Source organism: Quercus robur, chromosome 3 (assembly GCF_932294415.1).
Source record: "Quercus robur chromosome 3, dhQueRobu3.1, whole genome shotgun sequence".
NCBI lineage: Eukaryota > Viridiplantae > Streptophyta > Magnoliopsida > Fagales > Fagaceae > Quercus > Quercus robur.
Genome location: NC_065536.1, coordinates 32,577,471 through 32,649,559, shown reverse-complemented (window position 1 = coordinate 32,649,559; position 72,089 = coordinate 32,577,471). Strand labels below are relative to the sequence as shown.

The 72,089-nt window shown below is 33.6% G+C and overlaps 2 protein-coding genes and 1 long non-coding RNA gene across 6 annotated transcripts; 1 reads left to right on the top strand and 2 right to left on the bottom strand.

The window, feature by feature from the left end:
- Positions 1-40,629: 40,629 nt before the first annotated feature.
- Positions 40,630-55,039, top strand: LOC126717820 (glutamate decarboxylase 4-like). 3 transcript variants are annotated; one of them, XM_050419734.1, is made up of 7 exons: positions 40,630-40,800; positions 40,945-41,149; positions 42,357-42,557; positions 42,729-42,943; positions 43,043-43,296; positions 43,399-43,451; positions 54,383-54,886. In XM_050419734.1, exons 1-7 carry the CDS (start codon positions 40,715-40,717, stop codon positions 54,869-54,871), a joined length of 1,503 nt encoding a protein of 500 aa, XP_050275691.1. In that variant the 5' UTR covers positions 40,630-40,714; the 3' UTR covers positions 54,872-54,886. The 3 variants fall into 3 exon arrangements, with proteins under 3 accessions (XP_050275691.1, XP_050275690.1, XP_050275692.1); XM_050419733.1 differs by lacking the exon at positions 54,383-54,886 and adding an exon at positions 43,677-44,401; XM_050419735.1 differs by lacking the exons at positions 40,630-40,800; positions 40,945-41,149; positions 42,357-42,557; ... (1 more) ...; positions 43,043-43,296; positions 43,399-43,451 and adding exons at positions 51,564-51,744; positions 51,888-52,092; positions 53,229-53,429; ... (1 more) ...; positions 53,881-54,134; positions 54,238-54,290 and having other exon boundaries at positions 54,383-55,039.
- LOC126717822 (uncharacterized) lies at positions 44,532-46,719 on the bottom strand. 2 transcript variants are annotated; one of them, XR_007652753.1, is made up of 3 exons: positions 46,500-46,719; positions 45,756-46,419; positions 44,532-44,821 (listed from the first exon to the last, which is right to left on the bottom strand). It is a non-coding gene; the product is annotated as an uncharacterized LOC126717822 (long non-coding RNA). The 2 variants fall into 2 exon arrangements; XR_007652752.1 differs by having other exon boundaries at positions 45,756-46,401.
- Positions 55,040-56,045: 1,006 nt separating the features above from the next.
- On the bottom strand, positions 56,046-61,012 carry LOC126717819 (probable disease resistance protein At5g66900). Its single transcript, XM_050419732.1, has 5 exons — positions 60,342-61,012; positions 58,537-58,943; positions 57,853-58,208; positions 57,286-57,497; positions 56,046-57,163 (listed from the first exon to the last, which is right to left on the bottom strand). Exons 1-5 carry the CDS (start codon positions 60,922-60,924, stop codon positions 56,322-56,324), a joined length of 2,400 nt encoding a protein of 799 aa, XP_050275689.1. The 5' UTR covers positions 60,925-61,012; the 3' UTR covers positions 56,046-56,321.
- Between the last annotated feature and the right edge of the window lie 11,077 nt (positions 61,013-72,089).

Genomic DNA, 72,089 nt, shown 5'->3' with positions numbered 1-72,089 from the left:
CCCATTTAGTGAAGTAGTCGATACCAACCACTAGAAACTTTAGCTGCCTAACTGCTGTTAGGAAGGGGCCCATGATATCTAGTCCTCATTGAGCGAAGGGCCAAGGGGCCGTCATGGGGGTCAGCTCTTTGGACAGTTGCCTGATGAGATTACTGAACCTTTGACATTTGTCGCAGGTCTTGACATAAGCTTGTGCGTCCTTTAGCATTGTAGGCCAATAGTATCTTGCTCAGATCAACTTGTGTATTAATGACTGTGCCCCAAATGGTTTTCGCAGATACCCTCGTGGACTTCTCTCATTACATAATTTGCTTCCTCGTTGCTTAAACACCTCAGGTACGGTCAAGAGAATCCTCTTTTGTATAAGACATCTTTTATCAGCACAAACCGTGAAGCTTGGACTTTCAACTTCCTAGCGGCGTCATTCCCGTCTGGTAGTACGCCAGTCTTCAGGTATGATATCAATGGCGTAGTCCAATTGCTTTCAGAATCTACTTTCTGCACATTTGTTCCGTCATCAATCAGTGAGGAGATTTGAACAAATGACAATACCTGTTTGGGGACAAGCATAAATTCTAGTGAGGCCGCTTTTGCTAGGCGGTTGGCACATTCATTTTTCCCCCTTGGGATTTGAACAAATCTGACTTTGAGGCTATCAATTCGATTCTTCACCTCTTCTAGATACATCTTCATCCTTTCATTCTTGCACTCGTAACCGCCATTAATCTGACTTGTTACTACTTGTGAGTCATAGTGTACGACCATGTTTTCAGCACCTGCAGCCTTTGCGAGGTCTAGCCCTGCCACTAAGGCTTCATATTCGGTCTCGTTGTTGGTTGTGGGGAAATCCAGTCGGATCATACACTCGATCTTATCCCCCCTCGGGGTTTAGATAACCACACTGGCCCCTCCTACTCGCTTATTGGATGACCCGTCCGTATAAATATTTCACTGCCGCATCTCCTCTGCCCCCTGGCCATCCCTGAAGGTGAATTCGGCGATGAAGTCAGTAACTACTTGCCCTTTTATAGCTGTTTGCGGACAATACTGTATATCAAACTTGCTAAGCTCCACTGCCCACAAAGTCATCCATCCTGCGGCCTCGAGGCTACTCATGGCTCTTCTCAGGGGCTTGTTCGTTAAGACAACGATGGTATGTGCTTGGAAGTACACGAGGGCTAACTTCTCCATCTGAGGGTACCTCTCTTTTGCTCTTCAGAGTGCTCGACTTGTAAAGTAGATTGGTCTCTAAGATCCGTCTTCCTCTCTCACCAAAGCTACGCTAACAATGGCTTGTGAAACAACTAAGTATAGGTAGAGTTCTTCTCCTGGCTTGGATAGACTAAGCAATGGGGGAGATGAAAGATACACCTTTAAGTTTTCAAACGCCACTTGGCATTCATTCGTCCACTTAAACGATTTTCTCAGAGTGCGGAAGAAAGGTAGACTTTTGTCCGTTGCTTTCGAGACGAACCTGTTCAGGGCTGCGATTTTGCCATTCAAACTTTGCACCTCCTTGACCATCCTCGACGGCTCTAACTCTATTATGGCCCGTATCTTCTCCGGGTTAACCTTTATACCTCTTTGGGATACCATGAAGCCCAAGAATTTCCCCGCCATCACTCCGAACGCGCACTTGCTTGGAGTCAGCTTCATGTTATATGATCGGAGGGTGTCAAAGGTCTCCTAGAGGTTGCTTAGGTGATCATCTTCGTGCAGGTTCTTCACTAGCGTGTCATCAACATAAACTTGTACGTTCCTCCCAATCTGGTGCGCGAACATCTTGTTCATTAATCTCTGGTATGTCGCTCCAGCATTTTGTAGTCCGAATGACATCACCTTGTAGTAGAACAGTCCCTTTCTGGTAACAAAAGAGGTCTTCTCTTGATTGGCTTCTTCCATTTTGATCTAGTTATAGCCTGAGAAAGCGTCAATGAAGCTCAAAAGCTGGTGTCTTGTGGTTGAGTCGACCAAAGTATCTGTCCGAGGGAGTGGATAGTTGTCTTTGGGGTAGGCCTTATTGAGGTCCGTGAAGTCTACGCACATCCGCCATTTTCTATTGGCCTTCTTAACCATGACGACGTTTGCCAACCAATCGGGGTAGTACACTTCTCGGATGAAATCTGCCTCAAGTAACTTTCGAACTTCCTCGGCTATTACTTTGTCCCACTCCTGAGCGAATACTCATTTCTTCTACCGAATTGGGGAAAGTGAGGGCGATACATTCAACCTGTGAACTATGATCGAGTGTCGATTCCTAGCATGTTCTCGTGACTATAGGCGAACACGTCTTGATTGTCTCTTAGGAATGCCGTAAGCGCTTGGCGTACCGGCCAACTAGAGAGTGTACCCATTCTAGTCGTCTGTTCTGGCCTTGAGTCGTCAAGGATCACTTCCTCTAATTCTTCAACCGGCTCCACTACTGCCCGTTGTTCTCCTATGCATATTGTCTGCTAATAATCTTTCATCTCTAACATAACAATATAGCATTCTCACGCTGCCACCTGATTTCCGCGCAGTTCTCCTACTCCATAATTTGTAAGGAATTTGATCATTAAATGGTAGGTTGAAGTTACAGCCTTCCATGAGTTGAGGGTGGCTCGTCCGAGAATGGCATTATAAGCGGACGAGCAGTCAACCACTAGGAATGTTACTTCCTTAGTGATTTGCTAGGAGTAATCACCCATCATTACTGACAATGTGATGACACCGATAGGGAACACTCTCATCCCTCCGAAACCAACTAGAGGGGCATTAACCGGGACCAACTGTTCTCTATCAATCCTCATCTGCTGAAAAGCCGGGTAATACAGGATGTCTACCGAACTGTCATTGTCGACCAGAACCCGGTGCATGTTGTAGTCTCTTACCCTCAGGCTGACAACAAGTGCATCGTCATGCGGGTGGTGCAGCCTTCGAGCATCTTCTTCTAAAAATCCGATGACGGGATTGTTGATTCGTGCTATCTTGGGTACAGTGCCCGTAAGGGCCTCTGTCTGCTGCTTTAGATCGTAGCAGTCAGCTGTGTTGTACCCGTGGTCTCTATGGAAGCAGCAGTACTTGTCCTTCGGCCTCTTCCTGGGATCTTCCTTCAACTTGCCAGGGAACGTCAGGGCTCTTTCATCTTTGATTTGCATTAAGACTCGATCTATTGGGGCAGTTAATGGAGTGAAGCTTGTGAACCTCCCAGTGGGGGGTTTGGAGCGTCTATCATCTCGTCATTCTCCGGTCCTAGCTACCTTTCGCCCCCTATCCTACTGTATGTCCTCTTGTCTTTCCCTTTTTTTGGGCTTATCCTCGTGGGCCAGCAATGCATCTTCCGCGTTCATATATTTGGTGGTCCTGTAAAGCACATCCGACATGGTCTTTGGATCGTTCTTGTATAGAGAAAATTGGAACTTACCCATTCGTAATCCATTAGTGATGCTGCTACGAGTATCTTGTCATCCGCTTTGTCAATTGAGAGGGCCTCCTTGTTGAAACGGGTTATGTAGGACCTCAGCGTCTCGTCCTCTTGCTGCTTAATGTTCATCAGACATGTAGTAGACTTCTTGTATCTGTGCCCTCCAATGAAGTACGAAGTGAACTGGGCACTCAGCTCCTTGAAAATACTGATAGAGCTAGGCATTAACCGACTGAACCAAATTCTCGCAGCATCCTTCAATGTTGTAGGGAAGGCCCTACACATGATTTCGTCTGCAACTCCTTGAAGGTACATCAAAGTCTTGAAGGTGCATCAAAGTCTTGAAGGTTTCCAGGTGATCTAGAGGGTCCTTGACTCCGTCGTAACTGTCGATTTGTGGCATGCAGAATTTATGCGGCAGAGGGAAGCAATTGACGGAGGTAGTGAACGGTGAGTCGGTTCGATTGACTAGGTTGTCAAGATCGCTGGATACTCGTCCCTTGAGGGCGTTAATCATAACTTCTATCTGCTCCTTCATTGCCTGCATCTTCGCGATGATAGGTGGAGCTGTATCCATGAGGGTTAGGAGGCTCATATTTTGTCACTCCAGTCTGCTTGAGGCGTTACTACCCTCTGGTCTCTCCTGGTTCCTGCGATCAACACTTGCACCTTCTTGATCTTCCTCTTGGTTTCCCATCCCCACGTTCTTCTGTCGCAGCTGTTCCTCTAGGGTCTGGTTTTGTCTGGTGAGGCGCTTCACTGCCGCTGTAAGGATTAGGACTTGTCTCTCCAGGGTAGTAGGTTGTGGCTCGTCTTCCTGAACGTTGTTGGTGGTTGCCATTGAGCATGTAAGTATCATGCAACTCTTTGTTTGAGTAGCGTTTGTATGGCGTACAAGTTACAGCCGATGTTCCCACAGACGATGCCAACTGATGATGTCGTAAATATCACCAGTGAGCTATACGATCCTCCCACGCTTGTAATGGAATTTGCACAGAAAAGAGAGAAGATCTAACAAAGAGCACCGGTGTGGTACCGGCCAAATACCCTCCGAAGGTCAAGTTAGAACTATTCTCACAACTCTAGAGTGCTAGAGAAGGGTAAATTATGCGTACCTCGATTTATGAGGGTATTGAGGCTTTTATAGTAGTAGAAGGTTGACATCTCTTCCTTGGTGTAGAAATCTTTTCCTTATAGGAATCCTCTTGAATAGTCCCAAACGTGATGGACAAGACATTTTCTTGTAGAGAAGATCTTCATTAACGCGCGTATCTTCCGGAATCTTCTTCGTGCTAGGATTCCATTTACCTTGGGATTCTATGGTGATTAAGTGTGTGTCACAAGTATTTCCCATCTAGGGTTTCTGCTGTATCTATCCATAACAGATCTTTGCACAAGTTGGGCTTGCCCTCTATCGAACCATGGACATGGATCCGTCAGGCCCATTTAATGGAGGTCCGTCAGGCTATATTTTTACCCTCTTCAAGTAAAAAGAGTGAGAGAAGTGAGTTAGACCGAATAAAATATTGTTTTTGATTTTAGAATTGTGCTACAGTGCAATTCTAAAGGTAGAATTGCACTGTAGCAGTATTGCAAATTTTTTTGCAATACTTGCTTTTTAGTAGTCCGGATGTGGGCGGTTTTTTGGACCTTTATGCTAAATTTTGCCTACATATGGCATATGGCATTCCCAATATGAATGCTCTAAGAGCACCAAAACATGAAGAGAGACCTTGGGAACATAAAGCAATTCCATGATAGTTATTGATCCATGTAATAATGCATATAATGAAGACAAGTGACGTCGAAACAATTGTAAAAAGTTACAAGTAACATTTAATACTTCAACATGTGTCAGCACTACAAAAAACGCAACTAGGAGCTGCGTTTGAAAAAAATGCAGCTTCAAAGTGATGTTTGAGCTGCGTTTTACACAAACGCAGCTCCACCACTGGATGTTTAAGCTGCGTTTTAATAAAACGCAACTCCACCAACACTGTAGCCGTGTTTTATGGGGTTAAAATTGCGTTTGTGTATGGTAGGGCTTAAGCTGCGTTTTTTAAAAAACGCGACTATAGACCCATCTGGTATTTTTTTTTTCCAATATATCCCAAAGCTACGTTTATTAAAAGCGGCTTAAACGGTTGAATTGAGCTGCGTTTTTTGAAACGCGGCTTAAACATGAATTGAAGCTGTGTTTATTAAACGCAGCTGCAACTTTTACAGAGCTGCATTTTATTAAATGCGGCTTCAATTCGTACAGAGCTGCGTTTTATAAAACACAGCTCTAGGTTTGTTATAAAAAATTTTATAAAAAAAAAAAAACCCTCAATAGGACACAACAACAAAAAAAAAACCCTAAATTGAAAAAACTCTCAGCTCACTCTCACCCTCCCTCGCTCTCTATCACTCTCAACACCACGCCGCCTCTCATCGACACCACTGCCACTCCGAGAACCGATTGCCACCGCCGCCGTCTCGAACCTCTCTGTCAGCCATCATAAGTCAGAACCTCCTTTTCTCTCTCTCTCTCTCTCTCACACTCTCTTTTCCTCTTGCGATCTCTCTCTCGGTTGTGTCGCGTGTGTGCGTTTGGTCGTGGGTTTGGTTATTGCTATTGTTGTGGGTATGTGGCCATGTATGTATGCAGATGTGAATGAGTGAAATGTGTGCTTTGTTTGTATGTTTTTGATTTGGGATTTTGGGTAACTGTTTCGTATTGCGGAGGCTGTGAAAATGGGTTTGCAAGAAGTAAGGCTTGCCATAGTTACAGTTTTTTTTTTTTTTTTAGTGTTCTATCTCTTTTCATCTCATAAATTTCGGTTTTGTGGACTTATTTGTGCTATTTGATTTCTGTACTTTTGGATTATGGTTTATGTTTTGGGTTTTGATTTCTCTATACGTTCTTTGGTTTGATTTCTCATGGTATGAGTTGGTTTTGATTTCTGTGTGTTAATGATTTGTAACTATGAAGCTCTTTGCTTTTCCTCTTCCTCGGCAGATAGAACAACTTTAAAAAGCTTCTGGTAAATCATGTAAAAATATTATTAGATCAATTTTCGTTATAAACTATACACGCACACAAAAGTTACAAGTAAAACTCTTTCAAAATTTCAGAATATAATATAGTAGCTACCCATTATTGACCAGTATTATCTATTATATACAAGCCTTGAAAAATGTCATAGTTAGTTTGTTTTAGGTTAAACCCACTTCTGCACATGCTATGGTCTCATGGAAGTGCAGTACTGTCTTTCTTGATTTGGTTCTTGACCAATCAATAGCATTGACCTACCAACCGAGCTGATACAAATCCGGAATCCCTGAAATATTAAGTGCGTTTTTTAGGTTAAGCTTTAATTGCCTTTTAAGTACATTGTTAAAGAAACCCTCCATTATAACAACCAGCATGATTAGATATGTGGGCCTTAAGTATAAAGGTTAGACTACTGAATTTAGAATATGTCCCATACATTTTTCCCAAAACATTTAAGACGATTATGAGCCAAACTTACTAAGATCAGCGAACATATAATTCATGAATTCACGCATTATAGCAATTACAATTATGAGGCTACTGTATAAAATAAGAAAGGTTTAAAAAAAATAAATAAATAATTAATGGGTCCATTTCTGTTAGTGAAAATGATAAGGAGCAGAGCGAGAGAGAAAGCAACGATAAAGGAGGGGTAAGCACGACTATAACTGAAAAAACAGCTTTGAGAGGCAATTGCAGGCTTTCATCTGTGTGTTGAACCCGTGTGTCAGAATTATTTTAAGAAAAAGTCGCATGGAAGGAACAACTATCAGTAACGGTCGAATGTCTCAAACATAAATAAGACGACTCATTCTATTGTGAGATGCCACTCTCCACTTATAAACTTTTTTACACAAATCATTCTCTTGTAATTGTAATCACATCCAACATACAAAATTCAATTCATATCAAACAAAAAATTTAGCCATGCTCACTCATCACTTCAAAACCACTCTTTTGGTGTGTGGAAGAATACATGGTGACTTTTTAGGGGGGAAAAACACCATTTTATTGATTTCATATCCAAAGACTTGTAGGCTCTTCATAACTTTTCAATGTGCATAAAGGGGATGATGAAGAGTTCAACATTTCCATCCGTAATTCAATTCACGTGGCAGAACATGATAGTGAAGTAGGAAGTAGTAATGAGCAAAACACGAGATATTTACAGTGATAATATCGCTAAATCCATTTATAGGTTGTAAGTATTATTACTTGTCAATTTTGTTTTTTTTTTTTTTGTTTTTTTTTATTTTATTTTAATGTCATTTAGTATAATTTAAATTTGGATTATTAGTATGTCTTTGATTTTTTTTTAATATAATCATTTTGGGCTTCATGATTATGCTAATTAAAAGAATAATTACTAATGCTAATTAAAAGAATAATTACTATTGACAAGATTACATTGATAATAATAAATAATAAGTATTATTATAACATTACATGTGTGTTTGGTATTTTTTTTTTCCTTCAATTTTTAACTTTTATATACAGTTATTTAAAATCTCAATTATCACACTACTACACTCAAAATAAAATAACAGTATATTTTTACAGATTTTACCAAAAAATTCCAGCCTTTTCAAAAAAAAAAAAATTATAAAAAAATTCCAGCCTTTTCAAACAGACGACTTTTTTATTCTGAATATTATACAGACAACCACGTTTTTGTTATTCATAGACGGCCCAGTAACCAATCTCCCATCCAACCAAATACAGTAGCAACCGGATATGGATTTCGGCCTTCCGTGATTTCCGCCTTTTACCGATTTGCGGCTTTCTAAATTCTAATGCCGCGCTCCATGCCGATAACAAGAAAGAGAGTGAAGTTCTAATGCCACACCACAAACTCCACACAATATTTTTATTGCCTCACTTTGTAACACAGTTTAGATTGACTTTCATTTGCCAAATATCTCATATCTTCTGTACAAATGACCACTTGAAAGATTTATATTTTATAATATATATATATATATATATATTTTTAATGAACATTTTATGTATAGATAATATTGTTCTTCAATACAAGATATTATTTGGAACTATCACAATGGACTAACGTATTACACATGGTACAGATCTAACTGTAATATCCTATATTATAAAATAAAAATTGGGCCTACAGTTTTCTTCTCTTTGCAAAAAATGGTTAAATTCCCATTAATTGTGATAGTTCACTTTTAGGTAAAATAGAAACTCTATTAACTAAGTTCTAAGAAATTTAAAATTTTATTTCAAAAAATTTCTAGAACATTAGATTTTATTTTAATTATTTTAATAATTTTATATATATTGTAAAAGAATAAATTTTATAAATTACATACAATCATTATTTCAGTTACTTTCTAAATGATGGAGGATATGAGAATGCAATTTGTAGATCTACTATCAAGATAACATAGATTAGATTGGTGGTGGATAGTGGATTTAATTGTTGTTGAATATTGTGTGAAGTTATCACCATAGAATAACTCACGCCGGGACGTGTTATGTAGAACCAATGATATGAAAGAAAAATAATTTTTCTAAACCATCATATTGAACAAAAAATTATTTATTTTCACTCATTTTCAAGTTATACTTTTTTTTTTAAAGTCATGTCATAGACTTTTAAGTAAAATAAATACTTTTAATTTTTATTTAACATCGCACGGATTAACAACTAATTTATATCTACCCTTGAACGCCGACCTAAAGCCTGAAACCCATGGCCTAATTGTCCTATAACAATTCGTTAATGTATTTCCGTAAAACACTAGAGAACCCAAGTTGACAAGTAAGAAATTAGGCCTCAAGCCCATATGCAGTTCTTTATGTCCACGTTAGATTGGCTCTTAGCTCTTACTCATCTTTAATTTTCTTTGTTTTCTTTTTTCCTTTCTCTGCACTTCACGTCTTCAGGTCTATTTTTCTTGTTCTTTCATTCTTTATTCTTTTCTTTTTCCTTTTACTTCATGCCTTCCGGGTATCTTCAAGTTGGCTTAGCAATTGACATAGCCCCACTTTGCATGTAAAGCCATTATTAGCTATAACACAATTATTAGCTATAACACAAAGATAATATATAATCAATCACAAAATAGCATAAAAGTGAAGCTAAATATGTAGATATGAGAATACTTTATTGTATATACTTCATACATATCAGTATTATTAACAATAATAGTAATGATTAAAAAATATGTTAGAGCCTTTGGAAAATTGTTGAATACCTCCTTATACACTACGTTTTTAGTATATCCTTGTTCTTTATTAAAATCTTTAGACAAAACAACCTACAGTTGGCCACTTTTAAGAGATAGAACTATTCAAGGAATAGGAACCTTTGTTCTAATTTTAGAACCTATCATAATTTTTGGCATGCAACACATGATTTTATACATAAACTTTTATAATACATAATTTATTTGAGAAACAAAAAATAGATGAATAGTGTTTTCATTTGAATCGTAAGAGAAACATTTCGTGTAAATGAAAGAAATTTGTAAAGTTCTACATATAGATTACAAACCTTTCTTCAGATGCTTGAAATCCTTTTTGATAAACTTGAAAAAAAAATAATCAAGAAGAAAATTAAACTAAGTTAAAAAAAAAAAGAAAAAAAAAGAAAAAGATAGAACCATATAGATTGCAAAATTGTATGTAAACTTTAGGTTTGTTTGGTAGGAAATTTCAAACAACAGTTTTCAATGTTTAAACATTGAAAATTGTAACACTGAAAACTATGGGCCCTAAAAATTTTTTAATTTTTGGTAAGAGTGTTTAGTTAAAGGTGTTTGAGTCACAATTTTCAATTTATGTTGTTTAAATACTATATTTTGAAAAAACCTCATAGCAGTTTTCGGTTTTTAAATGACGATGCTGAATGACATTGTTGTAAATATATTAAAATTTGTGAGACTCACTAATGATTGATGTGAATAGCACACAAACAATACTTGAACACTGCTACCAAACAGACTTTTAATAATCTATGATTGGAATTTCCTACGACAAACATTTCTTAGATATGAGTCTATGACAACTTATTACCAAACTTTAAAACAAATAAATAAATAAAAAAATTTTAAAAAGCTATCATTTCAACTTTGATTTTACTATTTTAGTCAAATAAGTTCCATAAATATTGCAAGGAAAAAAAAAAACCTATTTTATAGTGATGGCTAAAGAGTAAAATTAATCAATGCATAAAAAAATTGGAAGAATGATGATTTTTTAAAGATTCATAAAATTTGGTAATTAAATTTCTAAAATTTGGCAATTTAAAACCAAAAAATAAAAGATTAGTGAAATTACCAACCCTGACCTTCAGAACTTACCAGTGCCATAGGTCATCTTTTATCTCTTGCAGCATTTCTGTCACTTGCTTAAGGCAAGTTGGAGAAATCATTTTTTTGTTAATCATCTCTATTTGAATTAATGAGAATTTATAAGACATGTTATAAGAATTAAACAAAAAACTGTTAGTAAAAAGTTGATCAGAAGAATTCAATAAAGAAATTGATAAGACTATGTGAGGATAGGAAGTTTGAGCAAGTATGTTGGGTTATGGGCTGTGCTCGAGGACGAACAAAAGCCTGAGGATGGTTAAAGGGATTGTTGAGCCTAAGTCAAGGGGCCAAGGATAAAGGAAGAGAATAACGGGTCAGTTATGATCCCTGAGGAGTTGAGCCACCTCGGGAGGGCTTTAGGGAGGTAACCATTCTGGAAAGTTAAGCTTCAGGGAAGTTAGCAGAGCTCAATCAACAATAATAGAAGAAATATCTGGGAAGAAGGCTGTCACCACCATATTAAATGCATTGAACCAAATAAACTGACCGCATTTATGGAGAAATGACACCTAAATAGTGTCATCTTAGCTCACAACTACTCACAAAGTTTTAGGAGGTCTTGATAGGACAAGCATCCAAGAGATTTTCTACGAAATCAATAGGTGGAAGGCTGGGATGAAGGGGTGAAGGACTATATAAGGAAATGGCCACAATAAAAAATGAGACATGTAATCTAAGAAGGAAGAAAAAGAGAAGAACACATTGTATTCAGATAAGCTTGAGTTAATATAAGAACATCTCATCCTCGGACTTGACCGAGGAGCGTTATTTCCATCAATTTGTGTTTTTAATCTCATTGACATCTATTCCATCAGCTATGGTCCATATTTAATTTGTTGAGGCGTTTTCTTGTTAAACCCATTCTCTAACAAATATATTGTTTTGGGTTTGTTAGGTTATCATCCACTGTTCTTGGTGGGCTGAGGTTCAAACTCTAGTCCTTATAGACTAAATGATCTCATGGGCAAGTAAAAGCAAAACATGTTTATAAGAACAGTTCAATAATAAGAACAAAAGATGTATTTGATTAAACAAAATCCATGAATTGAGTTGAATGTTCTTTTATAATTTAATACAGGTGTGCAGCACAATAATCAGAAAGGATAAATATAAATTAGGTGTACAACACCAATTGGAAATGATGAACATTCAATAGTGAAAGTTCAATTAGTGTGTAAAACACTAATGAATGTTTAGACCCCCAATTTTAACAATACCAACACAAGCTTACACACAAACAATATATGTGCGGAATGATGAATATAAGTTATAACCAAGTAGGTAAAACACTCTAAACCATAATTAATCACAAAACACTGTAGCAATTAAAAGTTAAAGAGTAAGGGAAGAAAGATGCAAATACAAAGATAACACTGGCATGCGTTATCGAAGAAGAAACCTAAGAACTCGGCCAAAAACCTCTCCATCGCTCTCCAAGCGGTCAAATGATCCATTAAAGAATATAGTTGGGATACATGAATAGCAGAAGACCCTCCAAACCTAATCTACCCAATGCACCTAAGCCCTCCAAGCTTCTTGCTCGAATAGAGTTACACCTAACCTTGTCTTCTTTAGCTTCCCGAATCATGCAATAAGCCCATTGCATCAACCAAGTAAATTGGTCAACTCTGAACTGCTTCCCAAGCACCAAAATACCTTATCACTGATATAGGTATGGTGAGATAAGGATTTGGCAAAATGTACCTCTCAAGGATATGTTAATGGAGAGGGTGAAAGTAGAGGAATTTGGAGAATCAAATGATGAAGATTGTGGATGAGTTAATTTTGTTTTTCTCTAGGGTTTCTCTTTCAAAATTCTCTCTGGAAACTCTCTACATTTCGTGGGTGTAAGGGTATTTATAGTAGTGTATGTGAGGAATGTGAAAAGTTAGGTTTCATCCAAATAAGGCATTCTGGCGACTCAGACTTGCGACTGAAATGAATCGCGAGTTTGAGTCGCTAGCTAACTGCCTGGCCAGACTGTATATTTTTATCTTGTAGTGCTCCAGCTATCGTGACCCTTCAGTTCCCTGCATGCTTCACATGTGTGCCACTTTGGCGACTTGCTAGTCGCAAGATCCAGTCACGAGACTCCTTTAATTTGCACACATCTTGAGTTTACTTCACACTCTCTCACACAAAACTCTTACATGATTACCACATAAATACAGGATATCTAATTGCTAAACCATAAACAAATTTGGTACGGAGTAAAGCCAACACATGATTGAATAAATTCAACCTTACAAATAGCTAAGGAGTTTGATGTGAAACTCTTACCCTTGTGCCCCAATTTGTTTTGACGAAGATTGAACACATTTAGGATATAATTATATATTGGACAACAAAATAATTAAATCGGATCAAACCATAAACATATAAATAAGATCAAACTTAAGGAAATTAGCTTAAACAACCAAAGGCAACAAATACATAAAACCTATTCAATTTGATTATAATAAAAAATTAGAGAAACTGCATGGTTGTAGGTAGGAGAAAGGAAGACTACACCAAAACACTGTACAATAGGTTGGAGAAGAAAAAAAAATACACCAACTAACTATGCATGCATATATATATATATATATACACTCCACCTAAAACGAATCAAAGTTAAAATCAAATACCCTAAACTTCTTAAAGTCTACGTTAATATTCTTAAGAAGTTTATACGGAATATAATTTTTTTTATTCGTTAATTTAGTTTTTACTATTATATCTAACTTTCCAAAAAAATACTATTTTATTTAATTAATATAGCATATTTTTAGTTTTCTCATTTTGTCCTATCTTCTCTGTCATGCTTACCCATTGTAAAACAAAATTTTCTCATATTTTTCTCTTTCCGTTACTTCCTTTTGCTATATTTTTCATCCATCATTAAAGAATCAAGAACATATTACTCCACATAAAAAAAAGAAAAAGAAAGAAAGAAAAGGAATATATATATTTTGGTCTAGCTAGACGCAATCACTACTTTTAAGCCTAACTTTTACTATGTAGAATAATATATGATGTTTTAGTCAGCCAAAAATCAACTTCATTCTCAAAAGTCAAAAACAAAATAAAACCAATTTGAAGACCTTAAGCCCCTTCTGTGCTAATTGGGCTGGGTTTATTCTTTTTTTTTTTTTTTGATGAACAGGCTGGTTTCAATCTAATTTCAGTTTAACATCTAGAAATCAAATTTAGGTTTGTTATTGACTTGACTACTTATTAAAGCCCACTTGTTTGAACGAGCACTTTGAAATCAGTGCAGTATGGGCCTTATCTCATGGGTTAAGACTTCTTTTTTGAGAATCGGTTTAAGCCTTGGAAGTGTACTTTGTATGCGCCTGGTCTTCTAAATACTTAGGTTACGTTTGGTACACTGAATGAAGATTACAATAATAAAATATGTTGTAATGTAATAACTAAACATATTCATTAGTTTGGTTGTAAGTTATAACATTAGAATGAAACTTAACATTTATTTTAGAAAATTTCTTACTCATACAATTATATTTCCTTAAAAATTGTTATTTTTAAATTTAAGAGAGATATGTGTTATTTTTATGATTTTTTATTTTTATAATTGTTAGATGTATATGAAAAGTTTGTTTATTTGGAAATATATTAAGTTTTGAAATTATTGCTCTTACTAAGGAATAGCTAATACAACCTTTTAAAGATGAATAGTTATTCCTCATTTTGAAGAATAGCTATTCATAAAGAATTATTATTCCTTGTAATAAAAACATAACCAAACTAAAAAATAACTAAATTATAGGAATAACTATTACATTACAGCGCCTATTACAGTCTACCAAACATGCCCTTAAATTTGATCGGGGTAGGGTGAAAAAATTCAAATCTTGTCCACTTGTCCTTTAAAAAAAATTCCTATGAAGGAAAAAAAAAATTATAGTTGTTTTCTTTTTAGGGATAAAACAAGTAAATCATGGTATTAGTGACATTAATTTTATGATTATATTTGAAAAATATTAGACCTAAACCTGTTAACCCGACTTGAACCTGAATTAAAATACCTAACCCAAATCCTAAAATTTTTTAATTGGAGTAAAAATGGGTTGACTTGTACCCGACCCTTTCCTTAGGCCAAGTTAGGTTAATCTATTTGACTCGTTACCCATTCCGTTTTTTAAACCTTTTTTTTTTATCCATTCATATAAGCTAGCAAATCACTCTAAATACTAAACTATATGAAGGCAATATCACGTCAACCATTTAAAGGTAATGAATACGTTATTTCAAATAGCAGCCACCAAAAAGTTTTTTTTTTTCCTCTCTCTCTCTTTCTCTTGTTTGACCCCAAGATTTAAAGAAATTAAGATTAAAATATAAATTTTGAAAGTATCAAGTAGCTTAAGATTGAAACATCTCTATATTCTTTGGTGTTATAAAAGGTTCAGAGCATTGGTTTAAACCCCTCAAATTTCTACAATAGAACTTATAAGATCATTATCATTGTTAGTCTCATTTACTGCAAGTGAACTGACATTTCTTTCATTATTATTAAGTCGGACAAGATCTATATCTAAGATGACAAGAGTTTAAGGAATGCATCTCTATTGCTTGAGAATGTCACTAGATCTATGGGCACTTATTGTTCCATTTTTAAAAAAAATTAAAGATCTAATTTTTTTTTAAAAATTTAATGTAATAAATTTTAAAAAAACCAAAATTACATTGTATTTGGGCATTTTATGGCAAATCACCTAAAATTTATGGTGATGAATATCATTGGTGAACTTTGAATTGTGTAAACTTAAGAATTTATGTATTATTTATTTTTTATGTATCATTGGTGGCTCCATTCCTTTCCACTGCTGAGTTGTTCCAATTGTCTTGGCTATCTATGCAAGTTTGTGCGCTGCTTTGTTGTAGTCCCTTTTCAGGTGTCTCACTTTCCAGCACCTAAAATGCTGAAGCAACTCCAAGGATCCTTGAATGACTGACCTAATATCTCCATTGCAATTGTTTGCATTAATAGCGTCAACCACCCCATTTGAGTCAGACTCAACATCCGATGAAGCTCCATCTCCTTGGCCAACCGAATTCCTTCATCCACTGCAAAGGCTTCCGTGACTGTTGCATCATAGTCCCCATTCAACACCTTGCATGCCGCAGTTATAACCATGCCCCCACTGTCTCAGATAACCATGCCCACACTAGACATACCCCACACCCCTGCCGTAGCACTATCTACATTTATTTTTTAGATTTTCGGCGGAGGTGCTGCCCACCCAACATTTGGGGCTTGTTGTTTAACATGGTTATACACTATAACATTTTTATAATCCTCTTGAGTGTGCAAAGCAAAGTTCCATATTTGAGAAGAGGGAATGCCATTAGAATCATGAACCACTTGATTCCTATTAAATCAAATGGACCACGCAGTGGCAAAGAGAATTTCAAGGTCAGGCGGAGTACCTGCATCCAATATTTTTAGTGCTAAGTCCACGAGGCAAATGTTCTCTGCCAACAGGTTTATTGGGCAATCTTGCCAATTCCACCATACTTCGCAAAGCTTGTTGTAATAAATTAATGCATAACTGGTGATTTCAATTGTTTTCTCACAAAGTGGACATTTGGCCTCAACATTTAGACCTCTCTTTGCCAGATTAAGTCTAGTAGCAGCCCATAGTGGTAGCTTTTGTAGAGGTGAATTAAAAAATTCAAACCTGCACAATGGGCACACCGCACACATTACATCATTACGCAATATAGTACAATAGAGGTATATTATAATTAGGATTGAAATATATAATTGATCCCTAAACTTTATCAACTGAGCATTTTAAATCTATAAAATTTCAAGAGGATGCTATTGGTCCCTAAAAAAAAAAAAGAGAATTATTGGTTCACCCATCAACTTTCATTAGTTTTCTTGTCTATGTATATCATATTAAGTGTGCATTTGAATATCGTTTATTTTGCCGAAAACTGAAAACAATAAAAAAATAATTTTCGGTTATTGTTCACACTCACAAAACACTGTTCATTTACCTTAATGTATTGATCAAAAAAAGAAAAAAGAAAAAGAAGCCAGACGTAGGCGTGTGAATCCAAAACACAAACCAAATGGACACTAATAGAGCAATGGCCTACCAATTTTCAAATGATGTGTTATCCTTTTTTTTTATTCTTTTAAAATTACATATTGGTCTAAACAGACCCAGAACAACCTATTTCTATTTGTGTCTCTTTTTCCTCAAATCAAAACTAAATTGAAATATACTCCATATTTCTGAATCTTAAAATTTTTCCTGAATCTAGAGTTACAGTTTGTTAGTTATTGTATATTTGCTTGTGTTTGGGCAGAAAAATTTAGCCACCAAAAAGAGGAATTGCATCAAAATCCAGCTTAATGCGTGCAATTTGGATCACATAACTTAAACAGCATAATCTGTTAAAGTCCGGAAAAAAGTTAGAATATAGGCCGGCCCCAGCTTCTTTGCAGCTATAATTTGGGTTCAGACAGAGACCAAATTATGTACAGATTATTCCAGATTCCAACACCATATAATCGGCAAGACCTTAATTTTGTTTGTATCATCTTAAACTTGTAACAATGCTACAGGGTTACTACAAGTTTACTACATGAAACTTATAAAGGAATGTGTTATCAATTACAGAAACACGTTTAAACGTTCAACTATTAAGGGCCGTTTGGTAAGAGATTTCTAGTAACGATGTTTATATTTTTTTAAAAATATATGTGGGTGAAAAAATATGTAATATTGTTTAAATACTAAAAACTGTTGTTTAAACAACAATAACAAATACCCTAAATAGTTAAAATATATCTCAATCACATACTTATCCCATCAATTTGTATCGTAAGAGTTTCAAAAAAAAAAAAAAAAAATTGTATCGTAAGTTTTATACAGTAAAACTTACAGTACTTTTTTAACTTTTTCAATTTTCCAATTATGATGATTCAGATGGAGTCATGGAATAGGCAGTATACCACCAAAAAAAACCAGTGTGTGAAAAGTGAAAACTCAAAAGCGAAAGGAATTGTTATTTGGTATGCACGTGGGATGTGATTAAGTTTTATACAGTAAAACTTACAGTACTTTTTTAACTTTTTCAATTTTCCAATTATGATGATTCAGATGGAGTCATGGAATAGGCAGTATACCACCAAAAAAAACCAGGGTGTGAAATGTGAAAACTCAAAAGCGAAAGGAATTGTTATTTGGTATGCACGTGGGATGTGATGATGTAGTAAAATTCTAGATATATGCACGTATCCTTTGAAAGTTTGAATGAGTATAATTTGTTGTTGTTGGACGGTGGACCAAGAAAGAATCCAATAAGACAGGCTCCACGTTGTTTACCTATAACCTGTTTTGGTCCAAGTTTTCTTTTTTAAAATTCCCTTGTATATCTCAGCAGTTCAAACTTGAAAGTCCAGTCAGAGATCAGAAAATAGATTCGCCGCGTCCCTCAAGTCACTGGTTTTGTTTTTCAACCACCTCTAGAAAATAAAATGTTCTTAAACTTTGAAACTGTCGGGTATTTTTTGACATAGTACTGTATATGTATCATCATTACCATGGGCTCAGCCTCTAAAGTCTTATTTGCTTTCACTGTTTCAAACCTAGCTTGGATTTCTTTTCCTTTTTTCTAGATTTTTTCTTCTTTTAACAACACCCTTGAATATCAAGTGCTCTTCCTCTTTCGGTTCACAAAATTTTTCAACATAAGTAGGTTTGGAATAATTCGGATTTCCTCTTCGCATGTTTTATTATTTAAATCAAATCCTAGTTTACTTCTTTGTTTATCTGATGAGCTTTTATTTTGATTCAAGTGAAAAATCATGATAATATTCTAGTGTCTTTTTTCTTAAAAAAAAAAAAAAATAGTAACTAGTGGTTTGCCATGTGATGTAGAAATTAAATACAAATTATATATAAGTTAAAAAAAGAATTACAAATTTCATTAAAATTGAAGAATAAAATAGATAATAAAAATTATCCTAAATTACATACTAGAATCACAATGTTTAAAAATATTATTAAAATAAAAAATATGAAAAAAAATTAAGTAATCTATATATATAACCGAAACCTCTGAAACTCCCACAATTTTCTACGTCATCACTATTTTCTTTTTCTTTTTATTTTAGATTCTTTTTATTTTAGGTTTTATATCTTATATATTTATTATTTCTATTCAACATGTACTTATCTTATCAAGTATTACAATAATTTAGTTTAAGTAAAACTCTATTAGATATATGTTTTAAGAGATTAAAAATTCTACTTCAACTAAAATTCTATTACAAAAATTTCAACAAATATAAACCCATACTCTTTTTATTTAAGTATTATTTTTTCACGTATTGTATTATATTATATTATATTATATATATATATATATATATATATATTTAGAAACTTTCACGTATTATGTTAGTAAAAAATATTCGGAAGAATAGCATAGAATACAAAGATAAAATAATAAAGGCTAAAAACTCAATTATTTAATAATTTGGCCACTGAGATGCGAGCGCGTAAGCATAAGGTCAAAACTGAAAAGTTTTACAGTAGTTGTAGAACTTCAGTGGTAGATATTTTCTATTTCTTTTTATTTTAGGTTTTATATGTTATGTGTTTATTAATTCTCTTCAACGTGTAATTATATTATCAAGTGTTACAATAATTTAGTTTAAGTAAAACTCTATTAGATATATGTTTCAAGAGCTTGAAAATTTTATTTCAACTAAAATTCTATAAAAAAAATTTCAACAAATATAAACCCCTACCAAGGTTGAAACCCTTCATATTCACTCAATTTTTCACAAAAAAGACACACACAGCAAATTGAAGATTTTGCAATGATGTAACATTGTATCCATGGAGTTGCTCAAAGTAAATGCAGAGGTAAGGACATGTTGCCATCTTTTAGCTTATACTCTCTATAATTACTACTTTATAATATTGTTATTGTTGTGACTTGTGAGCAGGGATGGCAATGGGGCAGGGTGAGGTCGAAGGATGGGGTCTTTGTCCCTGTCCTGCATGGTTTTGTCTTGCACTATCCCTGCCTCACCCCACATGACGGGAAAAACTTTCTCATCCCATCCTCACCCCTTTGGCCCCGCAAAGCCTCGCCTCAGCCCGTAAAACTCTACTTTTGTTAATTTACCATACAACTAGTACAATTTTTTTAATGAAACCTATTTCATTAATAAAAATATACTTGAAATTACAACTAAATTTATCCCATAAAATCAAATCAATTTTTAGAAAAAAATTGAATAATATTTCCAAGTGTTTAATAAGACAATTACAAAAAAAAAAAAAAAAAAAAAAATCTAATAGTATAACACACAACAAAATAAAGGTAGAAAACCACATTAGGTAGAATAAAATAAGCTAACATTGATATGTTTGTTTAAATAGTAGGATTTTAGAGTAGGAAAATTTACAATTAAAACTCTTAGCAACGTCGAGCGGGGCAGGGTGGGGAAAACCCATGCGGGGTGAAACAGGGAAGGGCGGGTTAAGTGGGGCGAAGCGGGGAAGGGCAGGTTAAGTGGGGCGGGGCAAAATTGCTATCTCTACTTGTGAGTGAGTTTATTAGTATAAAAATCTACATGTGAAAATTTTAATTGTAAAAATTTGTTTTACAATTAAAACATTAGATTTAACCATAATTTTGATTTAATAATTAACAATTTCATCAATCAAATTTTCTCTAACATTGGTGTAATTTGTACTACTAAGTATGTTATATATAGAACCCTCATATGATCTTGGAAAAACCACTCTATAAAAAAAATTGTCATCAATAACAAGAAGAAGAGCTTATTCCTGACCATCAAAATCACAAATTTCCTGTCAGTAATAATCAATTTTATATTAATGTTGTGACATAGTCCATAGTATTAAAAAAAAAAAAAAAAAGAAGTATAGTCCATATAGGAATGGTTTAGATATTTCCTACTTGATTTTTGAATCTCAAATTGATTAGTAGAATAATATGGAGTGAGGAGGTGCATTATTCATATTAAAAGTGGCAATTCAAACTAATAAGAAACTAAATAAGGGCGTGTAATAACTTCTACATATGGTGGTGGTATAGCATTAGTGCATATGAGAGTTAGAAGACAAAGTTTTGTCTTTTTTTATTTATTTATTTAAAATATGCATCCTACTTTATTGATATCTGTACAATATCTATGGGAAACTATTCAAATTCCACTAAAATTTATTTGTTTTGTTCATATCCTATCAAATTCTTTTTTTTTTTTTTTTTTTTTTTTTAATTTAAAATATGCATCCTACTTGGTTGATACTTATACAATACCTATGAGAAACTATTTTAAATTATAAAATAATTTTCTATTAAATTTTAATTAATAGTTTTTTCATATAGGACTCTTTATTTGTTTTTTTTTTTAAATATATGTGATATTTAAATTTAATTATTCCATACATTGCATGGATTAGCGACTAGTTTATATAATAAATAGAAACTTCCTTAAATTTCTTACAATTTTTGATAGTAGAACTTTAATTAAAGCTGTATCTTGAAATGTTTTGAAATTTTGTATTTATGTTTCACTTAAAATAAACTATCTTAATAATTAGTGAATCACATGGCAAGTGCAAGTTATCATTTGTGTAACATTTATATTGAGTCAGATGGCGTAAGCAGTACTACTTATAAGACCCAATGAAGAATTTTAATATGGAAATTAAAATATAAAGTATACATTCTCTACATTTGGGTTAATTTTTTTAAGCCACATGATGTAAACACATCCCATTACGGATTTTTTAGTCCTTAATGTTTGAATCTGCTTTTAAAGTTATACTTCCATAACTGGGCCAAAATTGGGTTTTACCCATTTCAGTGAAATGAGACTTAAAAAAAAAAAAAATGTGGAACTTGAGTTCCACAATTTTTATTTTATTTTATAGTTTCAGTTCGATATAACTCGATTGTCTAAAAATTGAGTTTTACATTGAAACTCAATTTTTAGAAAATTGAGTTTTAAAGCAGGGGCATTTTTCTAAATAGTTTTAGACAAAAGGCATTTTGCTGGAAAGTTTTGACGAAAGGAGTAAATGCCCACTTTGTCCTCCATAACTGACTTGGTTGCTAATGCCATCTAAGTTCAAGATGATGTAGTATTACCATGTGTTATAAACATTGCATAAAATATTGATTTGCATTTTTTTTTTTCTCTTTTTCTCCTATTTTTGTTCAATTTCTTGCTCAACACATAGCCATAGTAGCCAATCCAAACATACCCCATTTTTGAGGGACTAAAAATATAATTTACTCAAAAGTGAATTTGTGTCCAAAGTCCAGACATAAAAATTTAAGATAAATTACAATATTTCCCTTTGTGGTTTAGCCACAATGTTCTTCTTTTTCCTGGTGATTTTCATTTTTGCAGCTTTTTTCTTGTAAAATGTATAAGTAATTCAGTTTTTTTTTTTTTTTTTTTAAATTTATTTTTTAACTAGAAGATCTAAGTTTGGTAGTGAGTTGTTTCTCAACGAAAAAAAAAAACCTATTAACCCAGTACATGAAAAACACAATCTAAAGAGAAAAAAAAAAAAAATCCTTTTTGAATTATGATTAACCTCAACTAAATTCTTTAGAAATTAATTAAAGAAAATTAATATAAAAAATTGCATCACATCCGGTGTTGAGACTGCTCCACAGTACTTCCACGCCCAAGGCCATAATCGACCCCACCCACATAAAACCTAAACCCTTTTTTTTTTTTTTTTTTTTTTTTTTTTTTTTTTTTTTTTTGAGAAGAACATAAAACCAAATAGGGATGTAAATGAACCAAGCTGATCATAAACAACTTGGGCTTGACTCGATAAAAAAACATGTTCATATTTGTTTGTTTATAAATAAGCCAAGTTTGAGTCTTAGTTTTAGGCTCGTTTAACAAACAAGTCGAGCCCAAGCAAAAAAATTTGTTCACGAATAAACTCGTGAGCTATTAGGCTTGATATACAACAATTCAAGCATAGACTTATTTATAAGTTTATATGTGTTAGCTAAATATACTCATTACACATAGGGATGGCAATTTTCCCCGCCCCGCTTAACCCGCCCCTCCTCGCTTCGCCCCGCGCGGGTTTTTCCCGCCCCGCAAAGGTAGTGGGGCGGGGATGGGGCAAGATTTTAGCCCCACACCACGGGGCGGGACGGGGATGGGTTTAGACTTTTTAGACCCGCCCCTCCCCGTCCCCGCCCCGCCCCGCCCCGCCCCGCATTACTATGAGTTATAATTGTAAATTTTTCATACCCTAAAACCTTACTATTTAAACAAACATATTAATATTAGCATATTTTATTCTACCCAATGTGATTCTCTATCTTTATTTTGTTATGTGTTATACTATGAGATTTTTATTTTATTTTTATGATTGTCTTGTTAAACACTTGGATATATTATTCAATTTTTTTCTAAAAATTGATTTGATTTGATGGGATAAAATTGTAATTTCAAGTATATTTTTATTAATGAAATAAGTTTTATTAAAAAAATTGTACTAGTTGTAGGGCAGATTAACAAAAAGTAGAGTTTTATGGGGTGGGGCGGGGCTTTGCGGGGTCCCAAGAGGCGGGGATGGGGTGAGAAAGTATTCCCCGTCATGTGGGGTGGGGCGAGGTGGGGATGGGGCAAGACAAAACCATGCAGGGCGGGGACGAAGACCCCATCCTTCGACCCCGCCCCTCCCCATTGTCATTGGTCTTCGTCCCCGCCCCTCCCCATTGTCATCCCTAATTACACATATCTTAATAATGACATTGCCAACATGAGACCACTACCTGTATTACCTTAATTTTTTCCTTCCTTTAAACTGATCAAGAACAACTTTAGATTATAGTTACATTTAAAAATAAATAAATAATTAAGTATGCCACATATGATCCTTCCCTATCAATCATCTAAAGTAAAGTTATGAAATATGTTAGTATTTTCTCAATCATAATAGTTACAAACATGTATTTTTCTAGTCTTTCACCACCTAACGTGAATGTAAAAATTGTATTTTGAAAAATTGCTGAAACTATAGACAAGGAATGATGAATGAATGAATTTAATTATGTAAATTATTAATTTGAATAATGGTTAATCATAAGTAGGACTAGATGCATGATAAAATGAGTATACTATTTTTTTTTCCTTAATTTTAGAGATTTAAGCATTTAATAATGTAATTTTTTTAGATCTCAAGCTCAAAAACTTGACTTGAGCTCGAGTTTAAGCTTGATATTAAGTTTAAGTTTAGCTTCACTAATTAATCAAGAGAAGCCAAGCCAAGCCAAGTTTAAGTTTTTTGGCTTTCCCACGAGCTCAAGCTTAAATACTATTTTTAGGCTTGTCACAAGCTCAAACCCAGCTCGAGTTTTTGATTTTTCCTGACGAGTCAAGCTTGAACATGCACTACTCGATATAGCTTGGCTCATTTACAGCCCTAAAACCAAAACTAAATATCATAGACAAACCCATAGACAACTAATCAAACTAAACCAAAGCATATTTGACTTTTTTAAGCTCAACGTTGTAACCCCAAGTACTAGCTAGGTAGGGCCAGTTGTGGAAACTATGGCTCCACAAGTTGAGTGGACTAGCTAATTTATCACCAAAAGTAAATTGTAATTTCCCCTAAAATTATTTATTGAAACAAACTAGAGATTAATTAACTAACCATGTTTTGTGTTTATTTATTTATTTTTTATATTTCAATGACCAAATTCGTATGAAATCTTTTAAATTTACCAAAATACTCCTTAAACTTAAAAAAGACCAAATATGCTAAAAAAACCCACTAAAAATGAACAAAATACCTCTCAAAACCTAAAAAATGACCAAAATATCTCCAAAACTTAAAAATTTACCAAAATACCCCCTAAACCTAAAAATTGACCGAAATATAAAAAATGACCAAAATACCTCCGAAACGTAAAAATTAACCAAAATACTCGTGATGAGCAAATTGTCATGTTTTTCTCCCTTAATGTTTAGTCTTTTATACTTATTTGGTGCCTAAATGTACTCATTATTCTTATATTTTGATTTAGGGTGCAAACGGAGGCATTAAGTGCAAAACGTAGCTAATTGGGCAATTTTGGATAGTTTCGACATCACTTTGTAATCTGGGCATAACTCTCTCATCAGAGCTCCGATTGAGATGATTCAAGAAGCTATGGAACGCCAAGAAAAAGCTCTACAACGTTAATGTTTAAAGTTTTGAGAGATACTAGATGTGTAAAGGTCGAAATCGGGCTTGAAGTTGTTGCACCTGCATTGCTGACGTTTTGGAATGTTCCTTTGCCTGAAATTCTAATACCTGATGTCGTTTATTTTCGAAAACTTCTAGATTTGGTGCATGAAAATTCCAGCTAAAAAACACCACTTTCCTAGATATATTAGGAATTTGTTTTTATTTTTAATATTTTACTTAATTAGTCAGATTTAGATATTATTATTTAAAATATTTTTAGGAGATTTCGTAGGCTTGGGAAAGGGGGAATTAACGTGTAAAAGAGGGGAGGAGAAATCAGATTGGACACACACGCCTCTCTCTACCCTCTTCTCTAACTTCTCCTTTGAGTTTTCATCATGGCCTTGCTTGGCTAAACTATTATACTTGGTTGAAGGAAACTCAAGCCTCAGAATCAATAAAATTGTGAGATGTAATTTGTTTTTATTGTTCAATTTATACTTTGAATAAAGGATTTTTTTTCTGTGCCTATTTTCATGATTTTCTCATTTAATTACTAGGAGGCCTACTAATTTATTATTCGTTGCAATCTATTGCTACGTTAGATATCAAATCCATAATTATTTGATCTCTCTAATTTGTGAAGCAACCAAGATTTAATGATTTGCTGCATTAGAAATTATTAAATCTTAGGAAGAATGCTCGACTAAATTAAATGCAACCGCTTGTGCTTGTGTTGTTTAGCTTCATCGATCTCTTTAATTCTTAAGGCCATTACCAAATTAAACCCTTAGTGCTTGTCTTGGGTTGTTTAGTATTTAGGGTTAATTAGATTGTTTGTTTTCTAATTAACTGTGACTAAAGAGAAATATGAAAATGGTTCCAATGGTGAATATTCAAAGTGTGAATTGATATATACTTGCATCGATGATCAGTTATAATATTTCGATAGTGGATGTTGACTTAAACCAAGGTTTGTTATCTTGATTGATTTTGATACTTTGATTTAAAATGTTCCTTAGTTGTTTTTCTTAAAATTCTTTGTCTTATACTCACCCCCCCCCCCCCCCCTCCAATCTTTGTTCACGTAGCACAAAACTAGGCTAGATACTCTTTGTGGAAATAATCGTTACTCACACCACTACATGTATTTTTAGGAGTATAGGTTTTATTTTTGGTTGCCTGCGATAGCACACCAACCCGCTAAGCCTAAAAATTGATCGAAATATCCCTGAAACCTAAAAATGACCAAAATACCCTCGAAAACTAAAAAATGACCTAAATACCCTTGAAACCTAAAAAAAACTGATCGAAATATGCTTGAAATATAAAATTACCAAAATACCCCCTAAACTAAAAGAAAATGACCAAAATACCCCCGAAACCTAAAAATAAACTAAAATGCCACCTAAACCTAAAAAGTCACTAAAATACCCCTAAAACCTAAAAAATGACCAAAATAACCCCAAAGCCTAAAATTGACCAAAATATCCCCAAAACCTAAAAAATGACCAAAATACCCCCTAAACCCAAAAAATGACCAAAATACCTCTGAAACCTAAAAAATGAACAAAATGCCCTAAAACCTAGAAATTGTTGAAAATACAGCTAAACCTTTAAAATGACCTAAATAAACTCAAAACCTCTAAAATGACCAGAATAACTCGAAACCTCTAAAATTACCAAAAGTGCCACCAAAACCTAAAAAATGATCAAAATACCCCCGAAACCTAAAAAATGACCATAATAACCCTGGAGCCTAAAAATGACCAAAATACCCCAAAAAATTTAGTCAAAACCATAACCGTATTGCTCCTTATTTTTGCGATCACATGTACAATGTAGTGTATAAGATATGGTTTGAAGTCGGCATATTTTTCAAATTTTGGATTTTTCCCACCCAACTAAAAACTAATTTTTCATTTTTTTTGCTAGTTTTTCTTTATTTTGGGTTGAGTTTCCTAATTAAAACTTGCTATGGTTATTAAATTTTTTTTTTGAAAACTAGGGTTATTAAACTATTAATATATATATATATATATATATGAAAATTCTGATAGTAGACTATTAGTTGGAATATAATTTAAATTTCTAAAACTTTGATGATAAAGTTTTATCTAAATTAAATTATTGTTAAATCTTATCCCTTAGTCAAGTGTCTTGTAGTCTAATCTATACTATCTATATGAGGATTCTCTTATTTGGACTGGACTTTTATATGGTTCAAAAATACCCTTAAATCTTACGTTTAACGGGGAAAAATCTTGAGGATGATCTGGAAAAATTATATTTTCAACTCCACTTAAAATACCTAAAAAATAGGACACTTTCTTGCTAATCTATATCTTCAAAAAAAACTTATCCAAAATGTTTTTTTTTTTTTTTAAAGGAAAAAGAAAAATATGACATTAGACAAAAAAAAAAAAAAGCCTCATGGCACGTTCAAAACGCATGTGATGAGACTAGTATCTTAATAAAATATTAATTTAATAAGATACAACTTGAGGAAAAAACAAAAAACAAAATGTAAGTTGTGTGAGATTTAAGTTTAAAAAATTTTGTTGATAGACTTTTAGTTTAATTTAAATTAAACAGTTATTAAATGTTATCTCTTAATTTGAGAAAATATATCATAACAAATAAGAGAAGTGCTACTGCTATGTTTTCACAATATATCATAACAATGTTTTCATAACAAACCATAGATGGTAAGTTGTTATTGGTTCTATTTTAAACCTATCATTGAAATTACCCTTTTGCCCAACAATAACAACCCATAATAACTTGTCATGTGTGATTTGTTATAAAAGTGTTGTGAAATTGTTATGGACATAACATTTCTTTAACAAATAATATAAAATTAATTTACAAATTAGTTTTTTTTTAAAATGTTGATAATGGACTTTGTTGAAGGCCAATTTTTTGTCATTAATCAGGCCCATGCTCTAGTTTTAAGACTTGGGCTCTACAAGGCCATAATAGAGTTATGGGTGAGTTGGGTTTGGTTCCACCGCCGAAGATAAATCCGATTCACAGAATCAACCTGTGTGCAAACACAAATCCAAAAATCCAAGAGGGAAAAATACATATATGTATATAAAGGAACTAAAAGAATTAGAGAGAAAAGCGAATAGTTTAATGGATTTATTATTTATTTGTGAATCCCAAAATATTGGTTCCTAGAACCATAAGACCTTTGAATCCCAAGTTCCACAAACTTCAATAGACCCTTTAGGATCCATATGACTTGTGAGACATGGAAGCCTAGATCAATGCGGTTTTCAAAAATACAAGTTCTATAAGTATAGATTTTACTTTCTGCAATGCTTCTTTTTCTTAGAGAGTCTAGGGAAAAACTCCACAAAGCCTATAAATCCCAAACTTCACATACTTAAGTAGGTCCTTGAGACTCTACAAGACTTGTGAGATCTGGAACCTTAGATCAGTGTGCAGCTCCCAAGTATTTCTACAAGTTGAAATTTCTATTCACACAATATTTCTTCCCTAGGTCCTTGACCTGGGCTTGTGTTTCTTGCTTATTTTTCTTGATACAATGTAGATATTAGATGCTTGTAGTGGGCCTTTTTTACAATGTTGGGCTGGGCTGCCTCCTGCGGTATTAAGCCCAAGTGTTCTGAGTAAGGGAGTTGGGACCGGTCCAACTGCAACTCACTTTAGTCCGGCTTGTGCACAAACTATGCCCCGTTTGCCAGACTTTGATCACAAGCCCATGGCAGGCAGAGCTGCTGCAGGTAAGTTATGGCGGGCATATATAATAAAGATAATACAAGAAATAGCAGACAAAATGAATAAAAGGGAGCGACAAGAGGCACCCCGTAGGCCGAAAGTAGAGAAATAAATGAGGAATAATAATAATGGGATTATTGAATTAAAGAGAGAAAAATCAGTCTGTCATACCAAGTAATGCTGCGGAGCTGAAACCAAGAAGGTAAACCACTTCCTCAATGCGACTAATCTCCCAGGGTAAAGAAATTAATTGCTTTGAAGGAATGGGCCTGAATGGTTTATGTTTAATGAGGATCTTCTGTCTTTTTTGATAGAGAGCAGGGCTTTAGAGGGAGAGAGGAGATCAACCTATTGGTGCATGCCTGCTATTTTATACTCCTTATTCTTTATCTTTCCTAGTTTTTCCTTTCTTCCTTTTTTTTTCTCAGTGTTTACTCATTTTGTTGCGATTCTCTCCTAGAGGTTGCTATTACAATGTTTGTGATTGTGATCTTGACTGTCCTACCCTACTGTGCACGGCAAGGCCCCTTTTTATAGTGCCTGCTGTGACCGGATTTTACTATTTTAGCCTTTAACAACCTTCGTCTGGTCTGGGTGTCCTTACCGACCACTTACTAGTTTGCCAGTCGCTTAACCACCACCACTTACCTATGCTAGCCGTGATACTAGATAAGGAAGGTTATTTTGTTTGTTTACTTGCCATGCTACAGTGTGAGTGCTCTCTTTCTCTTCCTATCCCTCATGGCATGCACCTAGTGGTCCCAGCTCATCCTTACTTCCTTTGGGCGGTATGTCATCCCAGCAGGACGTTTTCCCTAAAAGAGTCTAAGCAGAAACCCCAGAATAGGTTTTCCTTTCTCTCCACCGCCAGACCATGCCCTCTTACGTTTGACCCATGACCTCACCACCTCCTATATTGGCTAGGTACAGACTGATGATGTTTGGACCTTGCATGTGCTTCACTTCCATGTATATCCAAAATCTACTTGCTGCTCACGCGTCCACCGTGGATTGGAGACTTGTCTGCACATCTTGCCGCCCATCCTTGGCTTCTTATGGCGTGAACCATTTTCTAGCTTCTCGTTCTTTAAAGCTTGCTCCTTTCGGGGCTGGGCTTTTGCTTGGCCTTGGGCTTTTCCTCCTTCAGCCCATTCTCTTACTCTTTTCTATAGTCTTGTGTGTCCTGCCGTACTGCTCTGCCATTCCTGCTGTGGCGTTATTTGACCCAAGCTTGCTAGGCCTTGTTGGGCTTGTTGCTTATTCTTCCCTCAATGACTCAGTATAGTCATTTGGGCTTTTTTGGTTACGTTGGGCATCCTTGCCCCATTTAATTTCCTTGGGCCCTTTTGGCCCTTTTCCTAACTTTGCATTCCCATGAGTTTTTACTAACTCGTTTGGGCTTCCCTGACCCAATTACCTTATCGTTCATCCTTGGGGCTCATGGACTTTCCATCAACCCCTTACTTTCATTACTTTGAGCTTACTGTGGCCCATTCCTCCCTCCTTTCTCTTCTCCTTTAATGTTCCTTTATAGTGGGTATGATTCAGTTCCTCAAAACGGTGTAGTCTTTAGTTCGCTGGATCAACCATTGCTTCCTGCCATGAATTTGAAGGAGCTTGGTGGACCTTTTTTCCTCTTTCCACTCTTGTTTTATTTTTCTGGTAACCCACATCTGAAAGTATTTTAATTATTTTCTCTTCATAGGAAGTTATAGATCAGATGCAATTTGAGTTCAACGAGGAAATAACCCATTCTTCAAGGTTGAGAAAGAGACATTTCAAAGGTTTCTTAGGCTGATAGCAAATTCTCTTGTTGGCTCTTTTTCTTGAAAGTAGTATAAATTTTTTTTTGTTATTTTATTTTATTTTTTGAGATGGGTGAACTCCGAAAGTCTTCCAAGCATCTTTCTCCTTTTGTTTTCCCCACTTTAACTGAGGTCCCTTAAATCTTTTCCTATAGATTAGTTAATTTCAATTCCAAAGTTTCCATACCATTTGGAGTATAGTGCATCTCCTTCATTCTTCTTTTACCAAGGAACTCAATTTTGGTGATTGGTTCTTTGGTGGGCTTCTTTGGGCTTGCCCAATTTCTTGCTGATTTTAGTGGACTCATGAATAGTAGCAAAAATAAGCTAAATAGTAAAACAAGCTAGTTCTAAACACACACTTAAGTTTAGAATTTTATCATTTAAATGATAAAATTTTACCTAAATTAAACCGTTATTAAATATTATCCTTTAATTTGAGGAAATATATCATAAAAAATGATATAAAATTAATTTACTAATTAGTGAGAGTAGCTACTTGGCTCAATTACGACTTCTAAGTCTAACTTTTATTAATTTTAGTAATAGAATTGGACTTTTTAGTATTAGAATTTTAATTAGACTTTTTTTTTTTTTTTTTGGTAAAGGTCTTTAGATAAAAGGTTGTGGATATCGTATACTATATAGTGAAAGTTGGGCTTAAAAATCGTAACTGCGCTAATTAAGTAGCTGCACCAAATTACAGAAAATTCATTAAACTTAATTTTAAAAAATTAATTTAGTTGGTTAGTGTCACTAATCATTGTAAATCACCTTAATTGGTATCAAACTTTTTGTTTTCTCCAAACGTATATATCCCCCAAAAAAAAAAACGTTGTTGGTGAAGATAAAAATTTGACACGTAGAAGAAAAGTTTGATACATATGATATAAAATTAGGTTTTTTTTTTTTTTTTTTCTTATAAAAATTTTAAACTTCCCATAATTTTTTTTTTAAGCGATAGAATTAGAGTCCCAAATTAATTAATGAGTTTAAATAGCATGCAAAATGGTATGTAGCATATGGTGATATCTCGAGTGTAATATTTAATTTTTTGTTGTTATCTAATTTTTTTTTGCAATTTGGTTTCTTCAAGACTCTATATTAATGTAGACTTCAAGAAGTTTAGGGTATTTGATTTTTACTTGGTTTCCTTTTAGGTGGAGTGCATATATATACACGGTTTAAAATTTTTATAAGCAAAAAAAAAAAAAAACCTAATTTTATATCATATGTATCAAACTTTTCTTCTACGTGTCAAATTTTTATCTTCACCAACAATGTTTTTTTTTTTTTGGGATATATACGTTTGGAGAAGACAAAAAGTTTGATACCGATTAAGGTGATTTACAATGATTAGTGACACTAACCAACTAAATTAATTTTTTAAAATGAAATTTAATGAATTTTCTGTAATTTGGTGCAACCACTTAATTAGTGCAGTTACGGTTTTTAAGCCCAACTTTCACTATATAGTATATGATATCTACAACCTTTTATCTAAAGACCAGAAAAAAAAGTCTAATTAAAATTCTAATACTAAAATTTCCAATTCTATTACTAAAATTAATAAAAGTTAGACTTAGAAGCCGTGATTGCGCCAAGTGGCTACTCTCACTAATTAGTTAATTAATTTTATATCATTTATTATGATATATTTCCTCAAATTAAAGGATAATATTTAATAATGGTATAATTTAGGTAAAATTTTATCATTTAAATGATAAAATTCTAAACTTAAGTGTGTGTTTAGAACTAACTTGTTTTACTATTTAGCTTATTTTTGCTACTATTCATGAGTTCACCAAAATCACCAAAATTAGCAAGAAATTGGGCAAGCACAAAGAAGCCCACCAAGGAACCAATCACCAAAATCGAGTTCCTTGGTAAAATAAGAATGAAGGAGATGCACTATACTCCAAATGGTATGGAAACTTTGGAATTGAAATTAACTAATCTAAAGGAAAAGATTTGAAATTACTTGGTTTCCTTTTAGGTGGAGTGCATATATATACACATTTAAAAAAAAAAAAAAAAAAAATTCTTCAACCTAATGTATAGTTTTTTGGTTTAGTCTTCCACTCTTCTATCTACCGCACCTACAAAGGTATGTATTTGTATACTATGATTTTTTTTTTTTTTTTATTATTATAGTAAAATTGAATAGGTTTTTGTTTAATTATTATAACATATTTTACTTCTCAATTTTCATCATAGCTTAAAGTTATTTTCAATTATCAATGCAAACTTATAATTGCCAAGGTTTTAACTTTTAGTTTTTTTTATTAAAAAAAATCTTGAAGTTTTTGTGTGTATATATAAACCTTCTTTTTTCTTTTGTAGGGTGAAACTCGTCCAAGTTTTGGTGTCTCCTCCCCCATCTTTCAAAGAAAAAAAAAAAAAATTTTCTCATGTGACTTTCTCAACTTTCATTTTTTAAAGTTTAGTAATTCGGATTGTTTTTGACTATTGAATTATGGTTACCACCTAAATATGCTTTCAACTATTATTTTTTTTTTGGATTGTTTATAATTATTATTGAATTCAAGGTTTTTGCATTCATATATGCAATGGTGATTACTTGAGTTTTAAAGCTTAATACATATTATGCAAACTCCCGTAATACCTTTTTTTTCTCAAAAAAAAAAAAAAAAGAAAAGAAAAGAAAAGAAAAAGAGTCATATAGTTATCTTTCATCTTCCATTACTAGACTTATATATGATTTTTTTATTATTATATAAAAACCCCAGTCTTACGCAATATGCATTCATTAAGTAAAGAAAACAAAAAGAGTTATATAGTTATCTATAATCTTCCATTACTAGACTTATATTTGATTTTTTTTATTATATAAAATCCTTTTTTTTTTTAATGAGAATTATATAAAATCCTTAGTCTTACACAATATGCATTCATTATATAGCCTAGTGTAAAAGATTACTTTATTTTTATTATTTAATATTAATTTAATTAATAAAAAATTTCTTTAGTTTACACATTATCCTTAATTAAGCCGTGCATTACAAGAGCATAATTCTAGTGAAAAATAAAAGAGTAAAATGATTGTGCACGTGGCATAAGGAGAGAATAAAAAAAATATAAAAGAAATAGAATATTGGAATATTTATTACTTAGTATATGAAATGTTTTAAGAAGAAATAAAAATTTAATAAAGGTATAATACAATCAGACCTCTCCAACTTTGAGTTGATGGAAAAATGAACCACGTACGTTTAATCTAGGTCGTTTTAGGATTAGTTGGCTGAATTTGCTTATTCTTTCCTTATTCTTTCCTTATGCTTCTCACTTTCGGCTCCTCTTCTCCTTTATCTTTCTTACCCATCACTCTCTTTTTCTTTAAAAGTGAGAATGCGACTGTATTGTTCATATTGGGAACTATCCAAAAGGTAACTATGTTGACGGTATGAAAAGGTACTTAAAAGAAGAAGGGGGCCAAAAAGCATTATAAGGTGGCACCGAACTTTCGAATGCATGCAACTTCCCTCTCATGTGAAGGTGACTTCTACACTTATGACCCTGTTTATTTTATTTTATTTTTTGTGGGTGTGATAACCTTCATATTTATTAAAATTGGAGAAAAAAAACACAATCAATCTCACAAGCGGTTCTAAGAATCTTGAAATATTGAGATTATTGAAACAAAAAGACTTAACAGACTTAAGAAATAGTATGAACTTATTTATCCCATGTAAACGGAATATTATATATAATTTTTACACAATAATTAATTATATTGGAAAAGTTTTTACAAGTTGCATGTCGTGAGAGAGGAAAAAGGATAACATCATTAACATGCGCATCAGCATATGTAACTCCTCTTTCACATATATATGGATCCAACATACAAGGAGTTTACGTCTTACCCCTATGTGATGGGTACAAAATATACTTTCTCGTGAGAGAGATCTTATGATACTATTTCATAAGATATGTACTTTTTTTTTTCCTATTAGAAGGGTAACCACTATTTGATATCTTTTGTTAAAGTAGAAACAACCTAATTAAAGGTCTTCAATTGAATGAAAATAAAATACAAACTAACTCCTTAATGTATAGAGATATAACTGTGTATGTTTTCTTTTACCCACATTTGTTTATTAGTTATGTGATTTGTATATATAAATGATTTAATTGCTTAAATAATTAGTGTACACATAAATAATTATTAAAATGATCACACAATGGGTTGGAGATGATTTTTTAATTTTTTTTTATCAAATTGATTTAAAGAAAAACTTAATACATCTATATCAGCTTGGCAAATCACAATTTTATATGAACTTTTGTGGTTGGATGCCTCATTGCCTTTTAATTTTTTATATTGATGGCTGTAGTAATACATGACAAGATACAAGAGAGTCAAAAGCGGGGTAATTTTTGAACTATTGAACTAATTAGTAATTAGGGCCATAAAACAATGTTTCTATTTATCAATATTAAATATAAAACAGTGGAGTTAATTTTTTAAATAATTTTATAAGAAGTGTTACGTTCAGAATATTTTAATAATAAATTCTAGATATAAAGTTGTTACTAGTTTAATTTGAATTTACCACTGAAATTCTTCTATTGTCAACACATAACAACTAGTAACAATGTGTCATTTAAGATTTGTCATGAAAATGTTACGGTCATAACATTTCACTAATTTTATTGTTATTTTAAAGTATTATGGAATTATCATTTTTATTTTATATATACATACATATATATATATATATATATATATTTTATGCCCACATGAAGAGTGTACACACACACATATATATATATATATATATATATTTTATGCCCACGTGAAGAGTGAGTCTTGCATGTGATGCTTCATTCGTTACATTTGCCATGGAAACTTTATCGAAATTTAGTAAAAGGGAAGCTAGATAATGACGAATCACAAAGTTGAGGAAAGGAACCTAATGAAAGTGTACCACTAATGGTATGGAAGAGAGAGGAAGGCATTTCATAAAAATAATGGCGTTGCTGAAGGTGATCTTTGACTTACCGCATCTTGGAATTTTGCTTAAAATATTATTTTCTTCATCTAGAACGACATAAAACAATCTGAACGATCTCAATTTTTCACACCGAAAGGAATAAAACAATCTGAACCTTTCATACCGAAAGGAATAAAACAACAAAATAAATGAACAAAAATCTAGAACGAGGTAAAATGGTGCACGTAAACGTGTAACACGAAATTCTGTCTTTGTAAAAGCTAAGTTATAGTTCAAGAATCAAGATTCTTTTTTGTGTTCATGCATGTTTTATATTTACTCGAATCAATTCCTAAGGGAGATTTTAGATTACCACGCACTATAGCGTACGTATACATACACTTTGGGAATTCGAAATAGCTAGGTTTGTCGAAGTTTTTGAAATCGAAATATTCGTAAGTTTGAAAAACACTTCCGTACGTGGCTCTCTAATAAGCGCAAGCCATGACACACACAGACAGCCAAGGAACGTAAAAAACGAAAAAAGCATTTGCTTACACTCAATAATAAACTATCTAGAAAAAAACACACACACACACACGTACACACAAAATAATAAACTGAGATTCACGTGTTCCAAGAATACAATTTAAAACCAACATAGCCTAACATTCCCGGAGGTAAGAGTTATCAATAAATCTTGATACGACTATTTTCACAAAATATTAAAAAACTATGAGTAAAGATGTCAATGGTATGTTGGGAATATGTATGTTATACAATAAAAAAAACAACAAAATAAATGAATTACAAATAGTTTAGAGGTTTGATCACTTCGTTGTCCTTAGACATATTGCTCTCACACAATTGATACAAAAGGGCTGATGCAAATTTGTTCCTAGGATACTAATAAGCCAAAAATATTTCAAGTAATATTCTTGAGAAAATCCTTGTGAATTTCTATGAAATTGATGATTAAGTACTCAAAAAAATGAATATGAATCACTATTTATAGCTAAGAGGGTTATAATCTTTCAAAAGGTATTATTGGCGACTCACTTTGATTGATTTTAACGTTCACAAAACATTCTAACTGTTTGAGACACTCATAACCGTTATTAAAAATTTTTGCAAAAATATAGGTTTTTAAAGACTTTAATTCGTCATCTGGGAATCTAGAGAACAAAGAGGTCAGAAAATAACCCACTATCGTTTTGACTAGTTGACAACCTATCAATCAAGAGTTGTGACTCTTTCAACTAGAATTGTAAATGAACTGAGTTGAGCCGAATTGGGTATTAAAAGTTCAAATTTGTTCATTTCTTTGGTGTAAAAAGAAACTATCAAGTTCTAACTTCCTACTAAGACACGATTTTCCCTTTTTTTTTTTTTTTTTTTTGAAAATCTAAAATTTAGGACCAAATTAAAAAAATATAAAAAAAAAAAAGAAAGGGAAAATTGTGTCTTTGTAGGAAGTTAGAGTCTGATAGTTTTTTATTTCTTTTTTTGAAAATCTAAAATTTAGAAGTAAAACTGTGGTGAGGTGTAAAACATGGATTCAGGGACGAAGTCTGGACTTGGAGTTAGTAGGGTGGCTCTGCTGCTCACTATGTGTGGTAGTTTTGGCCATTGACTCTATTGTTTAACTGCTATAGATTTTTGTTTAAAACTTTTTGAAGGGCCAGGTTGTTTATTTTTGATAAAATAGGTTGATTGGGCTTAACTTTTTTAAGCTTATTATTGGTAATTTTTGTTGCTAGGTTAATTTTTTTAAAGCTTGTATATTTTGTTTTATATTTAATCTATTAATTTTTTATGACCTTTAAAAGGTGAAAAATGCTAAACCTACAAAATTTTTACAAATTACTAATGTGGTAAGTGGTTATTGGTAAGTAAAAAGTGATGCAAATGCGTGAACCAATAAAAATTTGTTACCTCAATAGTTTGTAAAGACGTTGTAAAAAAGTTTGTAGTTATAATATTACTTTTAAAAGAATTGATGGCATTGTTAAGGGGGGTAATGTGTAATTTTATTAAATAAAATTGCTAAAATTAGTACCCACCTATTAATATACTAATATTTTTATAAAAAAAAGTTGGGGTGGGGGGCATTACTCCCCCAAGTCCATTTGTAGCTCTGTCCATGTGTGGATCACAAAAACATTGTTTTTTGAAGTTTAGCTAAAATTTAGGAGTTTATAAATGGTTAATTTTACATATCTAATCTTATCATTCAAGTTATTTAAATATGTGAATTTGATGGCATTTTGGGTATCTAATTAAAATGAGGATCCCAAATAGGGAAATCCCCTTAAATAGTAGTATAGACATTGTTAAATTATTTACAAGCTTGTTTATGAATATATTATTATGTTTAAGCATAGTTCGTTTAATAATCAAACCTAAATTTAAGGATTGAACTTCGCTTGTTTTCTAAACAAATGAACATGAACAAGGTTTTTTCTTGAGCCAAGCTCAAACTATTCATTACAGCTCTACTTTCACCTAGGTATCGATCAGGAGTCGATCTCCTTAAAATTATCTTCCTTTCAGAAGATATATATTACAAGATATATTCTAAATTTCTATATATACAACATGGTAAATGGAAAGTGATGTTTGTACAGGTAAAAACTTGCAAATTTAATTACAATGAAAAATATTTCAAAAATGTTTTATATGTAGTAGCATTATTCTAAATTTATTTTGTCCTCTCTCTCTCTCGTATATATATTCCCATTAAGCATATAGAGTATTTTATTTATTTATTTATAGTGAAACTCATATAGAGTCATAGTTGTGTAATGGAAATTAAGTAGCAGTCAAACTGAAACTTATCTATATATATATAAAACCGAAACCTCTGAAACTCCCACAATTTTCCACGTCATCACTATTTTATTTTTCTTTTTTATTTTAGGTTTTTTACTTTAATGTATTTCCTTCTTCATTTTGGACTCTATAAAATAATAAATTTGAATTATTCCTCCACGGCACAAACCCTAAACCTAATACAGCATCTTTTTATTGGACTTATAATCCTACGGTAAAGCAACCCACAATGGAGTTGCCAGCACTAGAGTTGGACCACATAGCTTCAAGTGAAATAAACTCAGTTTGCAAAAGAAGGAGAAGGTGGTTTTCATGCTAGCCATCGTTGCTTGGCAATTTACAATGTTGAAGCTTCTTAGAGAGCAACCTTATTGCAAGGTTGAAGGTAAATAAAATTTTCTACCCTTTTGTTTTTTTTTGGGAATGAATTATCAAAGGCGTCTGGGAAGAATTTTTTTTTATTTTTTTATTTTATTTTTTTATTTTTATATAATCGGTTTTCCCTGCTCTCTTGCATACTGGAGTTTATTGCATTGATTAGCAATGTTTATGATTTTTTTTAAGAGAATGCCTCAATGAAGGACTGGTAGGTATATATATAATACTAATATATAGAGAGAGAGATTAAAGATTGGGGAGCTGTAGTTTTATTTTTCCTGGAAAGAAAATCTTTTGAATATTTTTTGTAAGTTTATTTGTTTTTCATGATTTCAAATCCTATGAGAATCACTTTTGCTATGGAATACCAGACATATTTCACCATTAATCTGTTACGAATATATTTGTATTTTAGCGTTCATATACAATGATGCTAGGTGTAATCAAGAAATTATAATAATTTATAATAAAAAAAAACTAACACATAAAATAATTGTATACTTTGATTTATAACTTTGTTTTATTTTTTATTTTTTATTGTTGGTATGTAAAGAAAAGGTCGGCTAAGAGGTATGAAATACATCTTTATAGATTTGAATTTATTTTTAAATTATGAAATATGTTATTAGTAGCCCATCTTCTGCTAGAATTTAATGCCTCACCCCTTTTTTTTTTTTTTTTTTCATATATTTGATCAATTTGCATTTTTACTCGATTAATACTCTTTTTTTCCTTTCAATTGGTGCCTCTTCTTCTTTTTTACATTCATATATTTCAACATCTATTCTTTCCAAATTTCTCACGTTTGTGTGCGTGATGGGGGTTTGTTTTGTTTATTGGCTTAAAAGTGTCCAAATGATTTTTTTTTTTTAAATAGTTTTACTATTTAAGCCAGATGACTAAAGCAATCTTTACTCAATATTTGATACATTTATTTGTCTTCACTCCCTAACAATGTCATTTTATTCATCTGAAAGTTGAGACCATACAACATTATTGGTGTTAGAGTTTCACTTTTGGTCTTAGTATTTTTTTTTTCCTCTTAAGTTGTAACTTTTATAAGTGAAAATTTATAACTTTTGTTTGACTCTTCCGTGCATTGCACGGATTAGCGACTAGTTTAGTTAAAAAACAAATGTTTTAGTGCTTTGAGAGGCTCCATCTGTTGTTAGCTTCATAAATTAATTATATTTATTTTATCTGATTAAAAATGGAAAATAATTTTCATCAAAAGAAAAATATTTATTAAACTAATGAGGTGTTAATTAGCAATAACGCAAGATTAAGGAAGGTTAACTGAGTGGTAAAGGAATAAATTCCGAGCATCCAAACAAATCCTTGAAGCTTGCTTGATACCCTTCCCTAGCTAAATCATTATTAGTGATTCCTATTGTCTTAGAAATTCTTAAACCACCCTAACATTATTGAGGGCGGTGGCCCTTCTTCCCATAATTTCATTCCAAATTCATTCCATTCCTGTGGGTGCCCAAAGACAGCCCTTAAAAACTAGGCATGGCTAAACAAACAAAACCAGAACTTCTCAAGAGGATGGCCCACAAAAGGTGTTTGGGACCCACTTGATGAATTTCTCGTTCCCTGATTAAAGGTTGACCTGTTACACATTTACGCGGTCAATTTGAGTAATTCTTTTTTTTTTGGGCTTAAAAGTCAATTTGAGTAATTCAATGTCTTAATTTGTTTGCACTTTTTTGAAAAGAAAAAGAAAAAGAAATAAGAAAAGAAAAGAAAAGAATAATTAATTCAACTTCCTGACTTTGTTTTCTCTTCTAAGTAATTATTAATAAAAAGGGCATGTTTTGTAAATATAATAAATAGTGAGAATATACTTTTCACCTTTTAAGGGTATTGTCCAAGCAACCCGAAACCTCTCCCCGGCCCCTATATAAACATTGTCCCATGGTGCTCTCAAAACACAAAACCACCAAGTACTAAGTTTCTTCTCTCTTTTGCTTTTGTCTTGTATTCTGTTGATCTTCAACCATGGTGCTCTCAAAACCAGCTTCTGATTCTGATCTCTCGATGCATGCAACTTCTGCCTCTCGCTATGTCCGGGATTCACTCCCTAGGTACATATATACAACCCCATCATCAATCAATTATTTCTTCTTCTTCTTCTTCTTCTTCTATATTGTTATTGTTATTTGCTTATTTATTTTAGTTATGATGGCAATATGAACTCAGAAGATTCGTTTTAATGGAACTTTATGTAGGTATGAGATGCCAGAGAATTCAATACCAAAGGAGGCAGCTTACCAAGTCATACACGATGAGTTGCTGCTTGATTTCAAGCCAAAGTTGAACTTGGCTTCCTTCGTCACCACGTTGATGGAGCCTGAGTGTGACAAGCTGATCATGGAGTCCATCAGCAAGAATTATGTTGACATGGATGAGTATCCTGTTACCACTGAGCTTCATGTATAATTCTCTCTCTCTCTCTCTCTCTCTCTCTCTCTCTCTCTCTCTCTCTCTGTATTACACAAACACACACGTGTGCTGTGTGCACATGCACTGTTGAAAGTTGGGTTGACGGAGTTTCGAGTAGGACGGCGTGAAATATTATCAACTAGGAAACGTTGAACCTGAAGTCAAAAGTCAATTTTCATCATGTTTTTTTAATTGTGAAATTATAAGTTTTGCCAAGCCAAATTGTTCTTTTGTTATTGTGATAGGCTTATTTTCTATATGGTTTAATTGTAGTGGTAGGCAATTGTTGTCCAAAAGGGACATGAGAGCAGGGAGACTCGTGAAAATAAAGTGATGTAACGGAAAAATTATTTCATAATTACTTAAAATTTTAAGTTTTGATTGGTTTACATAATATTAGTTAGCACTATTTTTATTATGTATATTGTACCACGTACGTGTTTATTCAATAATTATTTAAAAATTTATGAATTATTATTATTATTATTATTATTATTAGCTCTTTAAACTTCTTGAAATTCAAATAATGAAACAGTGGATTCGGGTTTTGGCATTGGGTTGAAGCTTTTTTTCATAGTCCCTTTAATGCAGTTGATCGGATTTTAGGTTTTGGGGATTGGGTTGAATCATTCTCATAGTCTTTGGTAAAAGAATATTGAGTAGAAGAAAGAGCAAAAGAAACGTCAAAGATCGATTTTTCAACTAAATGTCAAAAGTTTTTGTCAAATTGTCAACAACAAGTTGTTGTGGTATGTTAGCTTTATTCTACTTCTACCTTTAGGCTTTACTTTTACTTTACGCCATTATATTAATTTAGTTTTGGCCCACCCTTCATCCGTAGTCTATAATTTATATAAAATTGAACATGTTTTACTTTTCGTTGAACTCTTAAAATTTGGCTTCATTATAAATATCTATATATATATATATATATATTGATAAATTTTTTGATCTATTATATATTTTATTCTATATTTAAACTCTTCCTTAAAACTTTCTTATGTAATAAATAGTTATATAAAAAAAAAAATCATAATAGTTATATAACCTTTCCCTTCCTATGGAGTGGTAGGAAATATTGTACATGATTAATAAATAGACCTAAGTGTCCACTAAAGATTGATTGCATCTTAAGCATTGGTTGACGATATTTCATATATATTTTAATGGAGATTTTATATATGATTTGTTTGTACAGAATCGGTGTGTGAACATGATAGCACGTCTATTTCATACTCCATTAGGAGAGTCTGAGGATGCAATTGGAGTGGGAACTGTAGGATCATCCGAAGCTATAATGCTAGCAGGCCTTGCATTCAAGAGGAAATGGCAAAATAAGAGGAAGGCTGAAGGAAAACCCTATGACAAGCCCAACATTGTCACTGGTGCCAATGTTCAGGTATATATAATGCTATATGTATCATGCCCAACATTTAGTAAACATGATAGTATAATTAATTTGACAAGAATTTAAGTGTAACAATAATCTAATGGTACTGGAAACTAGTAAAGTTTAGAGTTATTGATTATATCTATAATAAATTCTTTATATTGGTTGGTTTTGGCATAGGTATGCTGGGAGAAATTTGCTCGGTACTTTGAGGTGGAGTTGAAGGAAGTGAAGGTGAGGGAAGGATACTATGTAATGGACCCTGCCAAAGCTGTCGAAATGGTGGATGAAAACACCATATGTGTTGCAGCTATCTTGGGCTCTACTTACAATGGAGAATTTGAAGATGTCAAGCTCTTAAATGATCTCTTGCTAGAAAAGAACAAGCAAACTGGGTATATACCACTTAACTCCTTAATTAGTTCAACATTCATCATTGGTTGAAATCTAATAAGCTAATTGATTTTATGATTTATTTGCTTAATTTTTGGTAGATGGGATACTCCAATTCATGTTGATGCGGCCAGTGGTGGATTTATTGCACCATTCATTTATCCAGAACTCGAATGGGATTTCCGACTTCCACTAGTGAAGAGCATCAATGTTAGTGGCCATAAGTATGGGCTTGTTTATGCTGGAATTGGGTGGAATATTTGGAGAAGCAAAGATGACCTCCCTGAAGAACTCATCTTCCACATCAAGTACCTTGGAGCTGAGCAATCCACCTTTACCCTCAATTTCTCTAAAGGTGACCGGTCTGATTACTTCTTTTTATTTTTAATATAGATGTCATCCTAGTTTTATTCATCAACAAAATAAAAATTATTTCTTACTTGCTTTATATATGCAGGTTCAAGTCAAATTATTGCTCAATATTATCAACTAATCCGCTTGGGCCAGGAGGTGAGACTAAGAAATTACAAAAGCTTAATTGATATTACTTCAACAACATCATAAATAAATTTCTCAATTATTTTTTGGTTTTGTGTTTAAAAATTTACATCTTAATTTAAAAGCAGTACTAGGCCTATTATCATTCAATTACAATAACATAATATTGAGTATGAACTTCAAATTAACTTTATAACATATATACCTAATGCAAAAAAACTTGTACATGTTTAATAGGGGTACAAGAATATCATGGAAAATTGTCACGAAAATGCCATGGTGCTGAAGGAAGGCTTAGAGAAGACTGGTTGCTTTGAGATTTTGTCCAAGGATGATGGAGTTCCAGTGGTGGCCTTTTCTCTTAAGAACAAGAAAGGCGGTCACGATGAGTTTGAGGTCTCTGAAATGTTGCGTAGGTATGGTTGGATTGTGCCTGCATATCCAATGCCAGCAGATGCTCAACATGTGATTGTGCTTCGTGTTGTGATAAGGGCAGAGTTCTCACGCACCCTTGCTGAGCGTCTTGTGCATGACATCACTACGGTTCTCCATGAGCTTGAAAAGTTGCCCCCAAAAGTTAACAGTGAAGGGAAAGAAGTTCATGTCAATGTTGAAGAGAATTGGAGCAATGGTATTGTGTCCAAGAGAAAGAGTGACTTGGAAACACAGAGGGAAATCACTACTTATTGGAAGAACTATGTTAGTGCTCAGAAAGAAATCAAGAGGCAAAAGGTCATGGCCTCCTAAGAGTATTATGAAGATGGTAGCTAACTCTGCTTAAGTCGAAAAAAACAGAAGAAAAATGTCATTACATTTTAACACCATTTGAAAATTTTGTTTTTGTATTTTTTTTTTTTCCAGTAGTTTATGTGTGTTGGTTCTCCCCCATTTTGGCTACCAAGCTCATAAAATGACAATTAAAGATTGACTATTAATAAATTATTTTATTTTTCTTCTGGTAATTATTAGTACTAGCATTGCGCGGAAATATTTTACATATTTAAAATACCATCAACTTGACATGAAAATACAATAAAATACTCATTCATGTAATGTAGTAAATCCAGTTTATTTTATCGAACAACTAAAATTTTGTATCTCAATTATAGTTATACTATCTAAAGAACAGTAATTCTTACAACATTTATTTATTTATTTACAATATCACCAAGGATAGTATAACGGAAAAAACTAAGTTTAAAAGTAAATAAATTTAAAATTTTAAAATTAAAAAGAATCTTCTAAAACAACATAAACAATGTTCAGACTTGTATTATATGCTTAATTCAAATGACCCACCCCTGCAAAATTCTTCCTAAGTCCACCAAAAACCAATGCGGCTTGATCCAAGTAGGGGGAGAAAAGAAACTCTTGTGTTAAAGCTGTGAAATTATAGAACATAACAAAAAACTTTCATTATAATATAACTTTGTCAATAATATTGGTTAATAAGGTGGGTCTGAGGATCTGAATTATCACACATGAAATCAAGTCAAACAAAGAAATTAAATTAACTTGCATTGTGTACATAACTAATAAAAAATTCGTCTCTTCCCTAAAAAAAAAAAAAAAAAAAAAAAATTCAAACAGAACAACAAATCATGCATAGTCCTAAAACACAGAACAAAGGATAAGGATTTTCCTAGACTCAAACATGCATGTGGTATAAACTTATAATTAGCAAAGAAGAAGCAGCACAATTTAACCCCCCAGGGTAAAAATTCATCAGTTATAGATGTCTCATTCAAACATGGTTTCTTCATGTGGGTTTGGCAGCAACAAAAGAAGGAAACCATTTAGGCAATAAACATAAAGATAAAATAAGTTAAAAAAAAAAAAAGTAGGAAAACTATGAACATTAATCTCATGAGCTATTCCTTTCTGTAGATACCAAGGTACTATAACCTAATATACACTATACAAATCACATGCATGAACTAATTAAAATATCGCTTGTCAATCCCTAGCAAATATAGGAAAAACCATGGGACTGCAGTATCATTCTTAATGAACAAAACATGCAACCCACATGATTTTTTTAAAACTGTGATGAGAATTTGTAAAGAATAAAATATGTTAGCCACGTGAGTTCTTCAACACCACATTATCTTAAAAGCGAAGTTTAAATTTGAGTCAATTGATGTTTTATAAAAACAAATACCCTAAACAAAATTAAATCTAACACAAATACCCAAAATAAAATAAATCTCTTAAAGAAACTATTTGATTCTAACCAAAAGACTTTAGTTCAAACGGATTCCAACCCAAATTCTAGACTTTAAAGCTGAATTTGTTATTTTTATTTAAAAGCTTTACCTGCCGATGGGTGGGAATACTCTGTTTCCTCTTTCTCGTTGTCCATCTCTTCGTCTTTGTGCGTGACTTACAGTTACCAACTTTCTCTTAATGTTGATTCTAAATGTTTCGGTTTCTTTATATGTAAACAGCAAAAGGTTGTCAGTCATAAGGTTTAAGCAAAAAAAATCAAACCAAAATAATCAAAATACCTTAATCTCAGCCAAATACGTATAGCAAAAACAATCCCAAGCCTAAATAATATTTAAAGCCAATTTCTTTCCCAAAAAGTAAAAAATGTTTTACAAAATCGAAACTTATTGATAGCAAGTCAGCAAGAGACCGGATGATTGTGGAAGGCCAGAATGGCGGTAATGGCAGTCCTCAAATGTCTCTCTCTGCCTTATGATCTCTATCAATCGCTATTTTTGGAATCTAAATATCTACCAAAACATTCAAAAACCTAAAATCAAAATTAAAAGTAGGATTGGATTCTAACCCAAAATATAAATCCAACAAAAGAAAATTTGGGCAATCCTTCTTGACCTTTTAGTTTCAGTTAAATCTCCACTATGCCGCAAATTTTTTTTGTCTCCTTCCCTTTCTCTGTATCGCTACGAACTCTGCTTGGTTCCTCTATCTTCGTATCCCTTAATCAAAACCAAATCTGACCCAAAATACCAATCTAAATCATAATTAACACCCAATTGATTCTCCAAATAAAAACCCAAAACCCTAAATTTTTAAATTTAAAACAGAACTTACCAGTAGTGATTTCGATGGTCGGGTAGCGAGTGGAGACTTACGGTGATGGCAGAAAATCTGACAGGAAGTGAGAGACATCTTTTCATTCTTGATTGCAAACTGCAGTTTTTGATCTCTCGATCTCTCTCTCCTCCGTTCTCTGCCTCTCTATTTCTCTGTCTCTCTTTTCTCTTGGTCTCTCTTTCTCCTTTCTCCGTGTAGCAATCTTTTTTTTTTTTTTTTTTTTTTTTTTTTTTTTAAGCGGTTAGTTTTCTTTTATACCAAGAGCGCTCCAAACAGTATTTAACGTAATGAAAAAATTATAATTTTTTACTCTTAAACGGTGTGATAGAGATACCAAACAATATAATGTATCGCTTTTTAAAGTTACACATGTCTGAATTTTAAGTAGGGACTTTTCCTATTTGTCATTACCTCCTTAATTCTAGGAACTCATTTTCTCTCAGCTTCTACAATTATAAATATATAGATATAGATATAGATTACTAACGCTCTATTTGTTTCGTTGGAAAACCTTTTATAAAGATAGTTTTTTACATTTTTCAGTATTTGATTGCACAAAATAAAAAAATAAAAAAATAAAATTGATCAATGGAAAACTATCTTTGATCAACGGAAAACACTAAAAAAAAATAAAGCTTATTTTCTGTAGGTTGTTTTTCATTTTTTTTTTTTTTTGAAAACAATCTCTCTCTCATGGTAAACTCTCTCACTTTTTCTCTCTTCCCTTTACTTTTTCTTCCCTCACACCCTCACTATCACAAACTTTGGTCTCTCTCTCTCTCTCTCTCTCTCTTTATAACACAGTTCTCTGATTAGATTTCCCCCCCTCCCATTGATTGGTCTCTCTCTCTCTCTCTCTCTCTCTCTCTCTCTCCTTGTTTCTCTTTCCCTTTATAACACAGTTCTCTAATTAGATTCCCCCCCTCATTGATTGGTCTCTATCTCTCTCTTTCTCTCTCTCCCTCCTTGTTTCTCTCTCTCTCTCTCTCTCTCTCTCTCTCTCTCCCTTTATAACACATTTTTCTAATTAGATTCCCCCCTCGTCTCTCTCTCTCTCTCTCTCCCCTTATTTCTCTTTCCTTTTATAACACAGTTCTCTAATTAGATTCCCCTCCCCCCAATGATCGGTCAATAGTTTTGACTTGCAAAGGAGAAAAAATTTGCAATGGTAATTATTTAATTTCTCTCTACCAAAATCTCAATTCTTTCCTTTGAATTTCAAGCTTGATTTTCTTTTTTCTCTAAGAAATTTTCAGTTTGATGGACTCTAAACAATTTTTTTTTTTCACACATAAAAGTGCAAAAAAAGAAAAAGAAAAAAGAAAAAAAAATGATTTAATGAAGTAAAAGATGAAATTTTAAACATATTGCCTATATGGCTCTAAATTGTTTTTACATAGGACAATCTTTGCGGTAAATTAATAATATTGTTATATAATGAATGATAATTGTTTAGGGTAATTACATTTGTTAGCAAATACATTATGTAGATACTATGCAGTAGACAATTAGTGTACCAGCATAAAGAGCAAACAATTAAAAGTTATTGTTATTTGTACTTACTGAAAATATATTTCCCTATCAATTTTATATATATAAACAAATGGTTGATATATATATGTGTGTGTGTGTATGTGCATATGTATATTACTGTTCATATATATGAGTAAGATAAATTGTAGAGATTATAAATATTTGACAACTAATTTGGATTTTATCTATTGTCAAAATTTTAGTATGAAAACTAGATTCATTCTTGATTTTATTTATTTATATTGATTACATTAGTTGGTTTACATAATATATATGTTTTAAATTATACAATAAATATTATAAAAAAAATTGCATACCAAACACTAGAAAAAATTCTCAATCTCATTTTTAAGATTGTTATCAAACACCAAAAAATGATATAGTTTTTTGGAAAATTCATTTTGAAAAATAAACAATTTTCTAAAAAACGTTAATATTGAAACAAACAATGCGTAAAGTAGCTTTGAATTATCCCAAAGTGAATTAGTGATTGGCTTTTTTGATGTTCTTTATTATATTATAGAATGTTTTTGGAACTTCAATAATAGAATCATAGAATACAACCAAATCAAAACTTCAAAACAAAAGCCCCATTGGTAGGTGAATTAGGATGCAATCTGTGGGTGCCCTTTTGCCTTGATAGGCCAAGGCCCGTTCTGCTATGTTCAGGTCCGTGAATCGTGGGTCAAGAATTGGTGCTGGCCTAATTCCTTAGCAAGACCATGCTACATGCCAGTTTGTGTGCAAGCATAGCACTCCAAGGATTCAAACAACGAAACACATAAGGCAAAGCGTTGGGCTGTGGTCAGGTAGACTAGCTACAGCAGAAGAATTTTGGAGCATAGCTGACCTTTTTGCGCAGATTTTGCCGATAACAATGGTACGGACTACGGACAAAGACAATCAAATTTAAATTAAAAAAAAAAAAAAAAAACATTAGGGTATATTGATAATATGGTTATGTGAAGTAGAATAAGTGACTTTTTAAGGGAATACAAGCGGCAGGAATTGGTGTAATTGTTAGAGACTCGGCAGTCGGCAGGCAGGGTCATTGGTTTTATTGTTGTTTGAGAGAGAGAGAGAGAGAGAGGCTGGGGCGGGCTAAAGCAAGGAAACAATATAAGAAAAAAAAGTTTTGCATAAGCTACAGTGCTTGTGCGGTTCATGATTTGATGTATATGATATTTAGGCCCATTGGCAATATTTTGTGATTTATGCTATTTCCAACCTAGTGTAACATTTTTGGAGGTATGAAAAACTACTATCTTAAAGCTATGGCAAAAATGCAAAAAAAGACTCCAAGGGTTTGGGTCAATTGTTAACTGACCCTTATCTTACCAATTTTGTTTTGTGACTCTTGGGATTTAAGAATTGTCAAACTTGACCCATTTTTCTTAACTCCATTAACTATAAATTATAATTGACATAAAAATATAAAATGGTCAAGTGGTCTGAACGGGAACATTTTACTACCAAAAAAAAAAAAAAAATCATTCTAAAAATAATATATACACAAATCATGACAATTTTCTGTCATTAATAGTGAACTGAATTGAGATCTAAGGGTTAATTTGGCCAATTCTCAAAATTCAAGATTATTATTTTTTTTTTTTTTTGAGGGAGTTCGTTTGTAATTGACCCAAGCCCCATGTTATTTTATTTTAATTTTTCATTTTACTATAAAGTTATTTTGTTCACCTTTTTTTCATTAAATTTATAACGTGGATTTTCTTTTGTTGATAAACCATAATATAAATTCCAAGTAGCTTAATTAGTAAAGTTTTTTATCGTTGAATAAGAAATCTGAAGTTTAACCCCCAGATCAATATTTTGGACTAATGATAAAGAGAAAAAAAGTGAATGTCATAGGTTGAAACTTTATAAAAAACAAATTAAAAAAAAAAAAAAAAACTTGTGGGAGCCAGTTACTCAGGAGGTATTATTAAGGCCATACGAATTGGGCCTATGGCCTAATCCGAGGACATTAACTAATCCGAGAATTGCCAAATGAGGTTATAATGGGAATGGTATAAAGAGAAGAATAAAGATAGTACGAGATAAGTCCAATACATGTCCGAGGAGAAAAGTCATCTCGGGAACAAGGATCCGAGGTCAGTAAGAGTGTCATATCACCCTAGACTTTCTTCAAAGTTACATCACAATTAGGAGTTGGATGTTGGACAAGGGGTAAGTAAAGGGAGGCAACAAATATCTTCAAAAACTGTTACCTTCACATTAAATGCCTCCCAACTAATTCTCTGACTCCATTAATGTAGAGGTGATACCTGAACAGTGACCAAGCAGCTTTACAGCTACTATTTGATGGTTTTGAGAGGTGTTGGATGAGACAAGAAGGAACTCCTAGAATCCAATCTACACGTGTATGGTAGGGATAACACCAAGATTGTAATATATAGTACGGAAAGGTGGCCTAAAAGGGAGATCGAGAAAAATCATAAAATTGAGGCAATAACATTTCAGATTCTTTTAACTGTGTTCAAAACAAGATATTATAAGATAAGCTTCTCAGTTTGTGCCGAGGACAGATTTTCTTACTTTATTTGTGCTTAACAATCTTAATTTAGCAACTTTTATGATCCATCTTTTAGAGTAGAACTAGTTCTTTAACCCAGTTCTATAAATTTATTGTTTGGTCTTGTTGGGTTTAAAACCAATTCTATACTGGGTCTGATCCAAATACTGTCCTTACAAAACTCATAATGTGTAAATAAAAATAAGTAGTAGTCAAATGGAAACTTATTCAATTAAAAATAATAATAAAAAGTGTTGTAGTGCTTTGATTTTGAGAGAGTTTCAACCCATGGTTTGTTTACTCGTAATGTAACTCTTTATCATCAAACTAAAATACCAATCAGTTTTTGGTGTAATTGAGAATTAAATCTCAAATTTCTTATTTAATCATCGTTGAGCTAACTGAAACCCACAGAGAGGCTCCATCTTTGATTTAAGCCAAGTAATATTTACGCTGATTAAAAGTGGAAAATATTTATTTAATTAATGAGGGTTTAACAATAAATTAAAATTCAGTAAATTCCCTGCAGCCAATCCAATCCTTGATGCTTGCTCGATACCCTTCCCCTTATTACATATTCGTCTTGTCCAAGAAATACTTGAAACCTTATTATTATTATTATTATTATTATTAACGGCAGTGTCCCTTCTTTCCGTAATTGTATTCTCGTTCTTTCCTGTGGGTGCCCAAAGCCAGACCTAAATAACTATGTAAGGCAAAAACAAAACAAAACAAGAACTTGTCAAGAGTATGGTCCACAAAAGGAATTTGGGACCCACTTGCATGAATGATTGGTTGACCTCTTTTAACATATTTTCGTGGTCAATTTGTGAAATTCAATTTCTTTTGTTTACATATTTCTTTCTGAATTTGTTTTCTCTTCTAAGTAATTAAAAAAGGACATGTTTTGCAATGAATGGTGAGTATAAATATAAATATAAATATAGATATTTACCTTGAAGGGTCTTCACCTCTTCTCCAAGCAAAACCGAAACCCTACAAATTTTGCCACTATAAATACAAATTGTCCGAACAAAATACCAACTTTCTTCTCTCTTGTTTTTTGTCTTGCGTTTGTGCATCATCGACCATGGTGCTCTCAAGGCCAGCTTCTGAGTCTGATCTCTCAGTGCTTTCAACCTCTGCCTCTCGCTATGTCCGGGATTCACTCCCTAGGTATATAACTATTTATATTCAATACCATCATCATATTCTTCTCTATTGTTGTTGTAGTTTGTTTGTTTTATTTAGTTATGATAATCTTTCATGGGCACTATGAACTAAAAAAAACAAATTGTTTGAATGGAATGTATGTACAGGTATAAGATGCCTGAGAGCTCGATACCGAAGGAGGCTGCTTACCAAATCATACACGATGAGTTACTGCTTGATTGTAAGCCGAAGTTGAACTTGGCTTCCTTTGTCACCACATTGATGGAGCCCGAGTGTGACAAACTTGTCATGGAGTCCATCAACAAGAATTATGTCGACATGGATGAGTACCCTGTTACCACTGAGCTTCATGTATAAATCTCTCTCTCTCTCTCTCTCTCTCTCTCTCTCATATGCATACACACACGACGGTTTCTCCTAAGTTAGCGTGAACTATTATCAAGTAGCTAGGGAAAAAAAAAAGAGTACTCAGTCTTCTCTCTTCAACATCTGAAGTCAAAAGTCAATATCCCAAAACTTTAGTAGAAAGTTGTATTAGTCTTACTAAGTCAAAAATTGTGCCTGCTTTTCTTATTATGTTAGGTTTATTTTCTATATGGTTTAATTTCCCTTAGTGTTCTCAGCAAAAAAATTTCTTTTTAGTGTTTTTCTGTCATGTGAAGTGTTGTCCAAAAGGGGTACGGCTTGTTTAGGACAACTTATTTTTATAATTATTTAATATTTTAAATTTTGATTGGTTTATATAAATTTACAGTTAACACTATTTTTTATTATGTGCAAATAATTGCCACTAGTTTATTCAAATTGGTGATATAGTATGCATAAATTTAACATAATTTGATTTATTATTATTTTTTAAATATGCATTTTGATAATTATGGTAGTAATTAATAGGTATTTACTGTGATTGTATTTGTAAATGGAACAATATATTCTTGCATTAAAGAAATAAAATATAATCTTCAAATATACTAATGAAGAATTTAAATAGAGAAATTCAATATAAAAATATATATATTAAAATAATGCCATATAAAATTGTGAAACATTAAAAACTAATGTGGCACAAACCATTGGGTTAGCACTTTCTCATAGTGCCTCTAAAGTATAAACTTTTTGAAATTAAGAAATAAAAACACAGTGGACCGGGGTTTCATGTTTAGGGATTGGGTTGAAGGCTTGAAGCTTTCTCACGGTCCTGGTAAAAGAATGTTGAGTAGAAGAAGAAGAAAAAAGAAAAGGAAAAACAAAAGGTGGAATTTTGAACGGAAAGTCAAAAGTTGTCCTCAAATTCTCAACAACATATAGTTCTCTTCAAAGGTGTATTTATAGATTTATAGATTTTTTTAAAAATAATTTTTTCAATTTCAATTTGTGTTTTAAAAATTTAAAACTAAATGTCTTTTGTTACTGAGACCATCCATGACAATGATTGTATATATGATTTTTATTTTAATGGAGATTGTATATATGATTTGTTTGTACAGAATCGATGCGTGAACATGATAGCACGTTTATTTCATACTCCATTAAGAGAGTCTGAGGATGCAATTGGAGTGGGAACAGTAGGATCATCCGAAGCTATAATGTTAGCTGGCCTTGCATTCAAGAGGAAATGGCAAAATAAGAGGAAGGCTGAAGGAAAACCCTATGACAAGCCCAACATTGTCACTGGTGCCAATGTTCAGGTATATATAATGCTATATGTATCATGCCCAACATTTAATAATATAATTAATTTGACAAGAATTTAGGTGTAAAAATAAATCTAATAGTATTGATTATATATAAAAAATAAATTCGTTATTTGGATTGGTTTTGGTAGGTATGCTGGGAGAAATTTGCTAGGTACTTTGAGGTGGAGCTGAAGGAAGTGAATGTGAGGGAGGGATACTATGTAATGGACCCTGCCAAAGCTGTTGAAATGGTGGATGAAAACACCATATGCGTTGCTGCTATCTTGGGCTCTACTTACAATGGAGAATTTGAAGATGTCAAGCTCTTAAATGATCTCTTGCTAGAAAAGAACAATCAAACTGGGTATATACCACTTAACTCCTTAATTAGTTCAACATTCATCATTGGTTGAAATCTAATAAGCTAATTGATTTTATGATTTATTTGCTTAATTTTTGGTAGATGGGATACTCCAATTCATGTTGATGCGGCCAGTGGTGGATTTATTGCACCATTCATTTATCCAGAACTCGAATGGGATTTCCGACTTCCACTAGTGAAGAGCATCAATGTTAGTGGCCATAAGTACGGGCTTGTTTATGCTGGAATTGGGTGGAATATTTGGAGAAGCAAAGATGACCTACCTGAAGAACTCATCTTCCACATCAAGTACCTTGGAGCTGAGCAATCCACCTTTACCCTCAATTTCTCTAAAGGTGACCAATCTGATTACTTCTTTTTATTTTTAATATAGATGCCATCCTAGTTTTTATTCATCAACAAAATATAAAATATTTCTTACTTGCTTTATATATGCAGGTTCAAGTCAAATTATTGCACAGTATTATCAACTAATCCGCTTAGGCCAGGAGGTGAGCCTAATAAATTACAATAAACTATGTAGATGAACTTCAAATTAAATTTATAGCCTTCCTAATGCAAAAAACTTGTACATGTTTAATAGGGGTACAAGAATATCATGGAAAATTGTCACGAAAATGCAATGGTGCTAAAGGAAGGACTAGAGAAGACTGGTCGCTTTGAGATTTTGTCCAAGGATGATGGAGTTCCAGTGGTGGCATTTTCTCTCAAGAACAAGAAAGGAGGTCACGATGAGTTTGTGGTGTCCGAAATGTTACGAAGGTTTGGTTGGATTGTGCCTGCATATCCCATGCCCGCAGGTGCTCAGCATGTGATTGTGCTCCGTGTTGTGATTAGAGCCGAGTTCTCACGCACCCTTGCTGAACGTCTTGTGCATGACATCACTACGGTTCTCCATGAGCTTGACAAATTGCCCCCAAAAGTTAGTAGTGAAGTTGAAGAGAATGGAAACAATGGTGATGTGTCCAAGAGAAAGAGTGACTTGGAAACACAGAGAGAAGTCACTACTCTTTGGAAGAACTATGTTATTGCTCAGAAAGAAATCAAGAGGCAAAAGGTCATGGCCTCCTAAGAGTACTACTACCAACTACCAAGATGGTATAGCTAAATCTGCTTAAGTCGATTAAAAAAAAGACAAGAAGCCAGTAGAACTTTTTAACATCATTAGAAGTTTTTCGTTTTTTTATTTTTTATTTTATTTTTTTTCAATAGCTTTATGAAGGTTAGTTTATTTATGATGGTCCTGGCAGAGCATTAATAATTTACTTTATTTTTCTTTTGGTAATTACCAAATTGAATAAAGGTGGATTAGTGATGATTCGCTTTTTTTTTTTTTTTTTTTTTTTTTTTTTTTTTTTTTTTTTTGGAACTGCAAATAACAAAAGCTCATATAATGTATCCAAGTTGGGTGAAAAGAGTCAACTTAACCATGTCCAGTATTCACTATTCTAGGTACATATATACAACCCCATCATCAACTTAGCTATTATATAATATATACATATGCATCCAAAAGAGTCTTGTTGGGTTAGTATTTGGTGAAATGTTAGTGGTAACTAGATAATGAATGTAGGTCGTCTTACAAGCCTTTCGATATTAACTCAAATCATGTCGAAGAACAAGATCTGATGGGAGATCTTCCATTAAGACAGTATGAGCTTCTAGATCTCTTCTAGCTATTGCATGCACTATTCCATTGCCTAACATTTTACATGAATAAAGTTGTGCCAAAAAAATATTGTACTACTGTTTGTGCTTTTGAGTATATTACCGAAATTTGAACCCTTAAGGGTGCGTATAGTTCGGGTTGATTGTTTATTTTTTTTTAATTTGACCCACCTTATTCTAGTTGAAAAAAAATCTAACTCAACCCAATTTATCACAAGAGTCAAACCAATTCTTTTTGATTTGGTTAAACCCATCGGTTAGACAGTTTTTTTTTCCCATAAATTTATAACCTAAGCATAGCACTGATTCAGCACAAATTATTTTATTTGTGCTTCAAAATTTAAACCATTACAAATAACAATATATTTATATTGGTCTTATACAAATAAATCCTATAATGTACTTTTAAAAATGTCTGATAACACAATCAAATAACTCCTATAATATTCATTTTATGCTTTTGGCATGAACCCAAAAATGAAAAAGGAATTATGCCCACAATTTTTAATAGATCTTCCCAAGACGTGCATAGATATAATAAGACCTTTAAAAAAAACTGCATAGACAACGTACAGACGTATTTTTCAAAAATATATATGAAATTTCCACAAATTGTCATTTTTACCAATAACATAACATATATTGGAATATATTCTGTAAAAAGAAAGACTTTTCAAAGCAGAGTTGAAGAGAAACAAATGGTCCCAACTCCCAAATAATGAACGTAATAATATAAAAGCACTTATTCCTTGACCTTTTGTCGTAATACTCCAGAATTAACGCCAACTCACTTCCAAGTACCACCTAACCCAAAATCACCATTAGGAAACAATTCCCAGAAATCATGATTTGAGCTAGAGCCAAATCAAGCTGATTTCTTTTTCAACTATCCTGACCTCCAGATTGGTGAGAACTTCCATGAAAGGTTCCCATAACTTGGCCCTCTCTTCATCATCACATATCACAAGCTTCAGTTGCTTAAGTTTCTCGGTTGATTGTGGCAATCCATTACGCAAGTTCAAGTTCAATAAGTACCCTTTCATGTGGAGCTCTTCTAAATTACGCAATTCGCCAATATCTTTAGGCAAATTTCTAATGCCAAGGCAATCAGATATGTCAAGAAATCTTAACTTTTGGAGGCTTTTAATTGAATCTGGCAACTCTGACAACTCAGTACAGGATCTAAGCCTAAGCTCTTTTAGATTTTCCAGCATTTCAATTCCTTTGGGCAATGCAGACAGATGATGACAATTGGTGATGCTAAGTTTTTCTAGGAGGATAACATCACACAACCATGCAGGCAATTCCACTAGATCATTGCAATAGTCAATGTTTATCTCCATTAGATTTGGCAATGCATCTTTTACTTTCATAGTACTATTCCCAAAAGCCTGACCAAAACTGCACATGAACAAGGATAATTTCTTCAAACTCCTCAACCATATAGGGGCCTTGAAAAGGGAAGGAATTGACACCTTCTCTAATCTGATTCTCTTTAAATTGGATAGAGACTTGAGTAGTTGAAAATTTATTAATTCAGCATGAAAGAAACCATAATTAGTGATTATCACCGCCTTGAGTTTATCCATATTCTCCACAAACTCAGGTAAGCTGTAAATCTCTGACTGAAAGTTCAGAATTAGAACCTCAACATTGGGTGCTTGAATGTTGCACCAACTTGATTTGAACGATTCATCTGCAAAAAGAGTTCTATACAGTGTGACAGGGTTTTGTAGGTTATATATAGTATATGTATGTGTATGTGTTTGTGTGTGTGTGTGTGTGAGAGAGAGAGAGAGAGAGAGAGAATGAACCAACCAGTTGAGATAGAAATTAGGCGAGCATTGGTGGGTTGTTGATTTTGTTTTGTGTACCAGAGTGGTAGGGCGTTTTCTCTTATGTCCATAATCAGTCTTTGCATTTTTTCTATTGGCTCTTGCTTACTCTCAGATATAGCTAGCTCTCTAAGAAGATCATGTTGTGTGACAAAGTCTTCATTGTAATACCTGCTAAACTCACTTGCATCTTTCCTGGGGAATGGACAAAAAATAGAAGCTTAAAAAGATTTAAAAACATCAAACTTTCACATACGAAAAATTAATTCCATTATCATCCAACATAAAAATATAATAACACAGCTAAGGAAAATAAATACTATCAGTTTCCATCTACAATAATTGAATTCAAACATCTACAAGACAAGCAACAATTTTTTTTCCCAAACAAATAGAAGTTGGAAACCCCTTCTTTCCCTTGGTAGAGTAGTTGAAATCCCTCATTGTTTCTAGCTTTGTACAACTTTCCTTCTTTCAAGCTCTTTGTAATAATCACCAACCACATCAATGGTATGAAAAATCAGATTATTGAAATAAAAAGTCACCATACTTTGTCATCACAAGACTAGCCAGATGCCGATTGTTGAGTTCCCGTAAAGTGGCAATAGCATCAACGCCATCTTCACCTAGATCATATAATTCTGCCCACATATCAATGAGGGCAGCAGTGTAGGTCCTTCGGTCTTCAGGAAATGAACCTAAATCCGTGAAAAACTTTTTGAATTTGACCTCAGGACCTGAAAATTCTAGGCTTCTTTGGAGACATTTTTGCAGATCAATATTGGAAATAATGTCATCAATAGACCATTTTCTCAATCTACTGAGCTGAACCTCTACACTCTGCCCACGGAATGATCCACCAATCACTTCAAGGGCTAGTGGAAACCCCCCACAGCCTTTCAATATCTGCAATTTATGGAACCAAATAACATTAGTTATTCTTTTAAGGTTACAGGGTTTATTTAGTGTTTTAGCTATTTAAACCACATTAATAGTTTGGAATATGAAACCATGGTTCGTATGACTTTTCCCCCAATCTTTTTGCTCGAGTTTTGGGGACAATTCATTAGAAAAAAAAAAAAAAAAAAAAAAAAACCCAAGCTTTAATGTATATGTACGTATGAAAACATGATTTCTAGAGGTATTTCTTCATTCATATACATACCTTACACAAAGTAAGTGCAAATAAAATTAAGCCTGTTGAATGCATATATATCATAGATTGCCAAAGTACCTTATCTATATATTCATCTAGAATGTCATCAGGAATGCAAGAGCTCCCATCTTGCAGGGTTGAGTGGTGAAAAAGAGTCATTGCATCCTTAGCATCTAACGGTTTTAACTCATATGAGCTAAACCTTGTAAATGCAGTTCTTGTGGTCACTAGAATCTTGAAATTTGGCATATGAAATTTAAACTTCTCGAGAAGGGTTTCTGATCCTGGCCAGACGTCATCTAGGATCAACAATGTAGGATTTAATCCAATTCTTTTTGGTAGTTCCTGCAAGTGGTTGACCGCATCTTCATCACTTTGAAACTCAGGCACCTGAGCACCCGCATGATTCAATAGTGTTTGTACAATGACCTTCAGATTGGGAGCGTTGGAAATAGTGGCAAAGAAAATATTGTCCCCAAATTTGTCTATCCACCAAAAAAAAAGACTCTAGTTAGAAAGTTGAGACCAAGGTACATTTTCTTATATCACTGTTACTGTACACAGAAACAAAAATAATGGCAAGGACATAGAAACAATCACACAATCCCACCCCAGCAAAGAATATGAAGTGAGATTAAAGAAAAAAGTAACTGTTTTTTTTTTTTTTTTTTTTAAAGAAAAACCACCAATTATTAAGAAATGAGAATCATTTTTTTTTTTTTCAACATTATCTTTGTCACCACTCTTCTAAGGCAGTAAATCCAAAGTATGAAACCAGCAAATGTGCCAAAAACATTCCTATGACTATTGAAAGGGCTAAAGCAACGGCCTGAACATCCTGCCTAATGAGACATAGACTTGTTTCAAACTGTAGTTCAATTTCACTTCCAGGAATTTGAATCTGCATGCGTGAATGCAATCTCATTCATTACAATTATAGCAACACACATATAATATTCAAGCAATAGCTCATTTTAGGATTCAACAGTGAACTCCTCTGTATTTTGTTTTTGGCACTACCTTACAGTTTACTTTCACTAGAAATAACATGTTTGCTAAACTGAAATATCCATTTTGACGCCAATGCCACTTAAATAAATTTAATAAGTTTTATATCAGTATAATTCTTTTATTTTATTTTTTTTATGGAATATATCAGTATAATACTATAATCACAAGTAGAGAGTTAGTGTTAATTACCAAATCACACACAATTTCAGTAAAGCAAACAAGTAGATAATGCAACAAATTGGAAAACCAAATCGACGAAGAACTTCTTCAAATAAAAAACTACTCTGAGGGTAACATACCCTGACAAGACAATTTACTAGTATAAAAGAAGTTCACATACTAAATAAACTTTTGAGATTAGACTCTACTGACAATGCATTGATGTCACCACAACTAGTCAATAACTTATGGACTTCTACATTTGCCTCTTCATCAGGATGCATCCGCTTCACTCCGGAATCCTGGGATCACACTGTATGCACTGATGCAAAGCTGGAACTTGTGTGGTTCAGCAGTATATTGGTTTGTCAGTGTTCTTGACAAAACCAAGAACTAGAAGGAACAGGGTTTATGGATTTGGAACAGAGAGATTCACGATATTCTGTGATACAGTAACCTCTCTACTCAGGAAAACAAAATCTGTTGCTCTCGCTAGAGGGAGACTTGAGAAATTGTCCCAATTTCTACTAATTAAATTATGACTCTTCTTCAACAATTTATCAAATTACTACAAACCTTTTTCATATTAGTCAAGGACATTAGCGCTATAACTCAAAATGACTAATCTAGTTTAGGACTCAACACACAACCACACAACACACACTTAATCAATATCCAATCAATTTGAGCATCACACCAAGAATTTGGGATACCTTTAATGTCACCATCTTGACAAAGCATTTTGACCAATGTGGTCTTCCCACATCCTCCAGGAGCAGTGAGTAGAAGCAGCGACTCCTCCCACAACTTTGTCTTCAACTCCTTCAAAGGCACATCGAAGCCAACAATAAAATCTGGGGGTTTAGGAACCGAATACGACGGCCTAGTTTCTTTTGTTTTCTGCATAGCCTTCAAAAGCCGCAACACATCCCTTCTGGTCTGTAAATTCATGTCAACTTTAATGAACGTCACAATTGCTGCGTTCAGCTCAGTAAGTTCATCATAGTACTTGAAAATGCGCAGCAACCAATTTTTTTTCGAGCACTTGCGAATGAGCTCCTCGCCCTTCTTAATTTGATCGATCAAGCTCTTTGTTTCGTCTTTTGGGAGACCAAGTTCTTCGCCTGCCTTTCTTATCTCTTCCATCGCTGGCGCAAATCTATCTAGATTGCGTTTGAGTCTTTTAAAAGCAGAGTTGAAGTTCAGGGCTTTCCTTCCATATTTCTTAACTACCTCATGCAAAATGTTGAATGCCTCTCCAAGCGCTGCCCCCGCCAATAATTCAGTAGCTGGCATAACTTTGCTTTGACAAATAGGCCAAAACAAAACAAGCCAAATATTTTCTTAATTTGTCCAATATCTTTGGAAAACCCAGATAAGAAATACAATTCTTACAAGCTAAGCAAGAATGGTGTTTCTCCACTCAGCGACATGCTACTTTAAAATTAAAAAATAATAATAACAATAAAAGATTAAATTTCATACGTGTAATATTCTGTTTCTAAAAAATGTTTAGGTTAAAAGTTGAAATTATACCCTAAAGTTTGGGTGTTTAGATTCTATGATCCGAAGTTTTAGAATTTAAATTTTACTCTTTGAACTTTGAAGTTTTATCAATATATATATATATATATATATATATATATAACCGAAACCTTTAAAACTCCCACAATTTTTCATGTCACCACTATTTTCTTTTTCTTTTTCTTTTAGGTTTTATATCTTATCTGTGTATATTAAGAGGATTCAAAAAGTTAGTTATTACTTTTTTTCCTGTCAAAAATACCCCAAAATTAATTAACTAACAACTTAAAAATTGAGTTAAAATAGTAAATTGACAAAAGAAAGTTAGTTATTGTTTTTTTTACTATAAAAAATACCTCAACCTAAAACTTAAAAATGAGGTTAAAATAGTAAATTGACAAAAATAATAAATTCTTACTTCTACGTTGAAATGTCTTCTTATTTTTAATAAACTCTTATTTTTACGTTGATTTAAATTCCTATTTCTACTCACTAACTTCCTACAAAATATAATTACTATTTTGTTAGTTTTAAAACTCCTCAAATCTACAAAACTCAGCCTACGTATATTTTTTTACTTCATCATAATGTATTTGTTTCTTCTGTCCTTCTTCTTTTTCAATTTTATTTTTAAAATTTCATTACTCTAATCTCACGTTTTTATTTTCCCAAATCTCTTCTTTTTTATTAAAAAAAAAAAAGGGGACTCCTACTATAAAACCAATACTATAACTTTTATCCATCCTTATTATTCCAACATCCCCACTAAAAAGCAGTTACTACTATGTAATTTCTCATGCTTTTAATTTTGTTTTTCACTTTCTCACTTACGATCTCCTTATTATCACTAACCTCCACGTTTGTTAGTCAATTTTATATTTATCTTATATTTGTGAAGTCCAAGTTTCATTCTCATCAATCTCATGTTTCTTTCTCTATATATTTTTTTTTTGACAATTTGTTCAATTTGTGCTTTTCAATGGTTAATTTTTAAAATTAAGCCAAACTTTAGCAACTAATTGATGGCTTCAATGGATTTGATGTTAGGGACACATTTTACGAGGTCTAGACTTGAGATTGGCAAATGCAATTAAGACTCAAACCATTCGTTGAACAAATAAGTATCTTCCAAAATTCTTGGTAGTATTGATTTATGCATTTATGGGGGAAATAATTTTTTCATCACACCCTTAGGTTTTTTTTTTTTTTTTTGGTGATTGGAAAAAGTAGAAATTCCAAATTATAATAAATGCAAATTATTAATTTTTACCCAAAAAATAGAAGAGCTTCTGAGTACATGCATGCTCAGAGGCTAGTAATAATAATAATGAAAGTAATAATATATATATATATATATATATATAATCAAAACCTTTGATTTTTTATTGACATTTCCAGAACTTGCAACATCAATATCATTTTTTTAAACAAAATTATTTTTTAAAAACAAAATTATCTAGCTTTTTTAATTAACAATATCAACTTCAACCGAAAGAGGACTAATCTTTGATTGGAGTAGAGATATGAGCTCATCTTCTGTTATTTTCTTTTCCTCTACTTTGTTAAAAAAAAAATTATTTTATGGTTTTTCATGCATTTTTCATGGTTTTTCCAATGTCTATGAATTTTTTTCATCGTTTAAAGTTTAGTCCATTAAAATTTAAAACTTATTTCTTTATGAGTTCGTGTACTTTTTTCTTTTTCTTATATTTCTCTTTTGAATAATCATTTTTTTTAATTGTTTCAATAACTTATTCTTTAATTATATATCTTTTTTGGCATTTTGGAAGTTTTAACATCTAAATTTGTGTTAGTTTTTGCAATATTTGAACATGTTTAGCAGATTTCAATAATTATACCATGTATTATTCTTTTGAAGGCAATCAATTTTTCTTTTATACTTCTCTATTGTGTAATCATATATATATATATATATATATATTTTTTTTTTTTTTTTCAAAAATCTATAGAAAGTAAATCTTATGATTCTTTAATATTCTTTGGCCTTTCAAAAGTTTTAACGTCTGAATTATTCTTTTAATGATAATATTCTTATATTTCTCTGTTGTGTAGTCACATATATATATATATATATATATATTCTATAATTTGTAGGTTTTGAATCTTTTGATTCCTTTCAATAGTTATAGACATGGATTATTATTTAATATTTCTTGATCTTTTAGAAGTTTTAATATCTGAATTTTTTAGTTTTTTTTTTTTTTTTTGCAATATTTGAAACTGTCTGACAATTTTTTTGTAAGTCATTGCACGTTCAAGCAATAGCTTCTTCATCAAATTGTAACACAAATTGAAGTCATACAAGAGCAAATCATGCAATGATGTAGTTTCTTAATCAATTTAAGATTTTATAAAATTATTTTAGTCTACCTCAAAAATAGGCAGGTTCCCGTGCATAGCATGTGTTAGCAACTAGTTTAAGTTATACAGAAACTTGTCTACTACGCATGTTTAGTTTATCCAATAAAATAATGTCACATTATCCAATAAAAAATGCATTCCAATATACCCCAAAATAAAACTAAACACTAAAAATGTGGCCGTGTCACCGCTTGTACATTAAATATAGTCCATATACATTTGATTTTTGTAAATAATTCATTGATTAAAACATATGACTCATAGTTATTCAACCCAACTAAGACATTAACTCAATCTATGAGTCGGGTCATTAGTTCACTAGTTTAACCTATGGGGTATCGGTTGAAATGTATGGTTAAATAACAAATTTTAAGAATATATATATATATATATATAAAAGTTCAAGAAATTATAAAATAAATATGTAAATTAAAAAAATGGGCATATGCCTAAATTAAATTGTCAAATTATAATTCAAAATCAAGGTTTCCCAATAACAAAATAGTCTTTTGATAGCAGTGACAGTTCTAGGAATATTTTTTAGGGTGGTCATTAAAAATTTTAGTTAAATAAAAATTAATAAAAATAAAATTTGAATATACCAACATCACAAAAAAAAAAAAAAAAAAAAAAAAAAAAAAAAACACGCAAATAGCACATAAAGTTTTAAAAACAATTTCTGCAAGTTTTCATATTTTGAAATCGTTATATAATAGTTTTGTTATGAACAAAGTTTCTCTCCAAACTAGTTTGAAGAGAAACTCTACAAACTCCTCAAATATCTTTATATTAATTGTGAATCTTGAAAATCTAACTATTGGATTGCAAGTTCTTATTATATTTTTCATGTTTGCAAAATTTCAAGAAGATCAAAAATCAATTGCTGTGTCATCAAAGATCAATTTCAAGTTTTTTTTAAAAAATCTAAAATTGTGTAAAAAAATAAGTTTATTGATCAAATAGTAAAAAAGTCTAATTTGCATGAAATTTAATATGCATGCTAATTAAGAACATAAGGAACATGAAATTCAGCAGTTAGATTTTCAAAATTCACAATGTTATCAACTTCATTATCAATGTTACCAACTACATTTTTTTCAATGTACACAATCAAGCAATCGTTAAACTACTGATATCCCATTCAATTACCAATATCTAGACTAAATAAGTAACAATATAAACAAAATGCATCATCTTTTTTTTTTTTTTATCTATTCTAACCCATTTTTGTATTCTTCAAACTAGTTAGGATTAAATCGACGCAATGCTACACTAACTTCTTTTTTAGGGAATGACCAAGAGGTTGACAAGAACCTCTTTGTAAATATGCACTTCTTATTTCATCTTGATCATTAAGATGAAAAGATAAGGCATTTTATCATAACCTAAGATCATAAAGAAGATTATTCAAGCTAATACAAATTTGCTTAGAAGATGAATCTTGCAATACAAGTGATTTACTTATATAAAATTGGTTAATAATGCTAGCAAAATAATAAATGGTAAACTATAAATTCATTCAATGTATTTGACTTAGGCATTCAGTCACCAAAAAGAAGATAATGAAATCTAATGGTAAATTTAGTAACAAAGTATCATTTGTAGTCAAGAGCTTTGCCTCTCAAATTCTTAACAGTGTCATGCAACACCCCGTGCGCACAAAAATGCTTCTCCAAACGTTGCTCCCAGCAAAGCCCTTCCAACAAATGCTGCTATTGATATAACTCTGTGTCCAACTCTAATATCCCAGATAAGAAATACTTCAATTTTCCTTGGATGAAATTACGGGTGGCAAAATCAACTCAAACCTATTTGCCCACCCAAACCCACTCATTTAAATGAGACCCAAACCCACCCAATTATTAATTAGGTTAAATGCGTATTAACCTAATTAACTGGGTACCCAATTAAACCCAATTATGATCCAAGTATCATTTATACAAATCACCCAACTCTAATATACCCCAAAACCACTAAAAATTACCAAAAATTGCCCACAGCCCACCAGGGAAGCTAATTGAATTTGCAAAAATTGCTCCATGATAAGTCCTATAATGTACATTTAAAAGTTTCTGATAACACAATCAGATAACTCTTGTAATATTCATTTTATACTTTTGGCATGAACCCCAAAAATGAAATAGCAATTATGCCCACAATTTCTAATAGATCTTCCTAAGACGTGCACAGATATATAAGACCTTTAAATAAATAAATCTGTATAGACAATGACGGGACTGACAAAGTCAACCTCCTTGGACAAAGTCATTAATACTGACAAAGTCACCTTGACAGACGAAACAACTAAGCATCCCTGGCGATACAACCTTACCTCTGACGAAGGTAGAGAAGCCATTCAATACAATCAATAAATGAGTCGGGCAATTAAAAGGCCAACTGTGTAGACCGTTGGAAGCTTATTAAAATCCATATTACTGGGGGTGAGGCGTTACCTAAAGGAACATTAAAACTACCATAACAGCCACAACGACTAGGAGCTAAGAGAATGTATATATATAGCCCTCACCCTTCCAATAGAAGGGACATTGACACAAAAACAGCATCCCTAGTTATTTTTATGCTCTGCTATTTACCATACGCTTCTTATACTGATTTTGGCATTGGAGGCATTATGGCAAGCACCACACCGCTACTTCTACGGTGACACAGATGAATATCTGACTCCATCTGGACGTGTTTATTACAACTAATGAATTTATGCTTTATCAATTTGGCGCCGTCTATGGGGACGACATTTTCATACTCAGATTCGAAAACGTAGTTCCTATCAACTTCTATATATTCAGAACTAGGACTCAACAGCCTTAGTTCAGCAAGTCCAGGCTCTAGCGGCCATCATTAAAGAGCTCACTAGACAGAATTAGGAAATGAGGTTACAGCTTCAACAGGAGGAGAATCGATCCAGAGCCAATCAAGAGGATGAGGGAGATAGCCATAGAAGAAGTGACCGTCGAGGGCCTACTACTCCAGATGAGCAGAACTTAGATCTTCGAGAGAGATGAGGAATGAGATGAACGAGCTGAGGAACGCCATTAAGGAGAAAACAAACCGGAGCCCGGATAGAATGGTTAGGGCAACAGACTCTCCCTTCACTACAGTCATCCTGGAGTACCCAGTGTTGTCAAAATTTTGATTGCCCCAGCTTGAACTAGTTGACAGACTTAAGGACCCCCAGGACCACCTCAACACCTTCAAGACGACACTAGGCCTTCAACAGCCTTCTAATGAAATATTGTGTCGTTTCTTCCCTATCACATTCACAAAGTTGCTAACTTCATCCATCAATAGCTTCGAGCAATTGAGCAACACCTTTTTGCGCCACTTCATCGGGGGACAACGCCCTAAGAGGCCAACGGACCACTTGCTTACTATTAGACAAGGGGAGAAAAAAACCCTGAGGTTGTATGTGAAATGATTCACGAAGGAGACCTTGGAGGTAGACGAAGCTGACGACAAAGTGCAGTTGACGACCTTTAAGGCAGGGCTGAAGTCCAGAGAGTTCGTGATGTCACTCGCGAAGAATCCTCCTAAGACGATGGCAGAGATGCTCTTGGAGGCATAGAAGTACATGAATGCTGAAGATGCACTAGCCACCATAAGAGACATAAAGAAGCCAACAGACAAGGGAAAGAAGAAGGACGATCGTAGGGGATAAAAAAGGGAGCATCCAAATTACCAGACTAGCGACGAGGGTAAATGGAGAGACGAAAAAACTCCTCGAACAGTAAAATTCACTCCTTTAGTTATGTCAGTTGACAAAATTTTGGCGCAGATTAAGGATGAGCATTACCTCAAATGGTCAAGGCCATTACATTTGTCCCACAATGTCTAAGACAAGAAGAAGTACTGCCGGTTCAATAAGGATCATGGCCACTACATAGAAGATTGTCGGGACCTAAAGGAGTAGATAAAGGTATTGGTACGGAAAGGAAAACTGCAGAAGTATGTGAAGAAGGGAGAATCTAGCAGGTTCAGAGATGATGATAAAAACCAGCACGGGTTTTCGCCCAAAGACGAGGATCACATGTCTTGACGACCACAAACTGTGATCATGGAGATAAGGACGATCACGGGTGGGCCATTCACAGGCGGATCATTCAGATCCCTCAAGAAAGCATGTTAGAGGTAGGTGAACAGTGTTCACATGACACCCCCATTTAAACAGAGAAGGATGAACCAGGACATGTCTTTCGATGAAGAAGATGCTAGGGGAGTGAAGCAGCCTCACAATCACCCCTTGGTCATAATGCTCACGATAGAAGGATTCAACACCAAAAGAATCCTCATGGACAATGGTAGCTCCGCAGACATCATCTACCTTCTTGCTTTCTAGCAACTGAAGCTAGATCCAGGAATACTACATCCATTTGACTCCCCCCTCGTCAATTTCAGTGGGGACAGAGTATATCCCAAGGGTATAGTGACTTTGACAGTAACAGTGGGGACCTACCCAAAGCAGTTGACACGTCAGTTAGACTTTTTAATGGTAGACTGCCCCTCATCCAACAATGTGATCAATGGGAGACCCACGCTTAACTGGTGGAAGTCAGCCATGTCCACCTATTGCTTAAAGGTAAAGTTCCCAACTAAAAATAGTGTTGGCGAGGTAAAAGGAGATCAGGTCTTAGCCAGGGAATGCTATCAGGCCGTGTTGGCCGTAAAGGAGAACCATACATGGATTATCAAGGAGAAAGAAGAAGATAAAGTGGAAGCCTTAGAGATAGTGGAACTGGTCGAAGGAGAAGCAACAAAGACGACAAGAATAGGGACGACACTAATCCCGAGATGAAAACAAGGCTCGTCCAATTCCTTAAAAAAAAAAAACTGGACGTCTTCGCCTGGACTCATAAAGACATGCCAAACATATATCCAAAAGTTTTTCAGCATAATCTGAATGTGGACCCGGAGAGAAAGCCCATCCAGCAAAGATGACGAGTCTTCACCCCAAAACGGAACCAAGCAATTACAGAGAAGGTTAACAAACTATTGTCAACAGGCTTTATCTGGGAGGTCTACTATTCTAATTGGCTCGCAAACATTGTCCTAGTGAAGAAAGCAAATGGGAAATGGAGAATGTGCGTGGACTTCACAGACTTGAACAAAGCCTGCCCGATAGACAGTTTCCTTCTGCCGAGAATAAACTAGCTAGTGGATTCTACAGTCGGGCATAAGTTACTAACATTCATAGATGCTTTCTCAGGATACAACCAGATAAAAATGGCTGAAGAAGATCAGGCGAAAATTGCTTTCATTACAAGTTAGGGGCTCTATTGCTATAAGGTGATGCCCTTTAGGCTGAAGAATACAGGAGCAACCTACCATAGGTTAGTGAACAAGATGTTCAGTAAGCATATTGGCAGGAATATGGAGGTGTATATGGATGACATGCTTGTTAAGAGTAGAGAAGAACTTGCCCATTTGGACGACTTGAAGGAGACGTTTGCCACCCTTAGACAATACTAGATGAAGTTGAATCCTAGCAAATGCGCCTTTGGTGTATCCTCGAGGAAATTCTTGGGATTCATGGTGTCCCAAAGGTGGATAAAAGCAAACACGGAGATGGTGCAGGCCATACTCAACATAACATCGCTCAAGACCGTCAAAGAGGTCCAGAAGCTCACAAGAAGAATTGCAGCTCTCAACAGGTTTGTCTCTAGAGCAATGGACAAATGCCTACCCTTCTTCAAGACATTAAAGTAGGTCTTTGCCTAAACTGACGAATGTGAAGCAACCTTTCAGGAACTCAAATGATACCTGAGTAATCCATCCCTCTTGAGTCCATCAAAGGAGAGGGAAAATTTATATTTGTATTTGGCAGTCTTAACCACGGCCGTAAGCATAGCCCTCATTTAAGAAAAGGAAAGGAAGCAGCTCCTAATTTACTACTTCAGTCAAGCTTTCCGTGATGTTGAAGCTAAGTACCCAAGGATTGAAAAAATTGCATTTGTGTTAATTGTAGCCTTGCGCAAATTGCAAACATACTTTCAGGCGAACTCCATCCTGGTGATGACTGATCAACCTATCAAGAAGTCCATGAACAAGCTTGAAGTAGCAGGGAGAATGGTCTAGTGGGCAATTGAACTTAGCCAGTTTGATATTGAGTACCACCCCAGGATAGCTATTAAGGCACAAGCCCTGGCGGACTTTATCACCAAGTTCACCCTCCCAAATGAGAACGGTCTCACCAACGAGACAAAACAATGGACAGTGTAGACCGATGGTTTGTCAGCCCAAAAGAGGGAGGGAGTAGGGGTTGTCATAACCGCCCGTGACAGAGAAGTGCTCAAATACAGAGTTCAATTGAAATTGCCGGCCACAAACAAGGAGGCCGAGTATGAAGGGATATTGACAGGATTGAGACTCGGGAAAGCGCTCGAAGCTAAGAACTTGCTAATCCAGAGTGATTCAAATCTAGTGATTGGGCAGATTAAAGAAGAGTATGAAGCAAAGGAGGAAAGAATATAGAGATACCTCAGGCTGATGAAGCATCTGACTCAGGAATTTGATGAAGTGGAATTCGTGCAAATTCCTAGAAGTCAGAATATGATAGCAGACAAAGTCACAAAGCTAGCATCATCAGAAGAAGTAGTGGTGAGCACGGCCATGGTAATGGAAGTCCAGAAATGCCCCAGCATCGAGGAAATCTCCACATTCGTAATCCAAAGCACAGGTAGCTAGATGACACCAATCATCTCCTTTCTCCAGGATAGGCACCTCCCTCAAGACATTGAGAAGGCTAGGAAGGTCAAGAGGACAGCAGCCAGGTTCACGATCCTGAACAACACTCTATACAAGAGAGGTTTTTCCATGCCTTACCTGAAGTATGTGGACGAGGAAGAAGCCAAATATATTCTAGAAGAGATCCATGAAGGAGTTTGTAGAGATCATGCTGGCCCCAGATCACTGGTAAGTAAAGTTATCCAAACAGGTTATTTCTGGCCCACAATGTAGGTAGATGCAAGGGAGCTCGTCAAGAAGTGCGACAAGTGTCAAATGTTTGGGAATGTCCAACGCCTTCCAGTGGAGAAACTGACGATGATATCCTCCCCCTGGCCTTTTGCCCAATGGGGAATCGACATCGTCGGCATGTTGTCTCAAGGTAAAGGACAGGTAAAATTTCTATTAGTCGCCATTAACTACTTCACAAAGTGGCTCAAAGTAGAGGCACTAGCAACCATCACTAAAGCCAGAATCCAGAACTTTGTGTGGAAAAACATAATTTGTAGGTTCAGGATTCCACAAACGATCATATCAGATAATGGGCGGCAGTTCGACAGCCAAAGTTTCAGGGACTTCTATTCAGGCCTAGGGATCAAGAACCAATTCTCATCGCCAGTACATCCACAAGCAAACGAACAGACGAAGGTAATGAATCAGACACTACTCAAGATAATCAAGGCCAAGTTAGACAATGTAAAAGGTGTCTGGCCGGAAGAATTGCCCAGTGTCTTGTAGGCCTACAAGACCACAGCAAGAACCCTAACAAGAGAAACCCCCTTCAGACTCACCTGTGGTACCGAGGCAGTAATCCCGGTCGAGGTGGGAATAGCCAGCATCAGGCAAGAAAAGTTCCATGAGGAGAATAATGACAACCAGTTACAAGTTAACCTGGATTTTTTAGACAAGGTGAGAGAAAAAGCCTCCGACAAGATGACGAAGCACCAACAGAAGATGGCAAAGTATTACAACAAGAGGGTAAAGCTAAGACGACTCGATATAAGAGACCTCATCCTGCGCAAGGTCACCCCAGCAACTAGAGACTCTGCCCAAGAAAAACTCGGCCCCATATGGGAAGGACCTTACCGAGTTGTCAATACTCCAAGCAAGGCAGCTATCACCTGGAAACCATAAACAGGCAGAGACTTCCACAACCATGGAACATTGAACCTCAACCCACAGAGGAAGGTAGACTCGTAAAAGCATACCTCCCCGAGGAAGAAGTGGTAGGCCAGATCCTTCTCATTGGGCAGACTAACCCTAACTCGCTCTGGGAATTGGAATCTATCCTTAAATCTAACTAGTGTATCAGCATCCAGCCTACACTCCTCCTCGAGGTCATGAAAAGTCCTAACCTCTTGAGGGATAGAGACGGAAGTATCTCTCTCCATTGGGTCACCGCTAGACGATAACCCAGTCTCGAGTTCACTAGACCTAACCTTAGACATTATCTCCCGCTCTCTCACCAAACTCTCGAACCAATCAATCGATTGACGAAGCAAAGGCAACAGATCGGCCAATGCAATGCTCAAACTGTTACCCTCAAAAAAAAATTCTCAAGGTGTGGGAAAACACCTAAAGACCTTCCGAAGCATGCAAAAAGGAAAGAAATTGAGGGGCAAGCTATCCTAACCTCAGAGCTACTAACCATGGAAAACCAGAAAAAACAGAAAGGGAAGAAATAAAAGCTGAATCCCCAAGAAATCAAAGACAAACACCTAAAGAAAAGGAAAGGAGAGAAAGAAAGAGATTAGAAGTTGTATGCAATAATAATAATTAAAAAAAAAAAAAAAAGGAAGCAAGAAAAAGAGAAGAAG

Coding starts and splice junctions, on each gene's coding strand:
- LOC126717819 (XM_050419732.1), bottom strand. CDS start 60,924: ATGCCAGCTACTGAATTATTGGCGGGGGCAGCGCTTGGAGAGGCATTC. Junction 58,944..60,341: donor TCAAGATGGTGACATTAAAG/GTATCCCAAATT, acceptor TTTGGTGGATAG/ACAAATTTGGGGACAATATT. Junction 57,164..57,285: donor CCTAATTTCTATCTCAACTG/GTTGGTTCATTC, acceptor CTCTTTTTGCAG/ATGAATCGTTCAAATCAAGT.
- LOC126717820 (XM_050419733.1), top strand. CDS start 40,715: ATGGTGCTCTCAAAACCAGCTTCTGATTCTGATCTCTCGATGCATGCA. Junction 42,944..43,042: donor GAAAAGAACAAGCAAACTGG/GTATATACCACT, acceptor AATTTTTGGTAG/ATGGGATACTCCAATTCATG. Junction 43,297..43,398: donor TACCCTCAATTTCTCTAAAG/GTGACCGGTCTG, acceptor TTATATATGCAG/GTTCAAGTCAAATTATTGCT.